The sequence below is a fragment of the Leptopilina heterotoma genome, unplaced genomic scaffold (genome assembly GCF_015476425.1).
Source record: "Leptopilina heterotoma isolate Lh14 unplaced genomic scaffold, ASM1547642v1 Lhet_197, whole genome shotgun sequence".
NCBI lineage: Eukaryota > Metazoa > Arthropoda > Insecta > Hymenoptera > Figitidae > Leptopilina > Leptopilina heterotoma.
The window spans coordinates 19,302-80,249 of NW_025110913.1; the positions used below are offsets into that span (position 1 = coordinate 19,302).

The window sequence follows — 60,948 nt, forward strand, 5'->3', positions numbered from 1 at the left end:
TACTACTTAAATTGAAAAGTAATTTTCTGACCAAAAAGGCAAAAACTGACCTTTAATACTGAGATCAAAATGGAAAATTTTTTGCTTGCCTAAAAACTGAGTTTACTACTTAAAATAATTTAGAAAATACTACTTAAAAAAATACTTGTCTAATTAAAAACTCACTATTAAAAACCTGCAAATAGTAGAAGTTGACACTATAAACAGTTTGGCTTTTATTTTCTAAGTAGTAAAAGTTTAAACTCTAGGATAATAATGGAAAATAATTTTTAAGTTTCAAAAAATAAAAATATGTCCAGTTGCTAACTGAGAACAAAATAATTCCAATCAACATTTTTTAACAAATTTTTCCTAAAAAAAAAACATGAATATATAATCTGCTGAAAAATTCAAAAATGGATTATCTAAAAATTTTCAAAAATTGTCTCACGTCTAGAAATGTCAAATGTCAAGAGGTTAAACTATAAATATTGTTAAAATTTGATTCGAAAAGGTTATATAGAAAGAAAAGAAAATTTTAAATCTGGGTCAAAATCAAGACGAGACAAAATTAAGATTCTCCCTCTTTTATGCACTACTACAGTATTTAAATAATCGAGTTAGTGTGTAATTTCGTTTTAAAGTTTTGTCAGTTTCATGAAACAACTGTACAAGTTTTAGGTTAATAAGAATCTATCGATAAAATAGTCAAGTCGAGCGAAAATGAACATGACATAACGTGTTCTGCTTTAGATATCTTGGATCCGACGGCGCGACTGGCACGTCCTGACGAGTTCAATGTTCACCTACACGAACGACGAACGATTTCAAGTGCTACATCCGGAAGGTACCAATGTCTGGACACTTCAAATCAAATACGTTCAAGAGAGGGACAATGGAACTTACGAATGCCAGGTAAAATTTCCCCTTAAAAAAAACAAACAAAAAAAAAATTCGAAAAAATCTAAAATTTTATCCTATTTATCAAGCGCAGATAAAAATGAAAGTTTAACTCCGATGAAGTTCACAAACTTTACGATCAACATTTAAGAAAGTAATAAAAAAATGTTTTCTAGACAAATTTTCATAAATTTTTGCTTGGAAATTTTTTTTTGCAAATTTTCCTTAGTAAATATTTTAAAAGAAAAAAATTGTAAAAAAGATAAACTTTATTTTTTTCTGAAAAAGTATGTTTTTCCTTCAATCGTTGATTATTAACATTGTTAATTTCACCTACGTAAATTTTACATATTTAGATACTTAGGAAAATAACTCTAAAATGAACTTTGATTTTAGTAATTATATCAATTAATTATTATTAATGAATTCAAAATTTACTCTACGAAAATAATTATGGAATAAATTTTCACTTCAATAATTATTAGTAAACCAAAAATAATTCAAGTATAAATTTTCACTTTGTAAATTAATAATTAATTAAAATTAATAATTCATTGTAAATTGATTAAATGAAATTAATAATTTATTGTAAGTTAATTAAATTAAATTGATTGTAAATTAAAAACTTTTTTAAACAAATGTATTATGTTTTTATGTTCTTTGCAAAATAATTAAAGAATACATTTTTTATATTAATTAACCGGTTATTTTTTCATTATATCAAATAAATAGTTAATGAATTACACTTAAATACACTATATTTACTATTAAAACATTTAAAACCAAATTAAAAAGGACATGTCTGATAGAATAATAACTTTTACTACTCAAACTATTATTCTACTATTAAAAAAAAGTCAACAAAATTTAAAAGAATTTGGTAACGCTTGTTTGAATAAAAAATGTAGTTTTTTACTTTATCTCAATTTTAAAGCATTTTGTTTGACTAAAAATTAAAATTTATTACTGCAATGAAACTGAAAAGTATTTGTCTGACCAAAAACTAACTCTTTTCATTAAAAACATAATAGAACTCATGTCTGACTAAAAATTGACATTAACTACTTAAATTTAAAAGCAACTAGATTTTCTAACTAAAATCCGACGATAACTATTGACTTCAAATTAAAAAAATTTTTTTTGTATAATTTTTTTGTATTTGTCTAACGAAAACCAGACGTTTACTATTCAAACTATTCTTCTACTATTTAGATAAATATTTGATTAAAAGACAATATTTTCTACTGAAACCAACGTAAAAAAAAACAATTGTCTGACCAAAAACTCACGTTTTTTATTTCAACTAGTTTAGAGAGTGCAAAAATTTATATTTTTCTACTTACAATTATTTAAAAGTACTTAATTTATTAAAAAAAACAACTTTCACTACTTAAACTAAATTTAATAGCATTTGTCTGACTAAAAATTGACTTTTTCACTGAAAACATAATAGAACACTTGTCTGACTAAAAATTAACATTTACTACTTAAATTGAAAAAAATTATTCGTACTACAAACCTACGTTTAATTCTGACATCAAATTAAAAATGCTTTGTCTGAATAAAAACGGTCTTTTACTACTTAAAATAATTTAAAAATCATTTCTCTGAATGAAAAAGGATATTTGAAAGCAAATCAAAAAGGACTTTTCTGACTAATAACCGACTTTTACTACTGAAATAAAATTGAAAAAGTCTTGTTTGGACAAAAATTATTTTTATCACTCAAATGATTTTTCTACTATTCAGATAAATGTTTGATTAAAAGTGAATATTTTCTATTGCAACCAAATTCAAAAAAAATACTTGTCTGACTTAAAGTTGACAGTTACTACTGAAATCATATTCAAAAGATATTATTTGACTAAAAATTGTCTTTTACTACTAAAATAAAATTGTTTCACTGACTAAATACTGTCTTTTACTACTTAAAATTATTTAAAAGCATTTATCTGAATGAAAAACGATATTTACTACTAAAAAAAATTTTAAAGAACTTGTCAGACTAGAAAGTGACGTTTAATACTTGAACACTACTAAAATGTACTAAAAACTGACTTTTACTACTTAAAATAATTTGATAACACTTGTCATATTAAACATCGATGTTTACTAAATTCTAAAAATGTTTTCTAAATGTTTTCTAAATTCTAAATTTTTAAATTCGATTTAAAAGCATTTGTCTGACTAAAAATTAACATTTTCAACTGAAAGCCACAAATAAAGCACGTGTCTGATTAAAAATTAACATTTACTACTTAAACTAAATTCAAAGTATTTGTCAGTCTAAAAACCAACGTTTACTATTGAAATCAAATTGAAAACGTCTTGTCTGACTTAAAACTGTCTTTTACTACTTAAAATAGTTTAAAAAGCATTTTTGTCTTAAAGAAAAACGATATTTACTACTAAAACAAAATTACAAAGGACTTGTCTGACCAAAAACTGACATTTACTACTTAAACTGTTATTCTACTATTCAGACTTAAAATACTTATTATCTGGCTAAAATCTCATGTTTCTATATTAATTTACATTAATAATAAATTAATTATTAATAAACATTAAAAAATTAAATTAACTAATTAATAATAACAAAAAGTAATTAAAAATATCCCATTGAGAAAATCGTCGGCAATAAATTAGAGTGGAAAAAAAAATCCTCAATTTGTATGACTGATTAATTAATTAATCGACGCGTGTAAACTCACAAGCTCTATCTGCGCGAATTTCCTTCCTCCTAGCATTTGTTATTCCGCCCTCTCTTTTCCTCTATATATAAATAATTAATGTCCTTAAACTTTCAGCTGGGAAATAATTGTCTTGAACTTCCCTCTTTTCTAGGCAAACTTGAACTTCTATATAGGTGCTTTAGGAGATTTTGCCAATTTTATATTGGAAAGAATGTGAGAAATTGCAAACGAAAGTACTTAGTTATAATGAGAGAAGTAACTTTTTTTTTTTTAAATTGGCTCCGAGAAGAATAATTATAGAACATTGGTAGTAAATGGAAATTTTACTGAAACTTCGACGTAATAAATTATCGCATTAAGAATGAATGTTCGTTACTTAAAAAGTACGTCTACTTGAAAGCAAATTAGATAAGAATTTCATTATATTTTTTATTCTTCTTCTATTTTTTTTTTAATTCTTTTTTATTTCTTTTTTAATTCTTTTTCTATCCCTTAATTTACGATTTTCTCGACTGACCCCAAAATTTCCCTAAGAATAACAAAAAAAAAAAGAAAATTTCCTTTCCTTAAAAACTTTTTTTCTTTAAAATTTGAAATTCGTTGTAATTGAAATTTGTTGTAATTGAAATATAATTGAAATTTGATTACATGACAAACGCAGTATATACATACATTGGAGAATTAAGTGTACATTGGATACAAATGGAACTTGCCTTCTACGATGACATATACTCAAAGATATTACACACTCTAGCCTCTTATGTTTGAAGCTCTCATGCAGTACAAGAACACATAATACACACTATATTCTCTCTGTTTCTCCCTCGAAACGAAGGCAAACATAACATGCAAACAACTAAGTAATCTCAGCTTAGTCGAGATATTTTTTACATTAAACAACCAAAAGCTAACTCTAGAAATGAACAGAATAGTCCAAAAAAAAAAACACACAAAAAATACATTAAAAATAATGTTACATTCGAAATAAGAGGTAAAAAAAAGAAACATTTCCCCCCCCCCCTCTTATTTTACTCATAATAAATATATACAACAAAAAACAGAAAAGTGCCCCCTTGAAATAGTGAATTTTACAAAAGGGCCTAGCCATCTTTTTTTCTCCTGACAATAACAATATTTCTGAACAGCAAGAGAAGAAAAAAGCTCATTTCATATGAAGCAATAAAATAAAGTATGAGCGAAATCATCAGGAAAAGAAAATACGAGCAAAAAAGAAATACAATCACCCAATAAAAAATATTAAGAGTAAAAGAAAAAATTGTAAAAAAAAACCAATAAAAAAAAAGAGAACAACAAAAAGGCAATATTGTTCTTCAATAATAATTAAAGGATATATGGCAAATTTTATTATAGAGCTCTCCTTAAAAAAAAAGAGAGGAGAAATATTATTGTCTAATTCGTTATACACTACTGCACGAATTGGTGGAGAGATAAAAAGAAGATTTCGAATAAAAGTCAACTCATCTCGGATATAAAAGTTTCGAATCTATATTGCTGTGTGCTTAAAGGAGATTTTTCGTAAATACAATTTTTATTTTCAAGAAGAAAAAAGAAAATTACAAAAAGTTGAAAGAAGGGAAAATTAACATTTTGTTCTAATAACAAATTCCGAAATTCGCGATAATAAACACTGAGTTATGATGACCCACAAAACTTTCGAACATCGGACGATAAATTTTTATGAAACTCTACTAAAATCGACAAGAGTGCGAAAGTCGTTTACTAATTTAAATTCGTTGATAATTTTATATTTTGAATAAGATTTTATTATTTGATAACTAACATAATTATTTGGTTTTTAAAATAATTATTTGGTAATTAAAATAACTATTTGGTTAAATTACAATACTTATTTAGTTATTACAATACTTATTTTGTAATTCAGAAATCTTTTATTTTTCTATCCCTCTCAAAATTTGAATGATAAAAAATGTTTATTAATTTGAATTAGTGACTGAATTTTTGCTTTCGACTTAGTGAATTTTATTATTATTAGTGAATCATTTTAAAAAATTTTAAACATTTCATGAATTCATTATCGTTTAGGGCACGTCATAATTAATAAAACAAAATGGAACGCGAATGATAAATTATCAGCACACGTTATTATTTAAAATATTAAAATATTATCGAGCTATTATTTAATTGACTGTTACAACAAAGAGCAATTGTCAGTTTTTCTTGCAATATTATACCGAATTTTAAACAAATAAATAAAACGATATTTAATATTTGCATACTATTTATTTGCTAACCCGGTTTAACTTATTTGTGAAATTATAATTCAAAGTAAAATCAGTTCAATATCAATTTTACTAATATAATTAAATGAAATATTTTCGTATAAATAATTAAAATAATAGAAATAAAATTAATTTAAAAAGAAAATAAAAAAAACTATAAACAAACTAAAAAAATAAGAAGAAAACCAAAAGGCAAAAAACAAAAAAGTAAATATAATACCTAATTAATAAAAAAGTCAATAATTTTCCAACGACACAAAATTTTAATTTATCAAAATAAGGAATTATTTTTCTTTTGTGTTTTAAATTTAGACTTGAGGTAAAATAATATAACGAAAATAGAAAAAAATAGAATAAAAGAAATAGTAGAATTTCTCGTTTAAACGTAATTAAAAACAACATCTTGTAAATATACTACATAGTTCCTCTCTCTCTCCCTCTCTTTTTCTCTCGCTTTTCCTCTATAGCAATTTTTTAATCACTTGCACTGGCATTTCAAATACGAAAGGTCGTTCAGCTTAAAGTTTCTCGTTGCGGCAATCAAAGAAATTGCGCTCCATCGAATCGCTTCACAGCCAGTAGAAATATAAATGTGGCTGATTTTCTCTCCCAAGTTTAAAGTCATGCCTTTTCTTTTCTTTTTTCATTTTTTTCTATTTCTTTTTTTTTTTCGTTCTCTCTGCCTTGAATTTCTTTAGCTGCTCGAAGGAACCATCGTGAGATGAAACAGTAATGTAAAATGGCATTTCAAGAAGCGCTCAATACGAAACGGTCTTTAAATTTCAAGGAATAAGATTTCAACTCTTTTAATGCGGTCCAGTAATTTATAAATTTATATCAATGCATTTTTTTTTATCGACTCTATTTTTTACGTTCTATTTCTACTTCTTCCGTCCGATTCACCTTCTCTCTCTCAGTCTCAATATTTTTCGAGAAGAGAAGTACTTTTTCGATTTAAATTATTAGAATTTACGAATTTCTTCATTTACTTATTTATATATTTAATTCTTTATTAATTTATTTTATCATTTCATACCAATTAAAATTTTCTGGAATTTTTAATTAAAATTCTTCCTTAAATCAATTATTTTTAATAATTTTTGAAAAATGTTCTTCGGTGATTTTCAAATCTATTTGTTTACAAATTCAATTTTACGAAATTTCGATTATTCAGAAATTCTACAATTGAATATGTAGGTATTAGAAAACAAAAAACTTAAAATAATTTCAAAAAAAAATTAAATTAATATTATTCAAAAAAATTAATTCTACAAAATTTAATTCTCATAAAGAATTAACAAATTTTTAAATAATTGAATTCTTTTGATGAATTTCAATAACATTTTTAAGAATAATTACATTTTTTTTAAGGAAAGCGATTAAAATTGTAGGTATATAGTAAAAATAATTGAATTCCTCTAAAAATTGTTATTATTTATGAAAATATTTGAATTATTGCGAAGAAATTTATTAAAATTTTTTCAAATAATCGAATTTTATTGGAACATTTTATTAAAATAGTAGCTATTGAAAATCATTGAATTCAGGATAATTTTTGAAAATAATTTAAATTTTGCCAAGAATTTTATTAAAACTTTTGAAAATAATTAAATTTCAGAGAAGAATTATATTATTTGTAAAAATAATTGAAATTTTGACGAGAATTTAAAAAAAAATTTTAACATAATTGAATTTCTGTGAAAAGTTTTATTATTTTTGAAAATAAATAAATTCTTAATTTTTATAAAGAATTTTATTAAATATTTTAAAAGTAATTGAATTCTTTTGAAGAATTTTCTTAAAAATTTAAAATAATTAAATTTGAGACCATCCGAAAATTTAATTACTTCTAAAAATTACTACTTCTCCAGAATTTAATTATTTTCTAAATTTTTTAACTAAAATTCGTCTTTAAATAAATTATTTTCAATTATTTTGAGAAAGTTATTCTAGAGTTAAATTAGTGAAATATTATTTATTATTAATTACCCTTATTAATTACTAAAAGTTTTTGAAAATAATTGAAATTTACAAAGAATTTTATTAAAACTTTTCAGAATGATAGAATTTTTTTTAGAAAATTTTACTACAACTTTTAAAGTAATTGAACTCGTTCGAGAAATTTTATTAAAATTTTTTTAAACAATTGAATTTCGAAGAAGAATTTTATTATTTGTAAAAAGAATTGAAAGTTTGACATGAATTTTTAATAATTAAATTTCTAGGAAGAATTTTATTCCTTTTAAAAATAATTGCTTTTCTGCAATCATTTATTATTTATTTTTTTTTATTTATTTATTTATTTATTTACATACATTTCTCCAGAATTCAATTTTTTTTAGTGTCTTTAACTAAAATTCTTTTATAAATCCATTATTTTTAATAAATAATTAAATATATATTTACAAATTAAAATAATTTCAGAAAAATTTAGAATTATTAAAATTTTTCAAAAATCTACGATCTTTAAAATTTGTAATGAAATTCATTAAAAATTGAAATTTTATAAAATTTAAAGTTAAAACCTTTTGAAGTTCATCTATTTATGAAAATTGTAAACGCGACTCTTTTAAAATTCAATAATTAAAAAAATATTGAAGTAGAATTATTCGTTCAAAAATTTATAAGTATAATAATTTTATGATAGTTCTTCAAGAATTTATTTAAAAAGAAATTATTATCAGAAATATAAAAAATTCCATTTTTTTTTAAATTCGAAATAATTTCACAGGGAAAGAAACTAATTGCAAAATAATTAAAATTTTCCTAAGGAGAGATATAAAATGAAAATAAAGGAAAAAAATGAAATATTTTTCCCTCTTGATTTTTCCTTCACTTTTTTAAGCTACAATATAAAAAACCAATATTCGCGGGTTAGAAAGCACACGGCACGTTAATTTGTGTCAGTGACAGTGGGTACAACTACTATTTGCTGTTTGAAGCATATAGCCAATTTCAACGAGCCATGTTGCTGTACAAACGAGCATTGATGAACCACGCTACTACCAGACCATCTATTACATAGAAAATATACTTGTGCCCATGAGCGCGATGATGCTTTGTTGCGTTCGAATTTCGAGACCGTGAACACTAATTATATATCGTCAATTGATCCGTCACTCGAAAAGAAAAAAAAATTCTTTTTTTTTTACATACTCTCACGAAAGAAGAAATAGAAATTGCAAAAGAAGAGAAAAAAAAGTATCAGCAATTTTTCATGTTCCCCTTGGCAGAGAATCTCTGAATTTCTGATTTGAAAAAGAAGTTTATTGGAAACTATTTTTCCTATATAACGTTCCAAGAAAAGCGATAAGCCATTTCCTTACCCGAACTAGATAACCATATTTTTTCACACTCATACAAAATTAAAGGGAAAATTCTCGAAAAAAAATACCACCACATGGTAAAACGGCAAAGTTTATAAAAAATGTTAAATTTTAAAATCAGACCGAAATTAATCGCACAACTTTACTTGAGGAATAAATAAGATAGCAAAATATTGCCCACGTAAAATCTAAAAATTACTACTTTAAAAAACTTCCAAAACCATAATAACAATAACTTAACAAAAAAAACCTAAATCTTAACTTTCAAATCCTAAATTTACACTTTCTGCTAAATAAATTACATACCTTCACTTCTAAATATTACATTTTCCATTTCTAACACACAATAAAATTTTTCCACAGATATGGAAACAAGTTTGTTCTGAAAAACCAGAAGGAAAATTCAATCTCTCTAATTGAATTTCATCATCAAAAGTATATTTTTGTGTATATAAAGAAAATATTTATTCTGGTAATTTTTGATCCTATACTGAATTGAAGTTATTAAAAAAAACTGCATCAAAAAAGAACTTTTTTTTTTGCTTCCACATTTTTATACTTTTAAACTTCAAATAAATTTTCCAATTTCAATGTTTTGAATTGCGGTCGTTTTCAATATAAGTGGGCAGTAAAAAGCCGCACTCTTTCGATGCGCGGAAGAAAAAGAAAAATTCTTTTTTTTTCTGAAAAAAATTATTCTCATTTGATTTCATTTTGTATCACACTTGTGTGTGTATATATTTGACATTTACTGCTTGCGGAGGGGGCAATAAAGCGTTATATGACACTGCATCGAGAAGGATTGATGACACAGAATTTTTTTTTTTTCATCGAAACAACAGAACTACAATTTTTCATTGTGTTGTGGTGTAGCTCTTTTTGGCTGAATACCAAAACAAACCTGATGCTTATATGCGACAAATTCAAAAAAAGCATTGTGCAAATTTTTACACTATTGAAACTTTTTTTCATACTGGAATTATTCATTAAAAATTTTTATTAATTTTGCTGGAAATTTCAGACTGTCTAGTTTTTACTATAAAAGTATGGTAAAAGTTACTAAGCTGTAGAAATTTCAAACTCAGGTTTCGCATTCAATAATTCATTTTAAAAAAGTAGCTTTAGACCGAAAAAAGTATCAATCGAAAAATTAAATTTTACGACTAAAAAACTCGTTTTAGGCGATTTACAAAAATCACAAAAATGTTATTCTGTATTTCTCTGACTTCCATAAAAAAATATTCACTTTTCTTCTTAACCGGATATTAACTTCAATTCTAAATTTTTATGAAATTCAAATATTTTCCAAACTTTTAGTTAGAATTCTTGAAAAATTTGTTTATATGGTACGGGGTATCTAACAAGGATTGAGAAAATAATTCCCTGACTTTTTACTAATTTTATTTCTGCTTTCTCGGGACAAAAATATAGTAACTGACATATTTAACAATAAATTAATGGCTAATTATAGAAATAAACGTTAATAAAAATCTTCTAATAAATCTTCTAATGTTAGACACCCTGTTAATAGTCCCCACCCTTTGGTAAAAAATCTAAAATTCAAAAACCCGAATTTCTTAAAATTCAAAATTTTTTCTTCTCTTTTGTGGCATTTTGCTTTGATATTGTTGGGCTCTTGAAGAACAATTTACTTATTTAATAATTCCACCCTTTGATAAAAAATTTAAATTTATTAAAAATTAACAAAAATTCGAAAAACCGAATTTCTTAAAATTCAACATTTTCTCTTCTATTTTATGACATTTTGCTTAAATATTTTTGGGCTCTTCAAAAACACTTTAATTATTTACGCAGGCTGTCTAACAAGGATCGAGAAAATAATTCTCTGACTTTTTCCCTGACTTTTTACTAATTTTATTTCTGTTTTCTTGAAACAAAAATATGGTAACTGACATATTTAACAATAAATTAATGTCTAATGATAAAACAAACAATAGTAAAAATCTTCTAAGTCTTATTAGATTAAAAAAATTTTTTATTCACAAAAATTTTAATTTTTGTATAAATTTTTAGAAATTTTCCTGACTTTCAATGCAATTCTCTGACATTCCCTGACTTTTCCCTTTCCAAAAAAATTCCATGACTTTTCCCTAATTTCCCTAACTTCCCTAACCGTTAGACACCCTGTTATATTTTTAATTAATTTTTAAACAGTAAAAACAATAAATTTTTTTAAGATATAAAATTTATTTTAACAAAATTTTTAACTAATTGGATAATAAAATACATATTTTCAACTTTTATGAGAATTTAACGATATTCATATTCATATTTTAATTAAAATTTTTCAAGAGACTAATTTTTTTTGTAATTTCTAAATTAAATGATTCATACTTCAATAACTTTTGATTAATAAATAAATATTTATTTATAATGTCTTTCGAAAAATTTTAATAAAATTTTTGAAAATGATTCCATTTAAATAAAAATACATTTAGCTAAATTTTTTAAGGAATTCACTTAAAATTGTTTTAAAAATAATTGAAATCATGTAAAGAATTTTATTATTTATAAAAACAATCGGATTCTTAAAACGAAATTTATTAAATTTTTTTAAATAATTGAATTTCTGTGAAAAATGTTGTTATTTGTAAAAATAATTGAATTCTCGCAAAGAATTTTATGAAAATTGAAACAAATAATTTTTAAAGAAATTCTATTTAGAAAGTTCTACAACAATTCAATTATTTAAATACAAAAATATATAATTTGTAGAATAAACCATTATTTCTTAAAATTTAATACTTATAAAGAATTTTACAAAAATTTTTGAAAAGTAATTAATTTCTATCGAAAATTTTTTATCAAATTTTTGAAAATAATTACATGTTTCGAGGATTTAATTTAAAATAATATTAAAAATAATTAAAATCTTGTGAAAAATTTTATTACTTGTAAAAATAATTGAATTCACCCAAACAAATTTTATTTTTTTTATATAATTAAATTCCTGTGAAAAATTATGTTATTTGTAAAAATAATTAAATTCTCGCAAAGAATTTTATGAAAATTTTTGTAAATAATTCAAGCTTGTTGAAGAATTTTATGAAAATGTAAAAGAATAATTCAATTAAAATTCTATTAAAAATAATTGAGACTTCCTACGCTAAAGTTTATTATTTATGAAAATAATTTAATCCTCCTAAATAAATGTTATAAGAATTTTAGAAAATAATTAAATTCTTCCAAAGTATTTTATTCCAATTTTTTAAATAATTTGTTTTGAAAAATTTTCTTGAAAATTCTATTTCAAATATTAGAATTTCAGTGAAAATTTTATTATTCATAATATTAATAGAATTTTTGCTAATGGTTTAATTAATTTTTCTTCAATTGAATTATTATGAGAAATTTTAATAAAATAGTAGATTTTGAAAATATTTTAATTTCAGTGAAATATTTAACTTTTCCTTGACTTTTTTTTATATTATTCATAATTTTTATTTATATTTTTATATTTATTTAAATATTTTATCATAAACTATCAGTTTAACAACTCAAGTTCTTATTCTGATTTTGACCAGAATTTCCTGCTTAAAAAAGTATACTAAAAAAGGTAGGTAGTAAAAGTTACTTTATATTCGTTTTTTTTTCTTTTCTTTTTCTTTCTAGGAAAAAAAATATATTAAATCCACGTAAAAACGATTATTGACAAAATAAAATTGATCTTCGAAATTAAATTGAAAGGAAAAAAAATCATTACGTAATAGAACGAATATATACAAATGACAATGAGTCGCACTGCAATTAACGTATAGTAGACTTGCAGTCGAGAACACTTAGACTCTTATTTTTCCACCTATCCAGGAAAGCGTTGCGTTCTCTTTCCTCGAGATAATGATGGGGACACTACAAGCTACTACAGTTTCCGCATGCTCTACTCAACTAGGGTTGCGCGCATTTTTTCTCCTTCTCTCTCTCTCTCTCTTTCTCCTTCTATCGCTCTCTACTTTTGCCTTATCCAGCTGACCTAACCTTCTAGAGATCCTGCAACTTATATGCGTCATGCTTTTCACAGAGACGTTATTACTTTTTTTTTAATTAAAAGATAAGCGTACCGTAAGGTACGTGATTTATCAAAGTCTCTTTATTAAAATAGCCATATTGAGATTAATTGTCAAAAAGTGACATCATCTCTCTCTCTCTCTCTACGTTTTTCTCATACTTTCTAAAAGTGTTTATTGCTAGTTTATAAAAAAACAATAATTAGCTATAAACTATTTTGTTTATTATTTTTATTTTAACCTATTTATTATGTCAAAGAATAAATTTTAATTAAAAATTCAAAACAATTTAGTTTTTTGAAAAATGTTGTTTGATATTTTTTTTTAAATTAGTTATTTTGTATGAATTATTGTATTTAAAAACAAATGTCGTGTCTGACCATATATTGTATTTATATACTACTAATAAAAGAACTACAAGTATTTATATTGTTGTCCGACTAAAACAGATTTTTACTACTGACACAAACTGTAAGAATTTACACTTGACTAAAATGATTTCTTATTACTGTTAAAAAAAATTGATAGAATATTCATTCTAAAATACTTTTTACTCCTGGTAGTAAAAATTGACAAGATTTCTATTTGTCTGACTAAAGCTGATTTTTACTACTTACACAAGAATAATAGAAAAAATTAAAGTATTTATTTGATTAAAACGATCTTTTCGCTTTTTTTCTTATTTTTTGTTTTTCTTTTCTTTATTACTTTTAATATTTCTATTTGTCTGACGAAAGATAATTTTTACCACTTACACAATGATAAAAAAATTCAAATATTTGTCATAGTCAGACTAAAAAAGTTTTACGTTAGTAATTTTTACTAAAAGTTACTTATTCGGAAAAAGTAAAATTTAGTTCGAAGGAGAGTAAAATTTACTATTAAAAATATCAAAATTTACTACCAAAAAATAGCAAATATGCGAAACAACAACAATATCCATCGATTTCAAACAATTTGTTTTACAACGAGTGTAAAAAAATTACTATATTCACATTTCTCCGTATAAAACTAATTTTTTATCGAATTAAAAAAAAACTGATTTTCATAGACACTGAAATCTTTAATTGACCATCGTTCAATTGAAAATTACTGACACAAATTAAGTCACACCTATATTCACACCAGCTCGCCTGTAAACCTAGTTTTATCGCCTACATGGCATGGCAGTTAAGGCTTCTCGTGGGCAAGTTAGAAGTTGTTTCTTGTTTTTCAGTACACGAGGGCGACGTCTCTGGATAAATCGATTGCACACTCCAACTATATATGTATACTGCTGTTTGTGAAGTACACAAAAGTACAAAAATCAACACTTCATTACAACTTACGACCTTTCTCTCATTTTTTTCTATTCCTCTCTCTCTCTCTAATGTAACAGAAAATGAAAATTTACTGACAATTTTTCAACAAGTTCAAAATTTTTCCATTATCACACACATAAAAAAAAATTGTAACACTCCCATCATTCAAATGTCTCCGCCCTCAAGCTTTTCAAAAAGTTTCACATCATCTTTCTAAACCAGCGCGCCTGAAGGAAAAGATTCAACTTAAAATCTGGGTGAAACGAAATATTATTGAAAAATGTTCACTTTGAATTTTTCTTTTTTTTTTATTTTTATTAAAGTTTCTGCGAAAAACTTCAAGAGAAAAAAAGGGTCATTAACGAGTCAGAAGAAGTTAACTCAATTTTCAAAGTGTAGAGAAAAAAAACTCAGAAGCTAAATTTAACAAAACTGTTTTGAATAAATATAATTTTTTTCTTTCGGCAAATACATCTTTTTAACAAACCAAAAAAATTTCTGTCATCACAGAAAAAAGTGAGTGTTATTTTAACACTGAATTCGGTGTTAAAAGTGTCTGCATCAAACTTTAGCTCGGAAGTGTTATTTTAACACTGAAAATAAGGTAAATTTTCTATTATAGAAAATTTATCCTCACTAAAATTACCCTACCAAAATTTACCCGCATCAAAAACAACACTCGCTTTTCTCTGTGATTAAGACTCTATTACGAAAAAGTCCTCTAGTAATTAAATTAGTAAAATTTATACTGCATAATTTCTGCAATTTTTTTCTAAGTAAAAAATTAGTAAAAACTTAATAAAAAATTTCTAATGTTAAATTTTTCTAAGTAGAAAATTAAAAAATGAATAAAAATTTCTTTACACTCAAAAAAAAAACTAGTAGATTTGACTACTTTTTAACTACCCTGAGTGATTCAATAGGTCCTCAACTGAATTTAAAAATTTATATTTACTACCGAAAGTAGTAAAAAGAACTAAGAATTTAGTTGATGTAATTAGATTTTGTAGTTGTTTTTGCAATTTAACTACTTTTTTTAGTTATATAAACTATTATTCTTCAACTATATTCAAAGTAGTAAAATCAACTACACAAAAATTGTTAGTAAAACTAAAAAAGTAATTAATTTGACAACTTTCAACTCAACTAGGTAATAGTAGTTAAAGATTTCGACCGAATTTTTTTCAGTGTACGTTAAGCTTCTGTAATTTTCTCCAAGTAGACGATTAGTAGAAAACTAGTAAATATATTTAATTTTAATCAAAGTTTGACTAAACAAACTTTTCAACTTTAGTAAAAAATAGAACGAAATTTAAAAATTAGTAAAAATTCTTAACATCTTTTCACTAAATGCAAAATTTAGAGGGAAAATACGAAATAAAATTTAGTTCTTTTCTCAAAACAGAATATACCAATAATGCATACACTTTCCAGTATACAAATTGGAATTATCATTTTAACTGAACTTATTGTCATTTAATCAATAATTCATACTTCGTCTATCAATCCCAATTAACTCTCTGAATTAAAATTACCGCAACAATGAAAACTAAATTTCAAACATCATGAAATATTATTCTAATTATTAGTCAATTAAAAATTGAAAACTAGAGTAATTAAATTAAAAATAAACTTATAAACATATTCATTCAGGTCAATTTAATTTCAATCAATTCAGGTTAATTCAATTTTATCTAATTCAGGTTAATAATAAAATAATAAATTCTATCTATTTATTCTTCGAAACCAAATTATTTCTTCACTTAGAAAAAATAATACTTGTAAGTAAAAAACTAAATAATTTTATTAATAAATAAATAATTTAATTAAAAAATAAATAATTTTATTTTATTAAATAATTTAGTTAATAAAATAATTTCCCTCTTTCTGAAATAGTAAATACTCAAATAAATAAATATTTTAATTAACAAATAAAATAAATTAACATTACCGCAAATTAAATCGTATAAAATCCCTATTTTATATATTCTCATTAAAAAATACCTATTCCTTTGGGAATAAAAACTATTATTATATTATACCTCTAATCTTAAAATTTGATCTTCTTCGTATTGTACTTGAATTTTATGAAAGGAAAATAAAAAAGTTTCTTTGTCCTACGAAGTAAACTGAATGGAAAAAAATATTTAAAAAGGAAGAAGATTAACGCAAAACATTGTCTTTGCGCTTTTGTTGTTTTTTGAAGCTACTTAAACTGATAATACCTCTAATTAGTTTGCCAACTTTATCATGAAATTAACAAGGTTTATTATCAGTTTTGTGCTTAAGTTTCCTAACTTACAATTAGGTATTTTATCTAAGAAATCTCCAGTGACGGTTTAGTCAAGAGCCCCTGAATGACATCCGGGCTTGCGAGAAGTTGGCCTTAACTGGAGATGGGCAGTGACCGTAAATTTACCGTATTTCGTGGAAATTTACTAACATTATTACTGATAATATTACACGAAATATTCTCGAAATGTAAATAGAAAAAAAAATTACCAAAAGACCAAAAAAATAAATAAATAAAATAAAATAATAATTAATAGGTACAAATAGTTTTTATAAGGATCTCAATTTATAATATCCTTAGAAAAACTGAGACAATAAATAAAAGTTGATCCATAATTTTAATATTTTGCCATCAAATTTTCAAAAATCGGAAAATATTTTCTCTACACAAATAAAAAACTAAGAATTAACAATTTTTAATCTGAATTGATCATCCAAAATCTGTATGTTAAAAATAAATGACCTATCTCCACTTTTTACTTTTGTTTCATCAAAAAAAAAAAAAAAAAACAAGTGGAAAAGATGTTTAAATATTCAATCTCGTTTGTGGCTGATCGTCACAAACTGAGTATAAGATTATACGTTAAAAATTTAATCAGCAATTTAACTTGAAAATGTCAGACTTTGTCGTACACTATATATACATACAGTCGACTAACGAAATAATTAAACTTCTTTTTTAATTAAAAAAAACCCCCCACCATAAAATAGTAAAATAATCCCTTTAAATTTTTTTTAATTTTTCTATTCTATTCTTTTCTATTCTTTTTTTTTTCTTTTCTATTTTTCTTTCTTTCCTGAATTCAGACAAATCCAAAAATAATTGTATTAAATTTATTTCGTTACTATATATGTAATTAGTAATGAAGGCTATTGAATAATTAAATTAATTAAAAAGATGATGATGAGAAATTTGAATATGAAGATTTTAAATTTATAATAAATCTCTCAGTTCTCGAGAAATAAAAATAGAAATTTATTATAAAATATTAAATTCAATTTCCCTGGAAAAATAAAATTGACCTAATATTTAGATTATTTTTCTTTTTATATTCTGGAAAAATGATTCTTAAACATTGAAAGCAAAGAAATCTCTATGCTAATTTTATAGGAACTATATTCATTTAATTATAATACTTAATTCACTCTAATCGCGATAAAAGTATAATTTTGCGATGATAAGAATCGAGTAAGAATTAGAGAGAAGGCGAAAGAAAGTTAGGAGCATCGAAATTAGATAAGAAAAAGAGGAAAACTTACATTAAGATTTCACACTCCAAGAAACTTTTCAAATTTTTAACCTCATCACAATATACACAGCAGAAATTTTTATTTGTGAATTAAAGTATTTTTCTTTTTCAGAAAAAAAATTAAAATTGCTTTATTAAATATTTAAATTCACATTTGGTGTAAATTCTCAATTAGAATAAATTCCCATTTAGAATAAATTCACATTTAGAATAAATTCCCCTTTAAAATAAATTTCCATTTAGAACAAATTCCCATTTTAGAATAATAATTAAAATATCAAATGATATGAAGAACAATTAAAATATGAAATGATATAATTAAAATATCAAATGACATGAGGAATAATTAAAATATTAAATGACGTGAAGAATAATTAAAAATACTAAAAACATTTCAAATAGAATTTAATATGAAATAGAGTAGAATAATTAATTTTCGTATTGTTCTGTAAAAAAAATAAAGACAGAATATTTTTTTTTCTTTTTTTTTGGGTTTTACAAGTGCTTAGCTTATTATTATTCTGACCTGCTGCGCATTAAAGGCACAACCACAACCCCTAGATAACTCGAGTGGATGCATTAAAAAAAATGGCTAACCAAACATTTATTCGCCAACTGGCTATCATGCATTTTTTAAGCCAACAATTTATTATTTATTATCGAATAACGAAAAGTAACTTCACTTTTTTGTTGACTGTTTTAACTACATTAATTTGTAAATATAGTGCAGATAATTATCTCTCCTACACTCACATTTATAAGGACTTTTCTCATATAAATTTATTTTCAAAAGCAGCATCAACTTTGTTTTGAAATTATAAATTAATAACTATAAAATTACATTTCTAAATATTTTGAAATGTAAATTAAAATGTTATTAATTATTATTGCAAACGTAAATGAAATCAGAAACAGACAATAAATAATAATTATTAATATTATTGTAATAATAATAATTATTATTATTATTATTTTTTTTTATAATTATTAATAATATTATTTATTTTTACTACTATTATTATATCATTATCATAAGTTGAAAACAAAAATCGGAAAAAAATAAAAACAAAACCTAATTACGATTAATATTTTTGTCATTATTAAAACTAATTGCGAATTCGAATGATTAAATTTCCTCTTCTTCTTCGAAAAATGTCAATTTAGGTACTTCCAATGTGAAATATTAAAAATCTTTTCCGATAAAAATTCTAAATTCTTGTAGAAAGATGATGAAACACATGAGAATAATTAAAACTTTGCGGAGAATCGAATTCCATTTTTAGAGAAAGAGAAATAAAGAAAATACATATCTCTCGAAATTATTAATTTTTCAATATCTCAGCAAAATCCTTTTTTGCAAAATTCATACAACCACACAAAAAATGTCGCTGCCTCGTGAAAAGTATAAGCTTAATTTTTTTTACTTGTTTACTTCATCCTTCGTGCGAATGTGGAATAAGACAAAAAAAGAACTCCCTTCCAATATATTCTACTAAAGAGAATGGGATATAAAATTTCCCAAAGAATGATTTGCATATTTTATTTCAATTGATCTTCAAAAAGAAGAAAAAAAAGGGAAGCAAAAGAAGGAGAGAAAAAAGGAAGAAAAATAACAAGTAAACACGTAATGTAACTATATAGAGGTACTTAACCCTAAAAAATAAGACTCAAAAAAATTAACAGAAAAAAAACAATTTCTTAAAAGAAAACTCTAATTCCACTGCGGTGAAATATTACTCTCTAAACTTGAGTTAGTAAAAATGTTTACTAATTGAAATTAGTGACTGACATTTTGGTTTTGAATTACATAGTAAATTTTATTAGAATTAGTAAATTGTACTAATAAATTAGTAGAAACTACTATTTGTTAGTCAAATTCACTATAATTCAAAAGCAAAAAGTCATTATATCAAATTAGTAAACATTTTTACTAATTCAAATTTAGAGAGTAAGTAGAAGCATTATAAAGTTAATTGTTACAAGGAATGAAATTTTCCACTGTAATAATAATAATGACATAACAAAAAAACCTTCCTCCAGGAGGATGCAAAACTAAAATTTATGTAAGAATGCAAAAATTGCAAAAAACTGGCATCTATACATAACTATATGAAGCACAATTTATACATCCCAATGTCTATTTACTTTTCATGGGAAAATTTATCTCTCCAAAAGTGTTTTTAATTTAAAATTTCCTGACAACGATACGTTATATATTTCCAACTTTAGAATTGGATCAATTCTAAATGTGGTTGAAAACGTTTTCACATCTCCATGGAGAATTACAATATATACCGCAAAGCTGGCACATTATTAACTTACGCGAGATATATATATACATATATATATATATTTACAGTGACGTGACTGGAGGGAATTCGTAGAAATTATAAGATCAAACACGGATATATTTTATGATTGTGTGTATGAAAAAGAAATGTGACTGAATTTTTTGTTTTTCAACTAGAGAGGATCAACTCTACATAAAACAACAAGAAACTTCTATAATGAGAGTAAACTTCAACTAACCTACATAGGTGAACTGATGATGACTGGTAGTAACAGTTTTCAGAAAATTGCACGGAGAAAATTTGTTCCTTACATTTTACCGAATTTTTCAATAAAGTTGGGATATAGTAGCATAATCGTAATTTTTAATAATTTTTATATTATTTTTTCAGTAACAATATTTAAAATCTAATGTGATATCTTTATTCCTTAAGAACTAGTACTGTAAAATTTGAAAAAAAATTGAAACTGAACGTTTAATGTAAATTAAATAAATACCTCCTTGATGGGCACTAACGTTTCAGGAATAGTTCGGTAAAACTTTCTTGACTTGCCTAAAGTGTTAGTTTTCAGGAATAGTTCGGTAAAACTTCCTTGACTTGCCTAAAGTTTTAGTTTTCTGGATTGAAATACTTTATTTCAAGTGTACCGCAGTCAAATGAAAGACTTTCACACTAATAGTTGATTTTTCCAACTTATTTAGACTTAATTAATAATCATTTTATTATTATTTAAATTAAAATTCAATTAATTAATTATTTTAAACACTTATTAATTGCCAAATATGTAATAAATGCTTTTAAATCAAGTAAAAAGAAAATATAAAATGGCAATAACATACTTATTTTTTTAACATATAATTTATTCATTTTAATTAAATATGAATAATAGTAAGTAAGTAAGCAAATAAACATAAGTAAGTAAGCAAAAAGGAAATAAATAAGTAAGCAATTAAACATATAAGTAAGTATGTAAGCAAGTAAGCAAAAAGGAAATAACTTGCTTGCTTACTAGCTTACTTTCTTATTTGCATACTTACTTGCTTATTTCTTTCTTGCTTACTTTGCTTACTTGCTTACCTACTTATTTGCTTACTTCCTAATTTCCTTCTTGCTTACTTGCTTGTTTCCTTTCTGCTTACTTACTTCCTTATATGCTTACTTGCTTACTTTCTTATTTCCTTCTTACTTACTTTGCTTACTTGCTTATTTCCTCCTTGCTTACTTTTCTTACTTGCTTATTTCCTTCTTGATTACTTACTTTCTTATTTGCTTACTTTCTTACTTGCTTATTTCCTTCTTGCTTACTTTATTCTTTATTTGCTTACTTGCTTATTTCCTTTTCGCTTTTTAATACCTCACAATTATTATTTAATATTTCAGAAAGATTAATTTTCTATTAATTAATTTAATAATTTCCAACTTGCACTTTTAATATGTATATTTTTAATTTTAAACACAAAAATTTGAGAATGATAAGGATTTTCATAAATTATTGTTTTATTCCATTAAATAAAAATTTAAACATTTTTCTTTATAATAATAAAAACATAATTTAAAAATATGTCATAAATTGACCTTGAATATAGTTAGAAATGATTCATTAATATAAATAATTTTTAATTTTGTACAACGATAGTTTATTAATTTGAATCTTTCTCACAAGCGGTGAAATAAAATTGAGATTAATATATAAGGACAGTTGAAACTTCCTGAAGCATTAATGTAAAGCGTGCGATGTGTGTATTAGTGTATGCGTTTAGAATGTACTGTAGGCAGGTGTATCAATTAGTATTTGTTCGTAAACAATTGTAGGGGGTTTAGGTAGTGATTAAAGTAGGTAAATTGAGAGTTACGGCAGTATTAATATAGATCTACTTAAGTAACATTATTTTTTATTTTTGTTCTTCAAGTTTTACCGAACTTTCAGTAAATTGCAACTCGTCAGTTTTACCGAAGACTTTAACTTACGTTTTACCGAACTATTCAATAAATTGCAACTCGTTAGTTTTACCGAAGACTTTATCTTACGTTTTACCGAACTATTCAATAAATATGAATGTAGCGAGCACTTGGCTTACGTTTTACCGAACTGTAAGTGAAGCGCTAATACATGTATCGTGAGCTTTATGATTTTTACATTATTTTTCAATACAATTTCTTTTACAGTCTAGTTCTTGAAAAATTACTGTTTTGACACTTCATCCCAGTTTTACCGAACTAAATTCAGTAAAATTTCAGGAATAAATTTTCTCCGTGTGTAAAATTTATCAAATGTTTTGTAATTATTATTATTATACCCCAAGTGCAAAATGCCAAGACTGCAAAAACGGCCTATCATTGGTCCATCAATGTCTGCCGAGAATTGGCAGTAGTTACTGGGCCATTACTGGTGTTCAAAACTTCCCATTGATGGGCCAATGATGGCGCCGATGGTCAGATTTTCAAACTTTTTAAGACTGGGCCAGCTCTCGGCCCAATAATGGCACATTCACGGCAAAGTTGATCAATCTTTAATGGCAAAATTCAATTGCCAGTGATGTGCCGACCATCGGCCCATTAATGGCACTTTAATGGCAAATATTTTGTGTATTTGATGGCAAATTATAATTGCCAGAATTGGGGCGTAGCTTGGCCCAATAACGGCACATTATTGGCAAAGTTGATAAATCTTTAATGGAAAAATTCAATTGCCAGTGATGTGACGAAGATCGGCCCATTAATGGCACATTAGTGGCACTTTAATGGCAAACATTTTGTATCTTTGATGACAAATTATAATTGCCAGTATTGGGGCGTAGCTTGGCTCAATAATGGCACATTCACGGCAAAGTTGATCAATATAAGTAATATAAGTAATTTTCTTAGTACTAGTAGTAAAAAATCATATTATTCAGACGAATAATTTAAAATTCTTTCTTTCCTCGTACGACTTATAAAAAAAGTAATAAAAGGCAAAATTTTTCCAAGTGTCTAATTCTTTTACTAGTAGTAAAGGTCACTTATAGTCGGACACGACATTTATTTTTAAAACTACAATAATTCATATTTATACAAAAAAAATACAATAACTATAGTACTATAGTAATTTTAAAATTTATATAATAAATAAAAAAGAAGCCCTAAAGGAATATTCCACTCATTAGCAAATGAAGAAAATTGAAAATTGGAATAAATTAAAAAAAAAGGAGGTATATTATATAAAGAGATATTTTCCTCAATACAACAAATAAACGTGAACTACATTCTGTAAAAACAATAATAGCGTTTCTACAGAAATTTCTCATCAATCCCAAAGGGGTAAAAAAAAAATTCTTAGCAAACAAAACGTGTAACTTTCCTCTTTCTCTTTTGTATATGAAAACTATTTATAAATGTAGGTACATACTATTCATCTATATGAAAGTGGTGGTGACGATTGCGTGATGACTTTTGTTACGTTTCCTGTATAGTACCCACTAATGAGGAGCAAGCCAGGATTAGCCAGCTTATTCGTGGTATTATCGACTCGAAAATGTCACCATGACTTTTGCAATTGTGATGCAACACACAGCAGGGAGAGAAATAAAGTTACGATGTACCCAACAGTTTTGACCAACTTTATACATGAATATATAAATGTATATAAATATCTTCCCAATAATAATAATAATAATAATAATGATGATAATAATAAATAATAATAATAAAAAAATATATAAAATATATATTTTAGGTCTACATCTTTAAATTCCACACGATTTTTATATTATATATATATATATATATATATATATATATATATATATATATATATATATATATATATATATATATATATTCAAATCCTGTCAAATTTTTTTCTCATTTCCTTTATTTTCTATTAAAAAAAACTGACAATTATTTTGACAAGTTTTTTCCTCTGATATGCTTATTATTCTCTTCCCACAATCAAATCTGTACGTTAGGTCAGTGTTGCGCACTAATGAGAAACAAGGAGAGATATCGTTAAACTAAGGTACAACGTTGTATACATATATATATATATACATATAACAAAGTCAAGTCGGTTTGCTCTTCACTCGTACTGAGGATTAATCGTCATCAAACGTTCACCAATCTCAAAGTTTCACGCTAATTAAATGCAGAAACGTAATTAACGTTTATTAATTATCCTCTCAATTCTCCAAGTCCATCAATTTCATGGCTTCTATGTTCTACAATTAAAAATATTGCCTCAATTTTTCCAAGAAGTTGCTTTTTTTAATTTAATATTTAATATTGAAATCCTGGACATACAATAAATAAATCAATTTTAGGTCTTCCAATTTTAAAATGATGATAATAATAATAATAAGAGTAAGAATAAGAGTAAGAATATTAATAATATTAGTAATAATAATCTAAAAATTATTCTCCTTAATTAGCAATATTAATATTATTAATAATAATTTATTCTAGGCAAGTTTAAATGCTAAAACAAGAAACTGATCGACTCTGGAATACAGAGAAGGATATATCCTAACGACTTAATATTTTATTGCTTTAAATATTTTCGAGTTTCTCTATAATTATGAACAAAAGTTTAAATCCCCTAGAACTCTGAAATTGAAAAGCTACTCCGAGTTTAGAACTAAACTTTAAATTAATTAGTAAATTATTTAATTCTAAGCTCTTTAACTTATTATTTATAAACATATACATAAATTTAGAATTCATTTTTATAAGTTAAAAATTTCTATTTAATATTAACAATCAGTAATTATCAATTATTTAGTATAATTATTATCGACTGACAATTACTAATTCTCACATTAAATAAATAAACTAAGTGCTAATTTCGAAAAATATAAAAAATTTCTACGTTCATCGAAAAATTCGAAAATTCTAAATTCATTTAAAATATTATTCTTTACTTCAATATACAAGAATTACTTACTTTTGTTTTTTCTAATATTCATAACAGACAGTAATTTTCATAAATATTTACTGTGGCAAAAAATTTCATTTATTTGAACGTTAAAAACTTGTGGATCATGATTTATATACATACAAAATCATAAATTCCTTCGTTCGTAAGCTACTTTCGCCAAAAGTGTATATACAATATAAAATAAAAAAAGAAACAAAAATTGCAGATAAATAAAAATATCGACACTTTCTTACAAAAACTAAAAAATGACCTCAAAAGTATGAAAATAAAATTTCCTCCTTATAACCGTCTGTAGAGTATATCGAAATTTTCTTGCTTCAACACCTATCATATTTTCGAGTGTATCAGATTTAAAAATCATCATTGTTCGGTAACATATAATACCCGCAAGGATATAGAGATAACTAAAGGAAAATGTGTCTAAAGAAAGGTTGTCTTGGGAAGTAACAAATAACTGAGGTCAGGAGTTTCTCTTCCTGAAACGTGTCCCTTCGTTCATAACTTGAGGGCATGACTCACAGGAACTCTTTTATTCTTTGGATTTATTATCATCATCTCAAGTCCCTATATATATATAGCAAACCTTAAGCATTTTTCTAGTTTTTTTTTTTTTTTTTTTTTGTTACTTCATACTCGTGACAGGAAAAAAAGGAAACTACGATTTTCCCTCTAAATCAATTTTTATCATCACTGCTTCTTTTTTTCTCATTTAAAAGCGAAAAATACGATCTAATTTTTTTCTCACTTGGCTACAAATTAGGTCGCAACAGCTCATAATTTTTCTAAGCATCAGAAAACAAAGAAGATGAGGGAAAAATGAAAGGAGGAAAGAAGAGGAAAAAAGAAGGAAAACAAGGAAAAATAGGAAAAACAGAAAAAAGAAGGAAAAAAGGACAAAAGGATTAAAAACAAGAAAAAAAGGAAAAAAAAGGTAAAAAAGAGGAAAAAAGTGATGTTATCTAATATATTTATAAACGTCGACAGTGAGGACAAAGATTCACACCTTTTGTATAATTCAACGAGAGATGGATGCATCCAACGACGATGACGACAGCTTTTGAATATTGTAAGACCAGTGAGGTAAAAATGAATGTATTCCCATATGAAACTTAGACCATTTTCTAGTAAACTCCCTGCCTTTCAACGACACGGGAATAATAATATAACCCCCCGAGACCTGTCTCGAAGAGATGAAAGAACCAGTTTCACGTTTCTCTTTTCCAGCACACGGCATACACTTGATTTGTTTCAAATATGAAAAATCAAATTCAAAACGCAGTCGCAAACTCTTCAAATTTTCCCTGCCAAATCTTAAATCCTACAAATTATTCCCATCAATCATTTCGTCTCTATAAAGAAGAAAATATCAAGAAGAATATCAAGAACAATTATATCAAGAATATTATCAAGAACAATTATATCTACTCTAATTTTATAAAATAGTCCTAAAATAGTCCTTAAACATGGTTGACACAAAAATTTAATTTTGCTTCACCCTGACCCTAAAGAATTTCTATTATAAATAAATATTTTATCATTATTATTTTTTCATAGGATTTTCAATTTTCTTTCAGATTATCTAAAATTTCATATTCAAACCTTTTTTGAATTCAACAACTTAAAGAAATATTACTATGATCGACTTCTTTATGTTTTATAATAATTAAAAATCGCCAAGTGATGAAATCATTATTTTATATTATAATAATATTGTACTTCTTCAAAATTATTTTCATCATTTCAATTTTTCAATTATTATTTTCAAGAATTTTTAATTGAAATTTTTCTTTAAATCAATTATTTTTTAATAATTTTTAAAAAAGTTCTTTGATTATTTTCGAATCATTTATTAACAATTCAATTTTACGAAATTTCGATTATACAAAAATTATTCAATTGAATATATATATATATATATATTAGAAAATAAAAGATTCAAATAATTATTTAAAAAAATTCAATTATTTACAAAAAAAACCAATAATTGATTGAATAATTGATTATTACTTAAAATTGAATTCTTATATAAAGAACTTAACTAAAAAAAATTTTTAAGTAATTGAATTGCATAGAAAATAATTGAATTTTTCCGTAAAATTTTACATCTCATGAAAATAATTGAATTACTGCGACGATTTTTAAAAAATTTTCAAATAATAATTGAAATCCTGAGAAGAATTGTATTACTTATAAAAATAATTGAATTTTTGTGAGGAATTTTATTAAAAAATTTTAAGAATATAGTTGCATTTTTTGAGAAATTCGATTATTATGTAAAGTTTTAACTAAAATTCATTTTCAAATCAATTTTTAAAAGAAAATTCTACGAGAATTTAATTATTTAAATAAAAAACAAACAATTAATTGAATAATTGATTATTTCTTAAAATTGAATTCTTATAAACAACTTTATTAAAAATTTATAAAGTAATTGAATTGGATAGAAAATAATTGAATTTTTCGGTAAAATTTTATAACTCATGAAAATAACTGAATTTCTGTGACGAATTTTATAAAAATTTCAAATAATAATTGAAATCCTGAGAAGAATTGTATTACTTATAAAAATAATTGAATTTTTGTGAGGAATTTTATTAAAAAATTTTAAGAATATAGTTGCATTTTTTGAGAAATTCAATTATTATGTAAAATTTTAACTAAATTTCATTTTTAAATCAATTTTTAAATATTCTACGAGAATTCAATGATTTAAATACAAAAATAAACAATTTATTGAATAATTGAATTTTTCTTAAAATTTAATTCTTATAAAGAATTTTATCAACAAATTATTAAATAATTGAGTTCTTTTGACGAATTTTAATAAAATTTTCGAGAACAATTACATTTTACGAGAATTTTGAATATAAAAAAAAATTAAAATTTTGCGAGGAGTTTTAGTGATTATGAAAATAATTGAATCCCTGTAAAAAATTTTACTACTTAAGAAAATAATTTAATTATTGCGAAGAAATTTATAAAAAATTTGTAAATAATTGAATTCCTTGTGAAATTTTTATTATTTATGAAAAAATTTTAATGTTTCCGTAGAAATTTATCAAACTTTTGATTAAATAATTTAATTCTTTTGGAAATTTTCATTAAAATAGTAAAAGTGTTGAAAATTATTGAATTGAGAAAATCTTTGAAAAAAAATTGACAAGAATTTTTTATTTTTGAACATAATTGAATTTCGGCGAAGAAATTCATTATTTTTGAAAATAATAATTGAATTTCTTCAATAATTTGTAACTTGTACAAAATTAAATTTTTTTATTGATGTTAACAAAAATTTTTCTATCCTTAAATTTATTATTTATTTATTTTTAATAACTAATTAAATATATTAAAAAATTTAACTAATTTCAGAAGAATTGGAATTATTAAAATTTTTCAAAAATCTAAGTCGTTTAAAATTTCTAATTAAATGCATTTAAAATTGGAATTTTACGAAATTTTAAATTGAAACCTTTTGAAGTTCATCAGTTTATGAAAATTGTAAACGAAATTTTTTTTAAATTCAATTAATTTTGAAATATACTTATGTAAAATTAATTATAAAATAATTTATAAGTAATAATTGAATGATAGATCTTCAAGAATTTATTTAATTTAAAAATAAATTATTTTTAGAAATAATAGAAAAAATTGAAGGTTTTACCCTCTAAATCTGAATTAGTAAAAATGTTTACTAATTTGAATTAGTGACTGACTTTTTGCTTTTGAATTAATATAGTTTACTAAATAAATAGTAACATTTACTAATTTATTAGTGAAATTTACTAATTCGAAAGCAAAAAGTCAATCACTAATTCGAATTAGTAAACATTTTTACTAATTCAAATTTAGAGAGTATATTAGAATTCGGGGTAATTTCTTAGTTCATGAGGCAAACAAAAAAGGCACTAAATTTCAGAATTTTCTGATGATTTCTAAAAATTTAATTTTTTCCAATACTTTTAAAAAAAATCCCTGACTTTTCCCTGATTTCCCTGACCAATTCCACTTTTCTCTAACCTTTCCTGAATTCACAGACTTTCCTGACCTACTGTGTTAAGTGACAACCCTGTTAAAACTAAATTTATATTCCAGAAATTAAATCCAGAAATGAAACTCTATTTATAATAACAAGAATAAAAAAAAGAAGTTATAATAAACTTAAAAAAGAAGAACCAAATCTTTTGCTACCGAAATCAAAAATAGTAAATAACGACACTGAGATTAAGTTTTTCGATGTATTTAAATACGTATTATTATAGTTGTGTCTTTAAGAGGGAAATACAGAGAGACAAACATAATACCAGAAGGAATAAATTATTGTACAACTGTTATTTATGTTTAGTTTAAAGTGAAGCGCGATTCAGGATTATGAGCATAAACAACCCAACAACAGACATAAAAAAGAAGATTATCCTCTAATAGGGTTTATGTGAGGGAAAATGCATTCAGTAACTAACTGTATACATATATACGTTGAGTTTACAGACCAACCGGTATCACTACACAATGTAGGTGCTTACACCGTTTCATTTTGTTGACAAACATAAGAATATAGAGCGCCTCAGAAGCGGAGCTTGTTTGATGCATTATATAGAAAGCCCGGACCAAAATTTAATAACAAGTTTTAATGGAAAAGTTGTGTTGATCAAAACAATTTTCTCGATTGTGTGTTTTACATTAGTCTTTTATACACTATGTAAAGTTTCACAATCAGAGTATTATAATTTAATAAAGAAAATTACAATAAAAGAATTATAGTGATATAAGTACAATGAAATGAAAAATGGAATTTTTTTTTAGTTATTTATTTACTAATAATTATTAATTTTGTACTAATAATTAGTTATATTTTTTTTACTAATTTCTGAAGCAAAAAATCAGCCTAGATTTTACTAATAATTAGTTATTTTTTAATAATTATTAGTACAAAATTACTTATTATTAGTAAATAAATAACTACAAAAATAGTCAAATTTTACTATGCCATTGAATTAGTTTCCAAAAATTTCAGTTATTTTGACGTAACCTAAATATAATTTTAACTCAAAATTGATTATTAACTATTTTAATAGTAAAATATTACTATTTGAATCAGTAATTGACGTCTTACTATCATGTTATTGTTTTTTACTAATTAAAATTTAAAGAATAAGAATACAGGGATATACTAATAATAGACGATTCGTAAAAGAATTATAACAAAAAAATTATATTTGAAGAATTATAATAAAATAAATAATATACCTAATAAAATTCATGTTACTTCTCTAAAAATTTGTATCCAATTTAATTTTAATACCCTATTTAAAAGTAATATTAAGAGTTGTAAAATTGAGGCTCCGGATCTTAAAAGGGCACACGCGCGAACACACGGCAAATAAGTTGGCCCCTGGAGATAAAATTTTGAAGTTGTTCAAAATGAATTTTAAATTATTGTTTCTTGTACAGAATTTCAAGGCGAAACTTTTTTTTTAATAAAAATTTTTTATATAATTTCTCGTTTTCACGTAAATTGAAAAAAACGTGATTTTTTGAGTTAAGAAATTTTAATGAATTTTTGACTTCAACTCGTGACTACTTCGTTAAATATTAATATTTTTCCACGAAATTTACACACAATATTCTTCAAACTATTCCAAAAGTGAAACAATATTTGGAAATTTAAAAAAAAATTGTATGTCAAAGTAAATAATTATTTAAATAATTTTGTCGGAAAAATGATTCTCCTATTTTCAATTGAAAAAGTTGAGTGACGAATTTTCGTTTTCGGAAAACTTTCAGCGACAAAAATGTTCATTAATATGTTAGGAAGTTTTTAGGAAAATATCTCGCTATTTGATAATAAATTAAAGACAATAGAGCAATTTTAACATCGTCGCGCTCTGCTGTAAACGTAAACAATGTCTAACTATATATACATTGGTCTTGTAATGGCGGCCATGCTACACGTGTGCCGCCACGCCGCAATTTTACAGCAGAGCGCGACGATGTTAAAATTGCTCTATTGTCTTTAATTTATTATCAAATGGCAAGATATTTTCCAAAAAACTTCCTAACATATTAATGAACATTTTTGTCGCTGAAAGTTTTCCGAAAACGAAAATTCGTCACTCAACTTTTTCAATTGAAAATAGGAGAATCATTTTTCCGACAAAATTATTTAAATAATTATTTACTTTGACATACAATTTTTTTTTAAATTTCCAAATATTGTTTCACTCTTGGAATAGTTTGAAGAATATTGTGTGTAAATTTTGTGGAAAAATATTAATATTTAACGAAGTAGTCACGAGTTGAAGTCAAAAATTCATTAAAATTTCTTAACTTAAAAAATCACGTTTTTTTCAATTTACGTGAAAACGAGAAATTATATAAAAAATTTTTATTAGAAAAAAAGTTTCGCCTTGAAATTCTGTATAAGAAACAATAATTTAAAATTCATTTTGAACAACTTCAAAATTTTATCTCCAGGGGCCAAATTATTTGCCGTGTGTTCGCGCGTGTGCCCTTTTAAGATCCGGAGCCTCAATTGTACAAAATCTTCTTTTCCAAAAGAGATTTATTTCTTAAACAAATAAAAACCTATCGGAAAAATGTTTCTCTCTATAAATACCAATTATTAAAATACTACTTTCTATATACTTATATATACAGTATCTAAAATAAATTGAATTCAATTTTACTTTAGAGAAAAGGTTATAAAACTGAACCCTCACACAAACCTTTTTTTTATCTTCTTTTACAGTTTTTCACTCGTCCCTCACTCATCAATATGATGAACCTTTAAAAAACTTTTACATTCTATTTTTCTTACTACTCTCTTTCTCAAATTAGACAATTTCCCCCCGACCTTGAAACACATTACTCGAGACCTAATTAACCATATAAGACCTCACGTCAAGAATTTTTTATTGAGCATAACCAAAAAGTTTTTCTTTTTTCAAGATTATGGTGTATAAAATAAATTTCCCCCTATTCAGGAAAAGAAGGAACAAAAAGAAACTTTTATATAGAAAATCAATCAAACTTTTCTAAATAGTATCTACACCAACAAGATTTTTATTTAGTTATTATTTTAATTAATTTTTAATATTTAATAGATAAAATAAATAGGTATATATTTTTTCTTTCACTTTAGAGATGAATATAAATATAAATATCCCAAGAATATAATTTTACATGAAAATCAATTGTTTATTAACAATTGAATTTTTTAAAACCAATTAACTTTAGAAACTGCGACAAAATTAAATTCTCTGCTGACTGACGACTTAATTTTTTCATAATTTCTAAATTAAATTACATTCACCAGTAGAATATTTTTTTTTAAATAAATATTTAAATACCAATTTATTTTTCCACATGATTTAATACATTTTAAATGATTTCAATGTAAAGGCATTTTGAAATTAAACTATTTCTAAAAATTACAACTGTAATTATCAAAATTTAATCATTTTTTTAATGAAATGTTAAACTAAAATTATTCAAAACTTTAATGATTTTATTTAAAAATATTTATCTAACATTTTAACTGAAATTCAATTTTAAATCAATTTTTTTCAGAAAATTCTACTTTGAATTCAATTATTTAAATAGAAAATAAATAACTGATTGAATAATTAATCATTTTGAAAAATTGAATTCTTATATAAAGAACTTTGTTAAAAATTTTTAAAGTCATTTTTTAATTATATAGAAAAAGATTGAATTTTTCTGTAAAATTTTCCAACTCATTAAAATAATTAAATTACTGTGACGAATTTTATAAAAAATTTTTTGAAAATAATTGAATTATTAGGAAGAGTTTCATTAAAAATTTTTTTTAATAATTAAATTCTTTCAAGAAATTGAATTAAAAATATATTAAAAATATAATTTATTGAATTCTAATAAACAAATTATATTAAAATTTTTTAAGAATAATTGCGTTTTTCGAGGAATTCATTTAAATAATTAAAAATAATTGAAATCCTGCAATGAATTTTACTAGTTATGGAAATGATTGAATTTTTGCAATGAATTTTATAAAAATTCAAATAATAATTGAATTCCTTAAAAGAATTTTATTATTTATAAAAATAATTGAATTCTTGTGACAAATTTTATTAAAATTTTTTAAGAATAATTGCATTTTTTAAGGATTTCATTTAAAATATGAAAGATAATTAAACTACTGCGATGAGTTTTATATTAGTTTTCAAAATAATTTAATTTTGGCTACGAATTTTTAAAATATTTCAAAATAATTGAATTCCTGAGAAGAATTGTATTATTTATAAAAATAATTGAATTCTTACGAACAATTTTATAAAAATCTTTTTAAATAATTGATTTTTTGTTTTAAATTTTATGAAAAATGTATGTACTTTAAATAATTGAAATCTTGTGGAAATTTTATTATTTATGACAATAATTGAATGTTTGCAAACAATTTTAGAAAATTTTTTTTAAATAATTGAATTAATTTGAGAAATTTTTTATTAAAATAGTAGATATTGAAAATAATTGAATTTCGAAACATTCCTAAAAATAATTAAATCGCTTGAAAGAATTTTATTAAAATTTTTTGAAATGTTTCTAAAAATTTTATTTAAATTTTTGAAAATAATTTTTTTATATAAGCGAATTTAAAGTATTTCAAATTCTCAAACATAGAAAAAAGTAATTATTCAAAATTTTAAATAATACCTAATAATATTACAAGAATATTATAATAATTATAGAAATTATAACTATATTTATAATAATTATAATAATCGCAATAATAATAATTATTACTATTATTATTATTATTATTATAGTGATAGTAACAAATTTATACAAATTTAATGCAAAGACAGGGTTGGCAATAAATTTTAATATTTACTAAACAATCAAGTAGAGAACGATTGCAATTAACGAAAATAACGAGGTATAAATTTTTCCTCATCATAAAATATTTTCAAATGACAGTTGTTACACGCAACTTGGCACATCATAAAAAACTAACGAGAAAACAAAACAAGGGACACCACCTCTCCCTCTTTTTCTCTTTCTCTCTCAACAATTTTATCACACATAAAATATTGATTTAAATATGCAGATTAAATCAAGACCAATGTGCATTTTGTTGAAATTTATATGTATTGTACACGCCATATGAAAAACAAGAATAAATGTATATTTTAAGTCAATTATTTTTCTGTACACTCTAGCGAAATTATAACCGTGATTCTCTATTCCACAATGCACGTGTAAATTCTAAATAATTCCAAAAATGAAAATACTGAACAACATTGTATTAATAAAAAGATTTTTTTACAAAATAATGAACTCAAATTGAAAAGTAATAAAAAAAACAAAAAATAACTTTTTATTCAAAAGCTAATTGGAACAAAACATAAAAAAGTTTATAAAAAATCATATTTTCAACTAACATGAAAAATTTCGCATTTTAATTATATTTTTAGATTTAATATAAAATTGGATCTGCAGTAGGTACATTTATGAAGTCTGCTATACAATATGAATAATTAATAAATGTATTAAAAAATCCAATTAGGAAAATTTATTTTCAATTTTTCGTTTTTACAAAATTGATATATAGAAATAATTGGAAAATAAATACCTAACTCCAAGCTTTTACTCCACTAACGAAAAATACGATTAAATAAATAAATAATAAATACAATACGATATAAATAAAAAATACAATCAAAAATCTACATCACTAGGCAATCGAAACAATTTCATACCTTATATGTAATCGTTGGCCTGCATTCGCGTTGAATATTTCTGCCACCGTAGCACAACACACTGAATTAAAAAAAAAAATTTCCAACACTCTCCGATAAATTTAAAAACTTTTTATTTAAATGAAAAAAATTTTATTATCAAAACACATGGAACAATGTCCAAAAAAATTAATCGTGATAAAAAACAAAAAAATCCGTACACTCCCCATGGTTATTTTAGTTTTAAAATTGATATAGAAATACTGATAAATTAAAATGAATGTATTATTTTCAACGTATAACAGATAAATAATATTTCCAAAGATCGATCAATCTTGCGAAAATTTTTACACAAGCACAATGTTAATTTTGACTATATAAATGAACACGTTTAAACAGGCTGAATTCCAAATTACGACTGATGAGTTTGGAATAAATTTTCTCTGATTTAAATATAGGCAACCACCCTTTGTTCGTTCCTCAAATGTAAACAAAGCTTGGGATGTACGACAACTATCTGAATTCAAGTCCTTTGTATTAATACAAAATACATTAATTCTTCTAAGACCTCTATTCAATAACAGAATTTATTTACTTTTTCCATTTATGAATAAGAGAATAAAATTTTTATTTAATTTATATTATTTTATAAAAATAATATACTTATTTTTGACTCAAATAAAATTCATTTTTAACAATAAAGAATTTACTTGAACAAAAATTTAATATTTAAAATAATATTCTAATTTTAAAAAAATTATGTGTAAAGAAATTATCTAAATATTTAATTTATATAAAAAATTGTAATATTTGAAAATCATATTTAAAATAAATACCTATTTCAAATAAAAGCTTTATTTATTTTTTGTTAAAGTTTTTAATACGTATTAATTAATACGTAATTTTTAAATACGTATTTCAAATGAAAGCTTTATTTATTTTTTGTTAAAGTTTTTTTAAATAAAAAAAAATTATTAGAAACCAATTCTCTAAAGTTTTTACCGTTCAAAATGTATATCGATATATTTTTAATTAATTTATTTTATTGAAAAATATTATTTTCGTATATAAAAAATTAATTCTTAACTAAGTAAGTGTTGTATTTTGATTATATTTCAATTCAGTAGGTATGGTAATTATTAAATAGAAACAGAAAAAAAATTTTGTTCATTTGAACGTTTAGAATTTTTAGTGATATTAGAAAGAAATCAAAATTGAAAACAAATAAAATTTGTTTAGATAACAAATACAATTCATTGAAAGCAAATAAAATTTGTTAGAACAAATAAAATTCATTGAAAACAGATACTATTTATTTAAAATAAGCAAAATTTATTTGTAACAAATACTATTTATTTGGAACAAGCAAAATTTATTGGTAACAAATAAATTTTATTTGGAACCAATATAACTAATTGAAAATAAATAAAATTTATTTGTAACAAATGAATTTTATACGATAGAAATTAATTAATTTTACTTGAAACAAATAATATTCATTGGAAACGAACAAATAAAATTTATTTGAAACTAATAAAATTTCATATGTTACAAATCAAATTAATTGGAAACAAATAAAATTTATTTGTAAAAAATAAAATTTATTTACATTTAAAGTAAAATAAATTATTTAAAACATATATTTAATTAACTTTAACACAAATATATTTTTCCACTCTTCGTAATTTAGAAATTTCATTAAAAATACTTTTGTAAAAGTATTCTTCCAAAGTATGCTTTTCAAATCTTTGTTGTTTAATTTAATACCTAATATTATTCAATTTGATAAAAATTTAAATTTAAAAATTTTGCATTTAAAAGTAATTAAGAAAAATTAAATAAAACTTTATCAATGTTTACAAAAAGTAATTATAAATTTCTTGCAAAACTTTTGTTGCAGATTTCGAGAAATTCTGGAATTGTTTCACATTTTGTCAATTTAAATATAGTGGTACCGGAAGCAACAATCCTAGGAAGTGGTGAGCACCACGTCGACGTAGGATCTATTATAAATCTCGTATGCGTAATAGACAAGGTAAACAAAGAATTATATTTCTTCTATTCATTTTTAATTTTTTGAAATAAATGCAAAAATTTAGTAAAAAATACACAACGCAGTAAATAATATTTTTTTTAATTTAATTGTTATTAAAATTTTTAATTTTTTGAAAGAAAAAAAAAATTTAGTAAAAAAATATAAAAATAAATATATTTCTATTATTTTATTATTATTAAAAATTTTTAATATTTCAAAAGAAAAAGAAAAAGTTTAGTAAAAAAAATATACAAAATAAAAAATAATATTTTTTCTATTTCATTGTTTTTTTGTATTTATTTATTTTTTTTTTGTATTTATTTTTAATTTTTTGAAAAAAAGCAAAAATTTAATAAAAAATGCTTAATTAGTAAGATTTACTAAAAAATTAATTTCTAATATCCTACAGAAAAGTACTATTGTTTCTGTATTACAAAGTTTCATCGGAATGTAGAAGACAAATTTTTAACTTATTTGAAAAAAGACAGAGCAAATTCCATAATATAAAATTTACTAACAAAGATAAATCTACTTACGGTAGAGAAGATTTAATTACAGTTTAACATTTTAGAAAGGAACTCACCTGAAACAAACAAAAATATTTTCATTAGTACAGAAAAATGTTAAAGTTTATAATAAAAAACTGTATATATTAAAAAAGTTCATAACCTTAATAAGAATAGTTTAATAAAAGATAAATGTTTTTAATAATTATAATAATGAAAAAAAAATTTTTAATTAAAATACTTTTATTATTTTATATTGTATATAATATCAACAGCAATAAAATACAACTAATAAATAATAAAATAAGTAAAATATATTTTATTAAAAAATAATTATTTTGTTATAAATAAAATAAATAAATTAGTATGTATTCTAAAGATAAAAAAACCCGGTTCATTAAAAGAACCAATTTAAAAAATCACAATGCATTATTTATCAATAAATATTTCTTTACTGTGCATTTAATTTACATTTACAATGGTTGTTAGTCTAAACAAAAAATAAAAGTAAAATAAACTCGTAAACATAACTCTCGTAAAAATAAGTATAGAATGTAACACGCAATTTTTAAATTTTTAACAAGTACACAAAAGTAGAACGAGCCAAATTTATTTAACATTCCTGCACGTAAAGATTCACTTTAATATGGATTTTCTTTTTTCCCTCCCCCCCCCCCCAAAAAAAAGTTAAAATAAGCAATATTTGCATTATTAGAAAAAAATATTCCACTTCTTATACATCAATAATTTTATTTTCATAAGAGAAAAGTCATTTGCATTCAAACTTCAAATAGAGATATTTTCACTCAATTAAATTAAATCTCGAGGAAAAATTTGTTGCTGGAACCAATAAATGGATTTTGACAAAAAAACGTAAAACTGCGCACACGTTTTCCCTTCAACAACGAGATCGATTACATTCTCCGACAACTACAAGACGTGTGACTTTTCTAAACGGAAGAAAAACCGTTTGTTACCGTCCATTTTTCAATCTGAACTCACAATTGTGTAAGCCAAAGATATATCTATTTCAATTCTCGCACTTGAATTGGAAAAAAAAATCTAATTCAAATAGCATTGACTTTTTTTCCCTTTAGAAAATTTTATATCGAAACAAAATATTTACGTATTTTTAAAGTGTAAATATTTGCGTCTGTTATTTTCACCCATAAATATTTAATATCTCCCATATTTTTTCTGCATGGAAAAACTAACTGAAAAAAGTGATTTAAAAAAAATTATTAAAGTCTCAAATAAGAGAAAATACGATCGCAGATATAAAAACATTACTTTAGAAACTGATCAGTGAAATAAAAGACTATCTAAATCTTTTGTGTTCTAAACTCCTGTTTGCAAAGTTGGTTTTAAAGGAGAGATTTTGGTTGGAAATTGAGATTTCTTATAATGTTGAATTCTTCAGTAAATAATTCACATTTATTGAGTTTACTACTATTTGCGACCTAAGTTTACTTTACTAAGTTTAATGGAATTACCGATGGATATCTATACGAGCTCATTCAAACCAAAATCATTGTTGAATTTGTCAAAATGAGATCTCGCAGAGAGTGCATTGTTGTTGATCCAACTTTTTCTCTCTATGCACTTGAAAAGTTTGTCAATTACTTTTCTATTTATTCAAAAACACGTGCAATTGCAAATTTATTAAATGTGTCAATTTATGCGTAATTTAATTATTCATCATTACAAAATTTTACTAAAACTGTATTTTTTTTTAACAAAAAAAACGTAAAAATTTGTTTTCTCGTAATTGTATTGGTACAGTGCTCTTATTTTTAATTCAGTAACTTTTGACTAATTATAATTTTCCATTAAATTTATATCAAAAGTCGAGTAAAACTTAAATAAATATATACAAGAACAATAATAAAAATATACAATACAAAATATTATTTATAATTAAGCCAGGGCTCGAACTAGGTCCGTAAATCCCGTAAAAGTCCGTAACTTTGCTTAAAGTTCGTAAAAGTCCGTTTTTAAAAAAAAAAAGTTCGTAAAAAAAATTATTTTTAATTCAAAAAGGATGAAAAGTTCGTAAATTGGACGATATAATTTGAACAATTTAAAAAAAATTACCAATGATTGCACAAATTCAATTATTTTCAAAAGTAATAAAATTCATCGCAGAAATTCAATTATGTTTAAAATTTTTTTTAAATTCTTAACAAAATTCCAATTATCTTCATAAATAATTAAATTCTTCTCCGAAATTTAATTATTTTCAAAAATTTTTCTCAATTCAGTGATTTTCCATCTCTACTATTTTCATAAAATTTTCCAAAAGAATTCAATAATTTAAAAAAAAATTTAATAAAATTCTACACAAACTTTTAATTATTTTTAAATTTTTTAAAAATAATAAAAATTTCACAGAAATTTCATTATTTACCAATTTTTTTTATAAATTTCTTCAATCGCAATCATTCAATTTTATTCTCATAAATAATAAAATTTTTACGGGGATTCAATTATTTTCGTAAATAATAAAGTTCTTTTTAGGAGTTCAATTATTTTCATATAAATAATAAAACTCATTGCAGAATTTCAATTATTTTTTATCCAATTTTAATTGAATTCCTCAAAAAAATGTAATTATTCTTAAAAATTTTATTAAAATTCGTCAAAAGAATTCAGTTATTTAAAAATTTATAGATAAAATTCTTTATGAGAATTCAATTTTAAGAAACATGCAATTATTCAATAAATTGTTTTTTTCGTATTTAAATAATTGAATTCTAGTAGAATTTTCTCATAAAAATCGATTTAAAAATGGATTTCAGTTAAAATTTTAGATTATAATTGAATTTTAAAAGCATTAGGGCGTAAATTTTTAGAAATAATTGAATTTTGAAAAGGTGTAAAATTGCATTGTAAACAAATGAATTTGAAAATTCTTAAAAAAATTTTTCAAAAATTATTAAAAATAATTAATTTATAGAAGACGTTTAGTTAAAAACACGAAAAAAAATTAAATTGTACAAAAATTTGACTATTTTCAAGAGTAATAATATTCCTCCCAAAAATTAAATATTATTGTTAAAAAGTAATAAAATTCTTCTCAGGGATTCAATTATTTTCAGAAATAATAAAAGTTATTGCAGAATTTCAATTATTTTTAATACAATTTTAATCGAATTTCTCGAAAAATGTAATTATTATTCAAAATAAAAAATAAAAATAATAAAATTTTGTAAATAAAAAATTTAAATTTTATTAAAATTCGTTGATAGAATTCAATAATTTGAAATTTTGTTGATAAAGATTCTTTATGGGAATTGAAATTTAAGAAACAATCAATTATTTAATAAAATATTTATTTTTGTATTTAAATAATTGAATTCTAGTAGAAGTTTCTAATAAAAATTGATTTTCATTTCATATAAATGAAATTCAGTTAAAATTTTAAATTACAATTGAATATTAAAAGCAATCGAGCGTAAATTTTTAAAAATAATTGAGTTTTGAAATTAATTTTTTGGAAAAGTTTAATTGAATTTTTTTAATATTATTTTAAATTTTTATTTTCTAATATTTATTTAATTGAAGAATTTACGAATTTTAGTTAAAAATTTTTGTAAATAATAATTGAATTGTAAATGATTTTATCACTCGAACATCTTTAATTATTATAAAACATGAAGAAATCGCTCACTCCGAGTCGAAGACTCGGAGTTATCGATATTTTCATGTTTTATTGTTATGAAAAATTTAATTTATAGTTTTAAGTAAAATGTTCTCTTATTTGGCTTGGACTGGTTATATTTTTGTCAGTAATTGGTTCGTAATTTTTAATTTTTAGTCCGCAAAGTCCGTGATTTTAAATACTTTCACTGGTTCGAGCCCTGATTAACAAAAATATAATATTGTCTTATTATCCATTAAAAAAATTAAAAAAGCAAAAGTACAAAGAAAAAAAAAATTAAAAACAGAAAATAAAAAAAAATAATGAAAATAAAATAAATAAAATTACAAAATCCAGAGCGCTTAAAAAAACAATCACGATTTAAGTAGAGGAAATAATTTTTAGTCAGACAATTCCACTTAAAATAACAGCAGTAGCCATGAGACTAGATTTAAATAAAGCAGGAATTTTTTTCTCAAGAAGAAAAGAGTAAAATTAAAAATTAAAAAAGAATTATAAAAAATAAAAAATAATATTTCTAAAATGTTTCAATTCAAGTATTTAAAATTTAATAAAAACCCTACAAAGAAATAAAAAGAAGGAAAAATATTCACAAAGTGAAAGAACCCTTTTACACTTCATAAAGAAATTCACAGTTAAAAAAGTCATCATTTATATAAAAATTTCAATCAACTTTATCGAGTTTTATCATCAATCACTAACCGTAATTCTCTCTGATAAATTTCAAACCCTTTTTTATTTAAGGGGAAACCTTGTAAAAACAAAAAAAAAAATCTCTATATAGACCATTAGCGTCTAAGTGGATAAAGTTTGAAACAAATTGATATAAAACCTTTGCGTGTTAATGTAAACGTAAAATGCGTGTACCTGTCAGCGTGTCGATATATATGTATAATCTCTCTCCTACAACCCCCCCCCCCTCCTCTCTTCCCTCTCCTATGCCTCACTTTCCTTTCAACCCTCTAGTGGCGTCGAATTGCTAATCTTCGCTAAACTCACTAGGCGGAAATCCTGTTAAGTGGATGTCGCGACGATGGGCCAAGGGTAAAGAGAGGAATCAAATTTCCCTATCGTCGCAAAAAACTTGCGAGAAGTTTATACGTGAACCTTGCTACCTTAAGGGAATTGATCTTTTGACATATTTAAATCTCCTAGATTTAAAAAAAAATTTATTTTATTCAAATTTACAAATTCTATTCGATACTATTTTGTCAATAAGAAATATTCGCTATTTGCTTTTTGTTAAAACTGTTTTTTAAAATTATTTTGCAATAAATATGTATTTTATTATATATAATGACATTATATTACAGAAATAATTTCATGGATCACAAGACCTTTTTTCTATAAAATAGGTGAAAGACTATAAATTATTTTCTCAAAATAGGTGACAAGAAAAGTTAACTTAAGTCTTCTCTCTATATTTAAATTATTAAAAATATTTCAACTAAAAATATTTTAAGTAAAAATATTTTTTACTAAAAGTATTTTAACTAAAAATATTTTTAATTAAAAGTATATTAACTAAAAATATTTTAACTAAAAGTTTTTTAACTAAAAATATAATTTTATAACTAAAAATATTTTTAACTAAAGAAATGTTTAAGTAAAAGTATTTTTAACTAAAAGTATTTTAACTAAACATATTTCCAAGTAAAAGTATTTTTAACTAAAGATATTTTATTTTCTCTGTAAATTTGAAATAGGTAGTAAAAATTTTTACTAATTGGAAGTAGTGACTGACATTTTGCTTTTAATAAATAATAATGGTGTAAAAAGGTGAAAATGTGTCAGTCTGTGATCCCTGTAATTTATATTTAAAACCAAATTAATTCCATTTGAAATATTTTTTCCTTCAAGCAAAAATTTCTATATATTTACTATGCAAATACCATTTAATTAATGATAATAATTAAAATTATAATTATCAATGGAAAAAAATTGTATATAATTTAAAATATTTATATCAAATATAATTAACTTTAATTATAAAATACGAGATTAAAATATTCATTAGATCCACATGGTAAAATATTATTTACAGCGAAAAAGAAATGAATCAAAATTATAAATTTATAATCAACCTACTTTCATTCTCATAATTCTATAATTTATTTTTGATAAAAATTTTCAGTATAATATCCGTGCAATAATAATGAATAAAAATATCTAATAATAAAAATGGAATGTTTTTTTCATTTAAATTTTTAAATATAATTCTTTATTTTAAAATAAATGAAAATTCTTTATTTCTGAAAGTAATAAAAAATTTTGTATTATTAAAGAAAACACAATTTTTTAATTTTAAAATAAAACTCTATAATAATTAAAAATTACTTAATGCTTTAGAAATTTATTTACTATATTATATATTTATTGACATACTGTCACAAAATATATATATATACTTAAAAAGGTAAAATCCAAAATGAACAAAATTATTAATAGAATTATAAAAAATAGAGCGAGATTACAAATTCTATTCTCTTGAGTGATGTTCAATTTGTTTTTATAAAAAACTTAAACGATAAAATTCTCAAAACATGTGCTTCATATTGTTAAAAAAAACTTTATTATACAACATTCTATTAAAAAATCTTTCCCGTTTAAAATGCAAAATTAACACTGGAAATTCTCTGAGAAAGTGAACCCATAAGATCTGTTTTACATTTTGATTGGCTAATAAAAACTTTCATATTTCTTGTTCCCTTTCAGTACCTATATTATAACAAACTTTATAGTACACATAAAACCAAGACTATCAATCGACTTTTAGATATATATACACAGTTTTGAAATTTTGTCGAGTTTGCAACTTATTTTTTCTTACAAGTAAGTTTATTTATTTTTTTCTACAATAAAACTATAATAAGGATGACTAATTTCTCGAAAACGTTTAGAAGGGAATTTTTTTATAGTTTTATGAGTCAATAAAAAAAAGTATTAAAACAAGAAGCCAGGGGAAAAATATTTTTTTAAATATAACTTCCAGCCGATAAAAAATTTTCACTTTGAATTAACTCTCACGTCATCAGCTCATAATGAATGTATATGACCTTTTGAATTTGATAAATAGCCATAAAAACCCATTAACTCTCCACCTTTCTTTTAAATACATCCATAAAACAATGGAAAATTATTCCAATATTTCAAATTATTACATAGAATTTAAAATTTACTTTTTTAAATTTTTTGTAAAAATTTAAAATCCTGAAAATATTTCGAAGCGAAAAAAAATTGCATTTAAATTACAAAACTATTTATCTATATATCGTTTTTGGATATTTATCGACTTTAAATATTACAAATTTTTTTCTCAATTATTTATTTCATTATTAGAGCAGATAATTGGCGGTTTAGTAAAATATTGACTCTGTTAAATAAAGTACATATCCAAAGCGATATATAGAATATTTTAAAATCCATAATATATTTAAAAAAAGAAAACCAACGTCCACACACTGAATTGTTTTTAAGATTAAATAGCGAACAGTGTACATAATAATTTATAGTTCATAAATAATCTATAATAAAATGAATGAGGTAAAACGAAATTTCCGTGCTGTATTTTAACCGCATCTTTATTGCTTTACAACCTGCTGAGTAGATCGATGTATTGTTCAAGGTAACACGATGCCAATATGACTTCAAAAAGAAAAATAAATAATTGAAAATACCTTTTTTAAGGTATGCGCGCATATACGTGAAGTTAGTTATTTCAAAAATGTTCATTGAATATAATAGGAACAGAACAAAGAGAAAAATGGGAAAGAAAAAAAAATGCGAGAAACAAAAAGTTTATTATCAAACAAAAAGGCATTAATTTTATATTCATATAGTATAATAATATATTGTCAAATTATTATAAATTAATAGCGTAATAATATTTGTCAAATATCAAATTAATATCCTAATAATATTGTCAAATATTAAATTCATATAGTACCTACGTTAATATAATAAATTATAATAATCAGTAAAATAATCACATTATTAAGAGGATGTGTTTTCCTCTTTCCTTCCTTTATATCCAGTTAATAATGCATTTTTTTTAACGATTAAAAATTCAACAGGTAGATTTCAAAGATAAAATTTAAACAGACCGTACAATTAATGTTCATTTATATTTAAGACACAGTGAATTTTTTTTAAATTCAAGCAAGCTTCATTAAGACAAAGAATAGGATATAATAGGAGATTTTTTTGCACAGTAAAAGATAATTTGTTTAAATAGAAGGCATTTTTCAAAGTTAATAATAGCTTCTTTGATCGTTGAACTTAAGTAAATTAAAGAAAGCCTTTATTTTGTGTCAAATAAAGAGAAAAATGCGAAATGAAAAAAGTATTTTTTTTAACATTAAGGATTTCTTTTAAATTATTTAAGATGCTTTAAATACTGAAAAATTTCAAGTAAATTAATATTTTTCAAAACCAAGACAGATACCTCAAAGTTGAAATAAAAAAAATTTATTTAATTCAAGAAATATTCTTCAATATCAAGAAAGATTTTTTAAATCGAAAAACGATTCAAAGAAGAATTCTTTAAATTAAAAACTTGAGAAAAACTTGAAAACTTGAAAAGGTATTCTTTAAGACGAAAAAAAATTTTTTAATCCAAAAAGTATTTTCGAAAATACTTTCTTAAAATCAAGAATAATATTCTGATTTCAAGAAATATTAATATTTTCTTTAAATTCAAATACGATTTTCTTTAAAACTATATAAAGATCTCTTTAGATAAAAAAAGAATTTAATTTAATTTGAATTTTTTGATAATTTAATTTTTTATTTAATTTCAAATTCTTCTTTAAATTCAAGAAAAATTCTTGAGTGCATGAAAATTTTTTGCTTCAAAGAAAAATTAAAGTACAACATTATAGTCATCTTTATTAAAAAATGAGAGTTAATTAAATTTGCAAATCAATTTAAAAAAGAGTTGAAAGAAAAAAAATTTGCGAGATAGAATAAAGCTTTTAAAAGACACGGTTAAAAATTACACAAATAGGTGAAAAAAAAAATCCACAGTCATAGAAATTGAAATGCGAGGCATCAAACGTAAATTGGTTCAATTAAAGTGCGGAATTTTTCCGAGCATTATACAATACTATTATAAAAAAAAATAGTTACTTGTCAGTTTGATGGATTCGAAGCAATTTTTTATCATTCTTTTAACAATACTTTTACATCAAATGTCAATTGTTTCGCCATCAAACTAACAGTGCATTGAAAAAAATTGTTTCGTTCAATTTTGATATAATATTAATATTTTATACTAGTATTTTCTATTAGTATTTTAAATTAGCATTTTATTTTACTTAATTATATTTTCTTTCTGCCAAAAGCGCTTTTTAATTATTTTGCAATAATTAAAGTAATTTGTAATAGTTAAATTGTTTTTATATTAATTTTATATTAAGCCTTTTTATTAAAATAATAATAATAAAAATTTTTACAAATAAAATAGTTTCTATTTTATATTAGTTAATCATATTTTCTTTTTTAAAACCGTTTTTTTTTAAATAACATTGCAATAATAAATAAAGTATAATAATTTATTAATTTGAAATAATTTAATTATTTTGTATTTACAACCCTTTTTATTACAAAATATTTAGTATTTTATATAACAGGAATCATAGTGATATAAATTATTTATTTATAATAATTTATAATTTATAATAATAAATATTCGCTAAAAAAATTTGAAAAGCAATTTTGAAAATCGAATATATATTTTCCGATATTTTCTTTTAATTTAATTAATTATCAATTCTATAAAAATAATGTGGAGCTAATACCTACTTTTTGTAAAATAAGCGAATCGAAATTTTTTAATCACTCCTTTGATAATTATATTTTAATTATAATATATAATTATACATATTTCAATAAATTATATATTTACTTACAAAATAAACTCGACAGAAAATTATGATAGTTAACTCACCTGAAACAAAAAAACATACTTTATATTAGAATTATTATAAAAAAAATAAAAAACGAAAACAAATAATTTCTAATAAATAATTCTATATTAAATTAATTTTGTTTTAAAATTTTCATGAATTTTTCTATATTTAGGTGGAAATGAATTTTTAATTATAAATTATTCGTTTCAAGAAGAAATTAATTTTTAATTTTGGATAAAATATTAAACTTCCGGTAAAAATTAATTTTTAGAAGGTAAAGTATTTATTTTTAGGTAAAGATTTTTTTTAGTAAATAAAATGTTTATTTTCAGGTAAAAATAATTTTTTGCATAATTGAAGGTATTCTTTTCACCCAAAAAATAATTGTTAATATATAAAATATTCTTCTTAAGTAAAAATTAATTTTAAGTGTTAGCCAAAGTGTCTTTTCAAGTAAAAATAATTTTTTAGTGATAAAGTATAAATTTTCAGATAACAATCAATTTTTAGAAAATGAATTATTCTTATTAGATTTTTCTCTAAAAAAAATGTGGAAAGAAAAGAATATATATGCATTATTTTAGGTGGTTTAGGAAATTTTATTAATTTAATCCTTTAAGGGTATAAAAAAGGGAAAAAGAGGAAAAAAGAAGACTATAACTGTTATCCCTGATATTAGTATTTTATATTTGTTTTTTATTAAAATCGTTTATTAAATTATTTTAAAAAAATAATTCTAAAAAGTTCTGAATGTTCAAATGAACGAAATTTATTTATTTCTTCTTCAAATTAACTTCTCATTGCAATAATTTTGCATCACTGTCAAAAAAATTAATTATAAAGTTTCTAAATGTTTAATATAGGTTTTTAACTTTTATTACAATCAGAACTAAAGAAAAATATTTTGTGAATAAAAAAATTCCGTTCATTTGAACTTTTAAAACTTGTGGATCATATAAGAAAAAACTTGAAGAAGAATCTGACGCACAGTCAAAACAAAAGTTAGTCCAATATAATTTCTTAATTTAAAAGAAAAAGACAAGAATTAAATTTTAAATTCGTTTTGATGGAAAGGCGAAGAATTTAATTTTGAACATTTAATACAATTAAAAGTTGCATTTGAATTATAAAAATTACGTCAATAAGAAACATTTGTTAAATTTTAGCTTCTATTACTTGAATCATTTTTATTAATTTATTATTGACAAAAAATTTAATTTTTATTCAAATATAACTATTTAAAAAATTCTTACGCTTCTATCAAAAGGAATTTAAAATTTAATTTGAGTTTTTCTTTTAAAATACATAATTATCCGAAATTATGACATTGGACTAACTTTTGTTCCGATTCGGATTCTTCCTCAAATATACGTCTTTTTATAACAAAATTATTGTTTTATAATGTATTTTAAACTTCTATTCGAATATTTTATTTAAATAAAAAGAGAATATTCTAAAAGTACCTTATCATAAATTACGAAATACAAGTTTTTAAAATTTGGTTTAATAATAAAAAAAAATGCTGTCTCTATACCACAGTTCGTTACTTAGATGATATCCCTTTAATATAAAAGATGCAATCCTTTTAACGGGGTTAAATATTTGAAAATACGAGAATGAGCCAAAGAATGAGAAAGTAGGTGGAACTTTTTAAAATTGTAAACTGTGCCTTTTGTAAATGTATATATTTCGTATATATATACCCAACAACTGTTAGCGAGCTTCATTGAAGAATAATAAGCACACCAGTGGTATATACATATATGTAAACGTACATAATACCCGCGGGATGTATGCCTTCGCTCTCTCTCTCTCTCACTCTCTCAACGATAGTAATGGATGAAATTTTAATTTCAGAGTCCAACGCCACCGCAGTACGTGTTCTGGTATCACAATAGCAGAATGATAAACTATGACACAACGCGTGGAAGCGTTGTTGTATTAACCGAATCAGGACCAACCCAAAGCCGGCTAACCATTCGGCAAGCGATCGAATCGGATACGGGCAATTATACGTGCAGTGCATCTAACACTAAGCCTGCATCAATCTATGTCTTCGTTACAGAAGGTAAGTCACTATTCTCATACCTATACATTACACACATACATACACTCTTCGAACTTCACACAATCACTGACATTACAAACCCATACAATGCACAAACTCTCGCGTACAACTTTTGGACTATGCCACAAGTCAAGCCACATAGTATTCCTCGTTTCACGCAATCTGAGACAATTCATCAGTGAAACTTAAGACGAGAGACTTGTACAATCCCTAATAGTTCACATTACAAAAGCGACATCGACTTTGACTACTACCACTGTGTGTCTGTAGTTGAAAACTTTTATTCAAACTACTAGCATTCTTTGAAAGAATTTATATAATAATATAACACATTCACTACATTCTTCATTTAAAATTCACAATATATCCCCGCATGTGGGATATAAATCAGAATTTAAGGAATTTTGATAGATTCTCTAGTATGAGGGTAAATTTACGCGGCTAATTCTAATTAATCGGTTTATCTTGAGATATATCATAAAATATTAGCTTTACAAAATCAATGTGAAATTTTACCGATTTATTGCCACATAAATCCGATGATAAATGTTAGAATTATACAAATTCAGTTAACACGTATTTAGATTTACAGATTTGTGTATATAAGCGATTGTACCGAAATTAAAGAAAAAAAGACTTATACTTTCTTTTGAAATAAAAAGGAAGAGAACAAAATAATATAGAAAAAAGATCTACTTTTTAACGTGAAAACAAGAAAAAGACTACTAGTATAAAAAAAAGTTTTAGATTTATAGCAAAAGCTGGAGTATAGGTACAAAAAAATAACTTCAAATTGATAAAAAAAAAGAACATGAGAGCAATATTACAGAAGATAAAAGAAGAAAAGCTGAGCTTTTAGCTTGAAAATTGAAGAAAAAGATTTGGTACAAATACAAAATTCGAAAATTTAGCAAAAATTAGAGCAACAGAACAAAATGCTAAAAGAAGACACCTTTTAGCAAAAAAAAAAAAAACCAACAGAATCAATAGAAAATACAAACAAGAAAGCTCTAGATTTAGGAAATAAATACAGCATTGGAAGACATTAAAAAAATGTACTTAAAGATTCGAGCGTTCAATGGACGAAAAAGCGTGCATAAAAAATAAAATAAAAAAAACAAAAATATTAATATAAATATTAATATAAAATACATTAATATAAAAATAATGTATTTTATATTAATGAATCGTTTCTTAAACAATACAATAAAATATTTAGAATTTGCATAACCAGGGTTGCTACAAAATATTTAATTTTGTTTTTCCCTAACTTTTTCCTGACTTCCAGACAAAATCTTGACTTTTTCCCTGACTCTAAAGAATATTCTGATCCACTCTAGAAATTATTAGATACTCAAAAATATTTCTTTATTACATTTATTTAAAAATTTCTTTAATTGTAAATAAATAAATAAATAAATAAATAAAATTATTCGAAAACATCAATAACTTTTAATAAATAAGGTTGAACAAAAAGAAATATTAAATATACATTCATACAAAATTACTCTATATGGTTCAATGAAACTAAATTCAAAACATGAAAAAATCAATCACTCCGAGTCGGAGACTTGGAATGATCGATTTCTTCATGTTTTCTAATAATTTAGATTATCATAAAATTTAAAAAAAAAATTTAATTATTTCAAAAAATCCTAATAAAATCCTTCGCAAGAATTCAATTATTTTTACAAGTAGTAAAATTTCTCAAAAGAATTCAATTATTTTTATAAGTAGTAAAATTTCACAAAAGAATTCAATTATTTTTAAAAAAATGTAATAAAATTCGTTGCAAGAATTCAATTATTTTAATAAATAATAAATCGATTATTCGGAAATTCTAAGAAAATTCAATTATTTAAATTCAAAAATAAATAATTTATTTAATAATTTAATTTTTGTTAAATTTGAATTCTCATAAAGAATTTTATAAACAAATTTTTAAATAATTGAATTCTTTTGACGAATTTTAATAAAATTTTCAAGAATAATTACATTTTTCAAATGTGATTAAAATTCGATTAAAATTGTATTTAAAATAATTGAAATCCTGCGATGTGTTTTATTATTAATGGAAATAATTAAATGTTTTGCTTAGAATTTTATTAAGATTTTTTTTTAAATAATTAAATTTCTTTGAAAAATTTTATTAAAATAGTAGATATTTAAAATCATTGAATTGATGAAAATTTTTGAAAATAATTAAATTTCGGAGAAGAATTTTATTATTTATAAAGATACATGAAATTTTGACAAGAATTTTTAATAATTTTTGAACATAATTGAATTTCTGTGAAGAATTTTATTACTTTTGAAAATAATTGAACTTCTGCAATTATATTTGTAACTTCTTGAAAATTCAATTTTTTTGAGTGTTTTTAACAAAAATTCTTCTATAAATCCATAATTTTTAATAATTAATTAAATATGTAAAAAAAATGTAATTAATTTCAGAAGAATTTGAATTATTAACATTTTTTAAAAAACTAAGTTCTTTAAAATTTATAATTAAATTCATTGAAAATTGAGAAAAAATTAAATCTTCTCCCAAAAAAACAGGCAAAATCTGAGAAATATACTATTTTTGTCAGGAAAAAATTCAGCATTGGAACGAAATTTAAAAAAAATGCCGTGAAGAAAAAACAAGAGTAATAATAAGAAATGTGAGGAAAAAACTCTGGATTTAATACAAAACAGAGCAAATGTACAAAATCAAGAAGAAAAACCTTGAGAGCAAATAAAATAAGAAAGGTTTCGCAATATTAACTACAAAAGCTTGAGCTTTAACCAAAAGCAAAGCAATAGTATTATAAAATCTTTAAAAAAGAGCTAATGATTCTATCAAAAACAAGAGTTAAGGTGATAAATTCAAGAAAAAAGCTCGAAAAAGGAGCAACGATAAAGAAAATTTAAAAGAAGCTCCGGATATAGCAAAAACATAAGAGTCACAGTACAAAATTCAAGAAAAAAGCTCAAGAAGAGAACAACGATATTAAAAAAAAATTTTTAAAGCTCTAGATTTACCGAAAACAAAAGTGACGATACAAAACTCAAAATAAAAACCTCCGGATTTGACAAAAACCAGAATTAAAGTACAAAATTTAAGAAAAAAGCTTTTAATTAACAAAAAAAAAACAAGTTTAATAATATAAAGTAAAATAATAATTTACTGTAAAAAGAAAGGTAGTAAAATTTAGTACCAATTTTAGTACTAAATCGTAATTTGTTTCTATATTTAAACACCGAAATCATCTCTAATTTAGCACTATTTGACAGTATTGGATAAGAAACCTCTGTTTCTAATCAAAAATAGAACAACAGAATTTTAAAATAAAAAATCGAAGATTCTTATTTAGAAACTCTGAAAATAGCTTAAAATAAATTTCTCTTGTTATATATAGGTACATAGACTATAAAATGAAAAATGTAGAGACAATTTGACTATATTTCGATGAACGCAACAATAATTGTTGTATGGCTTGGAAGTTTTGCGGTTATTATGTTAAATTATGAGTATAAATCATTCACGTGCTCTTAATCCATTTATATTTAGAATAGAAATTGCTGTACATTCATTATAATGAAAACAAGACTTTCATGACATCCATCTCACTTGGTTCTGAATTTCAAGCAGGAGAAGATTTTCTACATGATACTTGAAAGCACTCACGTAAACGAAATAAAGCTCTCAAAAACAAAAAAAAAAATTTCTTTTCCTTTTTTAATTCCAAATTTATGCATTAGTTATTAACTAGTTTTTTCTATAAAATATATTAAAATGAAAAATCGTTCAAACAAATAAACTATATAATATTCTTCATTTGTTTAAATGTATTAATTTTTTAAAATTTTAATTCATAATTCTCGTCAAATAAAATCATTATGCTTATTAAAAAAAATTATCAAAAAAAAAAGAATTGTTATTCATTAAAAAATATGAATTTTACTCATTAAAGAGTTAAGCAATTTTTTTCTGTTGTTTTTTTCGTTTATAAAAAGTAAATACAACCAAAAAAACATTTATTTTAAACTAATTGGCTGAAACAACCAATCAATGTTTCACTTTTAATTCACTTATTTTCACAATTCAATGAATTTCATTTTAATTGCCAGTTTTACAAAAGATCACAGATTTCATAAATTTTTTATCATTCTCAGGTAATTTTTATTTTGTTTCATGAATATAACGTATTTATTAAAGAAGTATTTTTCAAAACCTCCGCAAAGAGGACCTTTAAAAAGGATTCCTTGAAATAAATATTTGTTGAATCTATAAAAAAAATTCTTTAAAACCAAGAAATAACATTTATTAAATCCATAACTGCTTAATAAAATTCCAAAATTCTCTAAATTTGAAAAAAAATTGTTTAAATTTGAAAAAGTATTCTATAAAACAATAAAAATGTTTTAAATCCAAAAAAAATTTCAAAAATAATTTCTTAAAGTCAATAAATATTTTCTGATTTCAAGAAGTATTCTTCAAAACCAAGAAAGATTCTTTAAATGCAAAAAAAATTCATTAAAATCAAAAGACATTCTTTAAATTCGAAACATATTGTTTAGATTGAAAAAAGTATTGTTTAAAACGATAAAAAATATTTTAAGAATAAGATTTTCAAAAATAATTCTATAATTCAATGATGTATTTTCTGAATCCAATAAGTATTCTTCAAAACCAAGAAAAATTCTTTAAGTCTAAAAAAAATTAAAAAAACAGTATTTCACTTATTCTTTTTATTTTGTGTTTGAATTTTCACGTTCATGAAAACCAAAATTCTCTAAAAGACACGTTATAACATTTATTTTCAATAAAAGAATTTCCAGAAATAAGAAATAAAATAAAAAGTACTTAAAAGCAGAAATATTCAAAATTGAATGTCCACAAATAAATTTTATAGAAAAAAAAGAGAAAAACAATTTCGATATAAAAACTTTCACACCAAAATTTCACATGTTTCCTTTTTTCTATCTTTTTTTCCACATCGAATTGCGCACAGTAATAATATTAATTAAAGACAAAACAAAAAAAATAAATAAATGTCATTGATGTGTACGTGTCTGTTTTTAATAGATGTTGCCTTTTGTTTAAAGGCACAATAGAAAGAGATTTAAATTGAACGAAAAATAAAAATAAATCGCGTAGTAGAATGGCACGTGCTGTACAAAAAGTGATTTGCTCGATTATATGCATAAATATAGGTTTGAAAATATAAACGACAATAATAATACAAAAATAATACGACAATAATAATTCAATTTTACGAAATTTCGATTATTCGAAAATTCTTCAATTAAATATACATTAGAAAATAAAAACTTGAAATAATTTTCAAAAATTTCGATTAAGCTTTTTGAAAAAAATTAGTTCCATCGAATTTTTAATTAAAAGTAAGAAAAATTCAAATTTTCAATGATTTTAATTTGAAACTTTTACAAAATTCAATGATTTCTAAAAATTGTAAAGTAACTTCTCCAAAATTCAATTCTTATCTAAAACTTTAACTAACATTAATTTATAAATCAATTTTCATTATTTATTATTTAAATACAAATATAAATAATTTATGGAATAATTGAATGTTTCTTAAAATTGGATTCTTGTACATGATTTTATTAATAAATTTTTAAATAATTAAATTTTTCGATGAATTTTAATAACATTTTTAAGAATAATTACATTTTTTGAGAAATTCTAGTTAAAATAGTCACAAAAATTTAGAATTTTCTTATAAATTCTAAACATTTAATTCCAGGCCTCGAACTAGGTCCATAAAATCTCGTAAAAGTCCGTAACTTTGCTTGAAGTCCGTAAAAGTCCTTTTTTTAAAAAAAGGTCCGTAAAGTCCGTAAATTGTACGATATAATTTGGATAATTGTAGGAATTCAAATTGATTGTAGGAATTCAATTATTTTCAAAAGTATAATAAAATTCTTCGCAAAAATTCAATGATGCTCAAAAAATTTTTAAAATTCTCGTCAAAATTTCAATTCTTTTTAGAAATAATTAAATTCTTCTCTAAAATTCAATTATTTTCAAAAATTTTGATAAAATTCTTGGCAAAATTTCAATTATTTTCAAAAATTTTCCTCAGTTCAATAACTTTCAATAGGTATCTACTATTCTAATAAAATTTCCCAAAAGAATTCAATTATTTAAAAAAAAATTTAATAAAATTCTACATAAACCTTTAATTATTTTCAAAAAATAATAAAAATTTCACAGGAATTTCATTATTTACAAATTTGTTTTATAGATTTCTTCGCAATCATTCAATTATTTTCATAAATTATAAAAACTTTACAGGAATTCAATTATTTTGGTAAATAATAAAATTCTTATTTGGAGTTCAATTATTTTGTTAAATGATAAAACTCATTGCAGAATTTCAATTATTTTTAATACAATTTTAATTGAATTCCTCGAAAAAATATTCTTAAAAATTTTATTATAATTCGTCAAAACAATTCGATTATTTAAAAATTTATTGATACAATTTTTTATGAGAATTCAATTTTAAGAAACGTGCAATTATCAGTTTTCAATAAAATATTAATTATTAATTTTTCCAATTTTCAATGATACCTATTAAAATTTTCCTTTTTTATTTTCAGGTGACAAAATGGCAGCGATTCTCCGACGGAAAACGTCGGGATCAAGCAGAACAAGAGAAAGTTTGGTGCTAACACTGATATTATTCAGCGCCGTTTTAGTGCGATAAACGTTTCATTAAAAAAGAAAAAAAAAATGTCCACAATTATCATTATTTCTTTTTTTGTGATAGGTAGATACATTTCGCAACTATTATCTTTTTTCAACATCGAGGTTAATAGCAGCAATTGGACAGCGCACTTTTCAAAAATAAAAAAGAAAACAAGAAAAAAAAATTTGTATTATCAAAAAGAGAATATAATATCACGAGTCCATTATCTGCCACCTAAATTGTGTAAATATTAATCCAAAATACTCGGTGGACGAAGGATGCCTATCGAGATGAGATTTGGCTATACTGACATGATGATAACAAAAAAGTATTTTAAGTTAAAATTCGAAAAAAAAAATTTCCTAAAATTTTATCGAAATAATGTTTTTTTCCATTTTTCCGCAACAATAAAGTAAATGAAAGAAGAAAGTGTCTTGCGGCGAAATTACTGGCCCGAGAGAACAGAGAAAAATCAACTAAAAATAAACAAAAGTTTCGTTTTAACAAAATATATATAAATAATTGTTTTGCAACATGAAGCCAGCAATTTCCTGAGGACAGAAATGAAATATTGATTTTGCATTTCGCGTAAAGCCGGCTCACTCGAATGTATCCGTCGCCGGATATAACGACACGGATATGAGAGAAAACGCCTTCTCTCTCTTCTTGAAATTAGACCCGATTTAACGAAAACGAAAAGTGTAGCACAACATATATATATAACACGTGTGTGTGTGTGGACTCATGTCAGTCTATCTCTCTCAATCTGCCATATCCTCGCAAGTAATCATTTTATCTTCGTTATATTTCCTGATCGAAATCGTTCGAGATCCTTCCCTCCCCCTTCCCTTATTCCCTTTATATAGTTCAATCGTTTGAGTCTTCGGAGAGAGAGAGAGAGAGAGAAAGATCTCTTCACTATTTTCATTATATAAATCCCAATCATCTCTTCCGGTTTTATTCCAGTAGCGGTGAAATCAAATAACTTATTATGCCCCTTTTCTGTGCTTCAATTATATATAATATAATCTCTGATAACAAAATTATTCTTTTAATAAATTTAACTTCTTCATTCTATTTCTCATTCTTGTTTTTAACTTTCTATTTAAAGAAAAGAAAAATCTGCAGTTTTTAATTATTAATTAGTTTAAAAGTAATCTGAAATTTCACTGCGGATACTCCGAAGACCCAAATACTGTACCAAATATAGAGATAATTTAATGTCATATGTATATTACATAATAGCGAGAGCCACCGAAATGCATATCGATTGTGCTTTATAGAAATATAAATAAAAAATCATCGCCATTTCAAGTACATTCGGATTTCAATTTAGTTGAATTTAAACAATTTTATATTTAAAAATTATTATAAATTTTTGTAATATATCCTCATTAGGTACCAATATTATCTCTCTAAATTTAAATCAGTAAAAATGTTTACTAATTTGTATCAGCAACTGGCTTTTTGCTGCTGAATTAGTAAGTTTTCCTAATAAACTAGTAGAAAATCCACTTTATTTAGTAAAATTTACTAATTCAAAAGCAAAAAGTCAAAGAAAGTAAATTTTTCTAATAAATTAGTCGAAATTACTATTTATTAGTCAAATTTACCAATTCAAAAGCAAAAAGTCAAAGAAAGTAAATTTTTTTACTAAATAAGTCGAAATTACTATTTATTAGTCAAATTTACTAATTCAAAAGCAAAAAAATCAGTCACTAATTCAAATTAGTAAACATTTTTACTAATTCAAATTTAAAGAGATCATTCTCGGTTCTAAGGAAAGTAATTATAATTTTAAAAATTAATATTCAATGAATAGAATTTTATAAATATTATTTTATACATAGTTGTTTATAAATATTATTTTACACTGAGAAAAATTTATTTGATTCATATAAACGAATACTTCTCTATTATTAAATAAATTTATTAAATATTTATAAATAAATATTTTATTGGCATTTATTCAAATCAATAAAATGGTGTTAGGTTCAAATATTCAAATTATTGGTTCAAATACAATATTTCTTTAATTTAAATAAAAATTACATGATTCAAGTAAATATTTATTTGTAAATAAAAATTAGGAATAATTTTCAATAATATTTCAGATAGAAATTTTAATTAATTCAAATTTAAATTCATTGAAATATGAAGCAATTTACGTCTATAAAGTGCTGAAAATTTAAATAAACGAAATTTAGGTAATTATTTCTTTTTCAAACGCAAGTTTGATTTTAAAATACAATAATAATAATTTAAATATTAATTTGAATCACAAATTTAAATAAATATTGTGTTTGCGTCACGTTTGCGTCACAATTTACAAAACTTTGAAAATGTTTAAATAAGATTTTTAATTTTTTTTAAAGTCAATAATTTAAAAAAATATTTATATCCAAAAAAATTTCGTTTAATTAAATTAATTTTTAAGTTTACAAAAACTGATAAATCTATATTTATCAGATTTATCAGGTTTTGCTAAATTTTTTTTCTAAAATATAAATAAATAAATAGGTTAAAATTAGCGAATTTTAAATTTATACCTAGTAGAATTTAAGATTCAAAAAATAAAAAAATTTGTTCCAAGGACTGATAATTTTTTATCAATATATAAATTAGGAATAATTTTCAATAATAATAAGAAAAGAAATTTCAATTAATTCAAATTTAGATGCTTTAAATATGAAGCAATTTACAAAACATTAAAAATGTTTAAATTAGATTTTTTGATTTTTTTTAAAATCATCAATTTTTAAAAATATTTATATCAGAGGAATATTTTGTTTAATTAAATTAATTTTTAAATTTCCAAAAACTGATAAATTTATATGTAGAACTTTTTTCTAAACATGATTTTTATGCATGATTGAAATAATACAAAATTGATAAAAATCACGTTTAAGAAAATAAAAAAATTAGTTTATCAGGTTTTGCTAAATGGTTTCTAAAATAAAAATAAATAAAAAAATATATAAATTGAATGACAAAGAAGTTTGAAATGAATGAATTGGAGATAGGTAAAAATTACCAAATTTCAAATTTATACTGTATAAAATTTGGATAAATTGAAATTTATATCAACTGAATTTGAACCTAATTGAAAATAAGATGATTTGAATTTCCAAATATTGAAAATTTTGACGAATTAAATTAACAGTCAACTAAGCTTTAAATCAATAAAATTTTTAACAAAGGAAAATTAAAAACACATAAAAATAAGAGTTAAAAACTAAAATTAAAATTTATTTAAAACATTTATTAAAAGTTTTTAGAAGCAAAATTTTTGATTAAAAATATTTGAAAAATTTACAAAATAGGTGAAAAAAATTAGCGAAATATGTTAAATAGGTGAAAAAAATTTTAAAAATGCAAAAGGTGACTTTGCATTCTTACAGTATTTGATTCCTGTAAGTAATTAATTATTTGAATTAAATAAACTTTTTCTATCAGTGTATAAATTTTATTTTGAATATTATTTTATAAATATTTCATAACTAGTATTTTAGAAATTTTATTTTATAAATATTTTGTAAATATTATTTTATAAACAGTATATTATTTTCTTATTTCTTTAATTTATAGACGTGAATGTCTTTATTTATAATATTATAAAGATCATAAATTATGAATATAATAATTCTTTCTTTCAAATGGGACAAATAAAAATCAAATCTTGTAAAATCCTTCTGTGTAAATAAAATTCTTATTTGCTTAAAAGCTTTTAAAGATATACTTAATATAGGAATTTTACTGGAAATAAAATTATTATTTGTCCTTAAAAATTACACGCGTAATTAAAACGTATTATTATAAATTTATGCTAAATTATAATTAAGGGAAATTTTAAGGAAGCGGTTATAAATTTTTTTTAAAGGCAGATGTGATATTGTGCAAAGAGGGTAGAAAAAAAAAGTTCTCCTCTCTCTTGTAAAAAGTTGACACAGTGTGTAATGATAATTTCTGCTCATTATACGTTATGTATATTATCTCATTTAAAATTTTCTCCTTTTTTTTATCTCCTAAGATGACTTTGATATGGCTATTTTACATAATCTTATGTAAACGACTAACTTTAGCTGCCTATGCATAAATCTAAAATTACAGCACACTTATTCGAAGATAATCGAAAAGAATAATTGTCATTTTTCTATATAGAAAAAACTTTCAAAATTAAAAAACCTACTAAAAAACTATTAACTATTAACTATCAACTAATAGTTTTATATGTAATTACTGAAAGTTACTCAAAAATTCTTTTAAAAGAATATTCTCATCACATTTTTTAATTTAATATATTTCCATTGAAAAATCAAAAAAGATAAAAAAAAAATCCTTTTCTTTTATTTTGTATATTTTTGTATACACATTTTAAAAAAATTGGCAAGATCCAAATTTACCCAAAAAAAAAAATTCACTTTTCAATGGAGAATATTAAATTATTGGGAAAATCATGAGATTCGTAAATATGATTCATAAAAAAATTTTAAGAGCAGCTTATGTTTTAATTGAAATATCTTCGTTAAAGGTAAAGCTGTTAGAATTCTTATTAAAACATGAAAATTTAATGGAAATAAAATCCAATGCATATTTATTCTCATGTTTTGTAATTCCCAGCATCCATTTTGCGCGCATCTTTGTATAAATTATCATCAACTCTCTGTATATATATATATATTCTTAATTTTATCATCTTTTTTTTTAATTCATAAAGACGAGAAATATATATTTAATTTTTAACTATTATCCTCATTTAAAAAATGTAAAACTCAAATCAATACACAGGTACTTACTATAATTCTTTGAAATATATATAGAAAAAAATTTAATCCAAGGAAATGAAATAATAAAATCTCTTTTTAAAACTATACGATTCAAAATTTATATTCATAAAACAGAATCTTTAAAAAGAGAATATTTTATGTGATATTCCATTATTTCTATTCAATTTTCAAGTGTATAAAAAAAAAATTTTTTTCTTTTATATTATACATTATAAGTGAACGAGATTAATCTAAAATTGAAATCTTTTTTTTTATTATATAAATTTAATAGTTCACGATCGATAAGCATTTCAAAGATGGCTAACGAAAATTTTAAGAATTAGAAATAATCACAAATT

The 60,948-nt window shown here is 22.9% G+C and overlaps 1 protein-coding gene across 1 annotated transcript; it reads left to right on the forward strand.

Annotated features, from left to right (window-relative positions):
* Nucleotides 1-732: 732 nt before the first annotated feature.
* Nucleotides 733-57,332, forward strand: LOC122501010 (zwei Ig domain protein zig-8; the record flags this gene model as incomplete). Its single annotated transcript, XM_043610214.1, has 4 exons — nucleotides 733-894; nucleotides 36,844-36,978; nucleotides 48,912-49,122; nucleotides 55,735-57,332. Coding segments are annotated over 4 exons (615 nt in total), but the record flags the coding sequence as incomplete, so codon positions are not given.
* Nucleotides 57,333-60,948: the final 3,616 nt, after the last annotated feature.